This window comes from Bufo bufo, chromosome 5 (assembly GCF_905171765.1).
Source record: "Bufo bufo chromosome 5, aBufBuf1.1, whole genome shotgun sequence".
NCBI lineage: Eukaryota > Metazoa > Chordata > Amphibia > Anura > Bufonidae > Bufo > Bufo bufo.
The window spans coordinates 134634261-134706349 of NC_053393.1; the positions used below are offsets into that span (position 1 = coordinate 134634261).

Below are 72089 nucleotides of genomic sequence, written 5' to 3' on the forward strand. Positions count from 1 at the left end.
AGTTCTGAAGCCCTACAGTGCTATGCGTAAAACTAAGGTGTGTTAGAAAAAGCTGGCTGTATACATTGTACAGATGGCACTGTACAATGCGTACATTTTACATCGAGCTGCAGGCCACACAGGAACTTTCCCTCAGTTCCAAGAGGTGGTCATCAAGGCCCAAATTTTTCAAAGTCAGGAAGAGGAGGGCCCGAGTACTTCAAAAGGTCATGGTGCCCGTGTTGTACCAGGACAACATTTCCCTAGTGAAGTCCCACAAACACTGAAGAGGGGAAATACCCAAAAAAGATGCCGGGTTTGTTACAACAGGGGAATACGAAAGGACACCATTTATCAGTGCGACACCTGCCCTGATAAACCTGGCCTGTGCATAAAGGATTGTTTCCGAACCTACCAATCATTCATGGGTTATTAATTTCATCCTATATGCTCCCTGTAATATTTATATATCTCTGATTTAGTCCACCTCGCTTGCATACCCACTTTCAACAACCACTACATGTTCTTTTCTGTGAGACAACTGTTAGGTCAAAAGATCCCTTTCCACTGCTTAAAATGTTTGTACGGGGGTCACTTCATGGGGTTTTTCATTTCTGGGGACCTCGGGAATATTTTAAATGCGACATGACACCTAAAATCCAAGTCTGCCAATTCAGGCCTGCCAACCAAATTTGCACCCATACAGCAGGCTACAAGCACATATGGGGTGTTTTTTGAAGGAGAAAATGGGGAACAAAATGTGAGGTGCATTTTCTCCTTTAATTAACCCTTCGTGAAAGTGGAAAAATTGGGATCTGCTATTCATTTTTCTTTTTCACAAATGTGTGCTTTTAAATCCTTTGACAAGTGTTTCTGCCTTGTGTGAGAAACTTGTTTGCTTAAAGTACCCTTTCCACCACTTAAAATGTTCGTACGGGGGTGCTTTTTCCAAAATGGGGTCACTTCTTTGGCCTTTTAGTTTCTGGGGACCCCAGGAATTTTTTAAATGCGACATGAAATATAAACATAAAATCCATGTCTGTTTATTCAAGCCCGCAAAAAACATATTTTGCACTTTGCCTCTAGAGCCTTGCTGTGCGCCCATGCAGCAGGCTACAAGCGCATTTGGGGTGTTGCCGTATTCAGGGGAAAATGGGTTACAAAATGTGGGGTGCATTTTGTCCTGTTACACCTTGTGAAAGTAAACAATGTGTGTGTAATGCAACTTTTTCTGGAAAAAAATGCAATTTTTCATTTTCACAGCCAAGAGTTTTGCTGATGGGTCAAAGTGCTCACTACACACCTTGAAATATTCCTTGAGGGGTGTAGTTTCCAGAATGGGGCCACTTTTTGGGGGTTTCCACTCTAGGGTACATCAGGGTCTGTTCAATTGCAAGATGGCGCCTGTCAATTATTCCGGTGAAATCTGCCTTCCAGAAGCCATTTGGTGCTCCTTTTCTTCTGACCCCTGTGGTATGCCCATATAGCAGTATTGTCGCGGGTGGTGTTGCAGAAAGCTGTAACTTGTAAATAAGCATCCGACTGGCTTGATCACAAACTAAGGAGCATATGGGTGAGCCCTATAAAACCCCTAGAGCTCTCCCTGACTGCTATGCCCATGCAAAGGTCTTTATGGTAGACGATTGCATGCCCACGTACCTTATACTGTGTGACACCTAAAAAACCCTATAATAGTGAGGGGACACGACCACCGGCTCCCTGCACTTAATACGGACGGAGTCAGGGTCACCTAGAATCAAGTCAGCAAGGAAACACAAATAAAGGAAAATGACTTATCTGAGGAATCAGCAGTAGCAGCCTCTAGCAGTGAACAACTCATCCAGGAAGTAGTATAAACCGCAAAGTGAGGCAGTATGGGAGGGAATATAAAGGGAGACAATTAGTGTAAATAGGTGACAGCTGGGAGAAGGAAAGGAGATGGCAAAGTGAAACCAAAACAAAGAACGTCATGCAAGAGGTAGAGAAGAACGTCTAACAGAACTGGCTGTGACAAGCATACAAGCACATATGGGGTATTGCTTTAATCAGGAGAAAATGGACAATAAATTATGGGGTGGATTTTCACCAATGGTATTATAGAGGCTCACCCTCCAGTTGTCATGAATCTCTCGTCGTTTTGATACACCCTATCAAATTTGTGGATTGAAATATCTGAATAATTATGATGAGGCACTCACCAAATGCAACCACCCAGAAAGCAGAGTGAAATTCAAACAATCATTTAATAAACTTATAGATATACATACATCCTCTAAAAAACTAAAAAAAATGTAGATACTTAGAAAATATAATATAATATATAAAATATTGTTATTGTCCCTTATGTGACGGTCCTTCCTATAATATGCACGCCCAAATGAACGTCACATATATTGCCAGCTTCTAAAGAGGGGTCACTGTGTTGGATCACTTAATAAACGTGACTTTGGAGGGTTAGTTTGCATATCATCACTGTCATTGCGTAGACAGTATTGTTCAAATCAATATGTACACAATATATCCACAGCGCCTTCTTTTTTTAGTTTGCAAAGTTTGTACACAATGGTTGGATTAGTTATTGCAGTTAGTATCCTCAAGAGTTAATAGCAGTTGTTAACTCATAAATGCTTAAATCAAATATTTGATAACTGTCCCATTTCATCAATGGTGGTATAGTGGTATGTCAGATGTCTGTATCGATATATCATGCCTCTAAACATCCATCAGCTTGTAATAATCCGGTCACTATATATCATTTATAAGCACCGCTCCACCGTGGCGTCCCACGTGGCGGTCAATGGTGTAGTTTGTTTTACCTTCTCCTGCAGACAGCGCTGAATGCAATACCTTGACTCCCGATTCTATCGCCGGGGGATCCCAGAGGTCTACGTTTGCCAATTCACGTTGCTTGATGACTCGGAGCTCGATGTCTTAGATGCTCTTTCGGTCCCACCACCTATTTGATAAGGCCTTGGGAGGAAGGTTAGGTGTTCAATTAGGCAATCCTCCTGTGTTATTTACTTCCGCAGGGCGGGATTATATCTCGATCCATTTGGTAAAAATTATGATAAGCAGGTATACTGTCTAGCAGACGCGTTTCGGAGTGTACACATACTCCTTCATCAGTGGTTACCCGCTGATGAAGGAGTATGTGTACACTCCGAAACGCGTCTGCTAGACAGTATAGCTGCTTATCATAATTATGAAAAAGGAAAAATCTGCCAAAAAAAACAACATTTAGATTTTTCATCTCCTTTTAATTTCATTCTTGTGAAACACCCAAAGGGTTAACAAAGTTTGATAAATTAGTTTGGAATAACTTGAGTAGTGTAGTTTATAAAATGGGGTCATTTATTGTCAATTTATATCATGTAAACCCCTGAAAGTGGCTTAATAACTGAATTTGTTCTTTAAAAAAAAATCTGAAAAATCAAAATTTTGCATCTAAATTTCAAAGCCATCTGACATCCTAAAAAAATAAAATGACATTTACAAAATTATGCCAACATAAAGTAGACATATGGGGAATAATGATTGATAACTATTTTATTAAGTATTATTATCTGTCTTAAATGTAGAAAATTTCTAATTTCTAAAAATTTTCTGAATTATCTGTAAGTTTTGACGTTTTTACCAAATAAAGGGGAAAAAATATTGACTTAAATTTATCACTTACATAAAGTACAATGTGTCATGATAAAACTAGAATCGGTAAGATAAGTAAAAGCATTCCAAAGTTATTACCACATTAAGTGACACAGATCAGATTTGCAAAAATAGACCAGGGCAGTAGTGATGGACGAACATTGGCCGGGACGGTTCGCAAACGCGATTAAATGTTTGTGAAGCGCAAGTTCGCAGTGGGCCCCATTCACTTTAATGTCAGGCGAACCTGAAAAACCTTCAGCTCATATTTGCAGCCAGCAAACACTTACTAGAAGTACACAAATAGTCCCACAACATGGACAGTGACATACCAGAGGGGGATCATTGGCAAAAATTCCCACAAAAAATATGTATTTTAATCAGGTGCCATTTTATGTGTCTTTTTTATTTCCTGTCAGTTTGATGTATATAAATGTGCATCACTCCACGTTTTTGTATCCTGCACAGTCTATTTTAAAAAATTTAAATTTTATTTCTACCATAGAACTGTATGGTGAACGGACGTCACTGTACGGCATCAGTCTGAGGCATCTGTAAACGCATACATTTTTGGTATGTATTAAATGGATGGCAAAAATAGGATGTGAACCCAGTCCGTGTTTTAGAATAAGCACCAGTGCACATCGGAGCAGCGTGGCGGAGAGGGGAGGCCGCCATGTACTGACAGAGCGATTCCTGGTCCTGGTGGTCAGAGATGAGGACTGTGCTTCCCAAGGATCATTTTCTACTGGGAAATACAGAGCACAGTATAATACACTAGAATCTATATAATATAAAGATATTATCCCTACCCCCGAATGATAATACAATTAGGGGGTCATTTATTATATAGAAAGTCTATGTTAGGCGTATTTCTGACACAAATTGTGGCGCAAAGGTCCTTAGCACCTCAATCTGCATATTTTTCCCGCTTATGCCAGGTCTAAAAAAGGATTGCGTGGGCAGGGAAAGGGATACAGTTATGGCCATCCAGTTATTGGATACCACCGCTATACATTGACCGGATAACACCTCTGCACAGTGACCGGATAACACCGCCATACCGTGACCAGATAAAAGAGTATAAGAGGGCACAGTACAGGGAATGACTAGGGGCACTGCACAGGGTGTGGTAAGAGGGCACAATGCAGGGTATAAGGGGGCACAGTACGGGGTGAGGGTGTGCAGGGTGGGGGGCACAGTCACATGACCCTGTGATATTAGAAGGTCCTTATGGTGAATGCGGTTCATACTCCACCATAATGAGAAGCAGAGGAGTGAGTCAGGGGTGTGATTATGTGGCTAGAGATAAAAAATTTAACTGTCGGCCAGTACAGGCCCCAAAAATTTGCCAATAGGAATTCACCTGACAGCAAAGAACTTTGGATTCTGTGGCTGGAGGAACATTAGGCGGTCACAGGATAAATATGTAACTGTTGGCCACATCGGCACAGTCAATTATCTTTTAGCGTAAATGCATCTTTGCCTGACAAATGATCTATTACACAATCACACTCACACATTTTTACACAATACTCTGTATATCTAGAAGGTTGTCTTTCGAATATTAACAACTCGAATAACTCACTTGTTACTCAATCAAATCAATTATCTGCTTGTGTAAAGCGGCCTTTAGGGTTTATAGTATTGACTTTCATCAGTAACATCTGCGTGTAGGGCATAATAACTCAAGACACTTGCCGTTATTTCAAGTACTTTGGAGTGTGTCATATGTCTCTGTCAAAGAAAATATTTAAGATTTCTGATTTGATAATTACATTTAGGCTTCTTAATCTTTCTTAGAACTTTTCCCCCAATTACAGGGCAAATGTGATTCAATGTGTACGAGGGCCTCATTATTATTATTTGTGTAAAGGAAATTAATCTTTTTATGACTGCTTTTTCTAAGCGATCATCCTTTTCCATGACTTACGGTATGTTAATTTACTTCATTCCTCCAGGCTTATATTCATAAATTGTTTTAACAAATGTTTCCCTTCCTCAGAGTCAACAACTTGCGCAGCTTAATTGCTTATATACCATTTCTTAAACTGTTATTACTGGATTTGATCCTTGCGTTTTCTGTTATTTTCCATATTTTATAAGGGTCATGTTTAGAAAACTTGCTACAGTTTTTTCTACCTTGCCTTGTGTTGAAGCACACATTTTTGTATAACATCCAGTAGATATTCCCAGGGGTGCAGCTACAGACTGATGGGCCCTGGTGCAAGAGTTCAGTTTGGGCTCCCCCCTTCCCTCTCCCTCAATGCTTTGTGGCCAGAGGCTGGGAAGCACATAGCCTTCCTGCTACCTGAGGCAAACATTGAAATGGCACACACACCCCTCCCCCCATGCCAAATTCTAGACCTAACCCATAGGTGGCACAAGGGTCTTTGGGCCCCCTCAGACACCTGGGCCCGGTAGCAACTACTACCTCTGCACCCCCTACAGCTACACACCTGGGTATTCGGGTCTGGGACGTTCATGGCATATCCTCCTATCATATTCAGATCCTATCCTTCTCCTATCTCAAGTATGTGGCACTGTCTTACAGCTGCCAGCAAAGGAGAAGTGGTGTGCATGGGGCTCTTTCTATTCACTTCTATGAGAGTTCTGAAAGTAGATGAATGTGCTTACTCACCTTTTTCCACAACTCTCACAGAAGTGAATGGAGAAAGCTGTACATGAGCGACCACGTCTTCATTCATGGCGGCCACAGGACAGAGCCCCATATTCTACATAGGAGTGGGTCTCAGAGGTGGGACCAGCATCTGTCAAATATTTATGATATTTTCTGTGGCTATGTCATAAATGTGCCACATGGAAATACCGCTTTAAGATTTTTTCATAATGCCACATGATTAACAAATAAGAAACTGTGGCATAATATCTATTCCACATGAGGGAAATGGATTGTGTCAGGGTCTGTTCAGGGAAAAACTGATGGTTTTGTATGAAAGTTTCATCTTTTTTTTTCTGCAATTGCATTGTTTTTTTCATCCGGATTGTGCCTGTATTTTTCATGACACACAGCATCTACTAGTAGCAATCATTGCATCCGGATGCCTTCTGTTTTTCATGCAAGCCCTATTAGTTTCTATGGAGCCAGAACGCACAATATAGAACAGCCTGCAATTTTTCCTAAACGCAAAGATGATGTGTGAAAAATGAAATATTCACTAAACGCATCAAATACAGATGGAAAACTTTTTAGTGTGAAATTAACTGTACTGATAATAAAGGCTAGTATTTCCTGTTTTTGAAAATATAATTTTTCATTTAAAAAGTAATAAACAGCACTGTACTAAAATAACATTTTACTAGCACTAAATCATTAAATCAGCAACTGCCTATGTGGCTATCCAGAGACGTAATGGCTGAGTTACATACCCAATTAATTATAGGGAATGAATGTTCTTACGAACACTCACTCAACGCTCATCAAGTGAATTTTTCTTTGGTGCGGACACCTCATACATGGTTTCTGGGCAGCAGATTGTGGTGTGTGAACCATTCTGATGTGCGGGGCTGGGCTCCAGCACCGATAAGCACAGTCCCTTGGGTTCTTTTCACCTCATTAGCATAATTATGAAACCTATTTTTTGGGGGCTAGACAAGAGTTATAGCAATAGGAGAACTACATTGCCATATAAAAGGCTACAAACGTTCCAGGATGGTGACAGACTCCATTAAAGGTCCGGGATAACACATTAACCCACTGATGTTGGCACTTGCCACATCTGTACATATGAATAGGGTTTTCAAACCACCATTCACATAAAACTCACTACATAGTAAAAACTGTGTTTACTGGATCCGGTATTGGCAGATTCAACAGATCACCACCAGATCCCTATTGACTATAATGGGATCCAGCCTCTTTCCAGCATAAATGCCAGGTTTTGGCAAGACAAAAACCGTTGCATGCAACAGTTTTTTGTCTGTCCGACAGCCAGAATTTGTGCCGGATCGGGCAGCTGGATCTGCTTGATGGGAACGAGCCCTTCGTTTAAAGAGGACCTTTCATGGGTCCAGACTTTATAAATAGGGATGAGCGAATCGACTTTGTATGAAAAATCCAAAGTCGATTTGCATAAAACTTTGTTCTAATACTGTAGGGAGCAGGGGCTCCGTACAGTATTAGAATGTATTGTCTCCGATGAGCCGAAGTTATTGCTTTGCGAAGTCTCATGAGACTTCGCGCAATAATTTTATAAATTAATTTGTACTGTAAAAAAACATTTCCCGAACCCGAGTTCAGGAAATGTTTTTTTACAGTACAACTTAATTTATGAAGTTATTGCGCGAAGTCTTGCGAGACTTCACAAAGCAATAAGCACGAAGCTCATCGGAGCCAATAAATTCTAATACTGTACAGAGCTCCTGCTTCGTACAGTATTAGAACAAAGTTTGAAATGTTTCATCCAAAGTCGATTCGCTCATCCCTATTTATAAACTAAGTATCAGGATAAGTAGGGCATAATGCAGGGATCTAACTGCACTTACTACTTTTTCTGGGCGCCGCTCTGTTCACCCGCTGTGGCCCCCGTTAAATTCTCCTGCCCTATATGCTAATGTTCGCATTGGAACAGGGAGGAGGAGACTGCCCTGTTTCTCCTTCTCCCTGTCTGTCAGCTGTCAAATCACAGCGACGAGCGTCACAGCCTGGGAGAAAAAAAAAAAAAATTTTCTCCCTGTGACGCTCTCCGCTGTGATTGGACAGTTTGAAGCCAGGGAGAAGGAGATGCCCATTGAGAAACAGGGTAGTCTCCTCCTCCCTGTTCCGATGCGAGAATTAGCATACAGGGTGGGAGAATTTAACAGAGTTAAACGTACCCCTTCCTCAGTGGCTGTCTCAGCCACTGAGGAAGGGGTACCTTTAACCCCGAAACGCGTCTGCCATTGAACAGTGAGAGTTAAAAGAATAAGCGGTTACAAGGACAATGCGAGATTATCTACAACAAAAGACATTATTTCAGCTGAATTACCTGCTGCTGAATACGGTACGAGGGATATTGCAGACCACGTGGGACGCCACAGGTCCTGCAACAAGAAACAGAAGATAATACCCCGTGCTGCTTAAACATTGCTATAGGAGGATCTAACAAGCGGATCATAGATCATCTATCCACCTACTGTGAGTAACTCATAACAAACGAAGAGACCTGTAGGGGTAAGAGATATCTTTTATTATCATATATAATGATATCCACCACGATTTATAGGCCAACCGGAATATGACAATCATCTAACTTTATACAACAGCAGTGCCAATACATCTCATGGCAATTTGAGACTTGATACCGTATTGTATGACACCTGGAGTTCTCTTTTCTGTTCCATAGACTGGCTATTCAAACGTGGAAGATCTATGCTAATGATATCGGATGATATGTCATCCAACGAATGAAGCACTTATATTTTGCTGCTTATATGTTGTACTGTTGAATTGTTTTATAGAGCTTTTAGAATTTAATATTTGTGTGCCAATCAAATAAATCACCTTTTAAACTACCCTACACGTGTCGCCAAATACAGAGTGCCCCCCTACTAGTTCATTTATTTATCTTCAATCCTACCACTGCACGGGGGGTGCTGAGGGGTGCGCACCTACCCATTAAGAAAACTGCTGAGCCACTAGCACTTCGGTGCCCTTATTTTCTGAATATAGAACATGCTGCGTTTTTCACGCAACGCAAAACTGATGTGTGAAAAATTGAATGGGTCAGGATTCGGTGCGGATGCTATGCGTTCACGTCATGCATTGCACCCGTGCGGAAAACTCGTTCATGTGAAAGGGGCATTAGGAATCTGTCTTACATTGGGAACTGGCGCTGAATGTGCTGAAATTATGTAGAGGCCTGCGTCTCTTCATAAGTTCGGCGAATCCTCCGCCAGCTATGGGGCTTTATTAAGACTGACTTCTAAAACACCGGTCTTAATAAATGTGCTCCAAAGTATCAACCCAAATAGTGAATTGCTCCTGGTCGTTTATTTTTTTTTACAGATATTCATTATGTTACTGGTTTTAGCATTATCATCACTACATTTTAGAATTCATAGATATGAATAAGTATTGATGAGGTTGCTAGAGTTGAATTATATCTTACGGATGCACATTTTTAACACATTCAGGTTTCCTTTTCCAACTCCACTGCATTGTTTTATTAAATGGCTTATTTGTGGCTTCTTTTATGGTTTGGATACTGGTATTCGGGGGGAAAAAAAACATCTAAACAGGCGTACATTGAGTACATATGTGATTTCTCAGTTTTGCCTTCATTTTGGATAAGAAAAAATACCCCATCTCGTTGCACTTCATACAATAGATAATATTTCACTTGCAGAGTCTTTTCCCTTTTTCTCCTCTCTCTGGTCGATGTCAATAACATGGATGGTTCCTGTTTTAAGGATTAAGTCTTCATTGTCATCATGGCTTCTTATGTCATCTACCTCAATGTATTTTCCTTTTGTCTTCTGTTTAGCTCTCTGAAGAGCTTCCTTCAAATGTTGCTTGAGTTTAATATCAGGACAATATATATAATCATAGGCAGCACTTGCACAGATTGCTCCAATAATTGGTCCTATCCAGTAGATCTACATGAAAACATAAGGAAAGGAAATGACCGAAGGAACCCTCATTCATCATAAATGTCAGACTGTTAACTGTCTGTTTCTGCTGTAAATTAGTATATATCATTGAAGACTTTATTGTGTAGACATCATTTGTGCTCACTTTGGCTTATAGTTATATAGGGTTACTGTATGTTTATACTGTGTTTGCAGTGATCATTGTATGCGCTGGGAAATGAATAAATACTGTAGAGGACTATGCTATTCAATAGAGAGGTATTCAGCAACAAAAATTATATAACATGGTCTATTTTTATTCCTTTAATGGAAGTCAATGGGTGACATATGCCATAGTACTTCATACAGTGGCATATGTTGCATGCTTCAGGAATATTTTCCAAAGAATCCTTCCAATGTACACTTCAAATACAGTGTGAACAAAGGCTAATACAGTGGACAAAGGAGGAATGATATTTTTCCCATTGTTGAGGGACAACCTATCATCATATTTTCCTTTCTCCTATACAGAATGAAATATTCTGCTTTCCAAGCATTTTTTTAATATTCAAAGTCCCATCGGGAGCATAACTATCTTATGCTCATTGACAAAAAATAATGCTCCCAAACAGAAATTTCAGATTTTTGCAAACTTCAGCATGTAGTTATGTCTCAGACAGATATGTAAATGATAACAGGTGTGGTCTACTCTGAAATACGCCTAATGTGGGCGTATTTCAAGCACAGATGGCGGCGCAACGGTTGCTGCCTTTGCTGTGGAGTGACGAACTGCCTCAACTTCTGGTGTGATGATCATCACATACGACAGTCGGTCACCCCTAGTTGCATAGCGAAGTGCAATAACAGCTCAGTGCAGAACATGTGCAGAACATCTTGCGGCCACATGTGTTGCCTCTCATGGCAGGGCTTTCAAATGGCATTTTTCAGCAGGATAATGCTTACCCACACAGCAAGGGATTCCAAAGAATGTCTCCACCAGATTACAATTCTTCCTTGGCCTGCCCAGTAGCTTATTCACAATCGAGCAGTTATGGGACCAACTGGGACACCAGGTTTGGCAACCTACCAGTATGCAGGGTCTATAGGCCCAAGTGCAACATCTGTGGGCAAATGTGTCACAGGACGCCATACAGAACTTGTATGCCTCTATGCCCAGGGGTGAACTGGCTATAGACCTTAACAGGAAGATTCACGGTGGGCTGATGCCCAGTGGGATGCCCAAACACCCCTCCTTTCAGTCTCTGGCCAGCTATATATCATTCTGACTATATATAATTAACACGGGGAATGCCAGGTACTTACATACCCGGACAGCAGGCATAGGTGGTGATCTCCTAGATTCAACTGTAACACTGTCCTCACGATGGTTCAGGCTACTAGGCCAGAAGCCTATGAGACAGTATAACAGTGCAGGTAGGCACAAAGTGACATTATTGTGACCACACTGGCATAGCTATAGGGGTCGCAGCAGTTGCAGTTGCGACCGGTCCTATGAATAGGTCATCAGTAGTAAAAAGAGGACAACCCCTTTAAAGAGGTTATCCAATTTCACAACCAGCTCTCCCATGTGCCGGGCCCCACAGCCAATGGCAGGAGGACACGGGGATGCAAACAGAGTTGTGGAACAAAACACAGATGAGTATTAGATGTTAAGCGTGCCCCCATGGAGGCAATACATGTAAATGCTGTACAGCATTAGAACATAGTGTTTGAACGAATCAACTTCGAATCTGTGATATGAAGCTCAATTCGCTCAACACTATTAGATGTTTTTTTCTACTTGACCACTTGGGGACCACTATAGGGGTTAGTACTGAGAGCACTTTTGGGGGCATTACTGGGGCACTATGATGGCATGTATAAGGCCTAATGCACACGGCCGTTGTGTGTCCGTTCCGTGCATTGGGGACTGCAAATTGCGGTCCCCAGTGCACGGGCAACATCCGTGTAGCAGCCGGGACGGATCGAGACCCATTCAACTTGGGTTCTTGATCTGTCCGCACCGCAAAAAAAATATAGAACATGTTCTCCGTGATTGCGGACCCATTCAAGTGAATGGGTCAGCATCTGTGATGCTGGGTGGACACGGCCGGTGCCCCGTGTATTGCGGACCCGCTGTATGCGGGCCACAATACGGCCACGGGAGCACAACGGCCGTGTGCATCAGGCCTATTGGGGTATTATAGAGCATTACTGGGCACACTATTATAACTGTTGGCACAATAGGGGGGATTATTATCACTGGGGGCAAAATAGAGTGGCATTATTATTGGTGGAAGCACTGAAGGTTGTATTAATATTACTGGGGGGCACTATAGGGGACATTATTATTGCTGGGGGCAATATTAATATGGAGGGCACTGGGGGGTATTATTATAACAGGGGACACAAAAGGGTGGCATGGGGGGAGGAGCTTGGCCGCAGAGCGAGACGCACATGCTTGTGTGAGCTCTGCTGCAGACACAGTGCAAGCAAGCTTAATCAGCACATTAAGAGTGGAGATAATGGGGAAAATCAGACGAGACAAGTCCAGAGATATCCCCGGACCATGGGGATCAAACCTAGTCCATGGAGAGATGGAGAAATTCTTCAAGAAAAGCGCTCAGAGGCCCTGCGCTGATTCCAAGATGGCGCGGGAGAGAGAGTCAGCAGCGGGGGACGAGTCTCCAGATCTTTTATAAGAGAGGCTTTAGGGGTTGCATTAGCTCCTTTAAAACAGGACTTACAAGATATAAAGAGTGACCAGAAACAACTCAGAAAACGTGTGGAGGTGCTTGAGGCTAGTCACGAAGAGTCAATGGCTTTCAACACCGGGGCATCCCACAGCTTTGAACATGCACAGGCTCACATTAACCACCTGTATAGCCTGGTCGAAGACCAAGATAACAGGGGACGGAGACACAACCTCCGAATTAAGGGCATTCCAGAGACTGTATTGCCTGATTCTATCATGCCGGCATGCCGGAAAGAGCTGTTTCAAAAGCTACTAGGCCCCGAGGCCACAGACGACCTCACTATGGATCGAGCCCACAGGGCGCTTCGCCCACCTCCCAAGCCACAAGAACCCCCACGAGACATAATCTGCAAACTGGTCAGCTTTAGCACCAAAGAAAAATTGCTTAAAGTGGCGAGAGAAAAACACCCACTTGCCTGCTTCAGTACTACCGTTTCTTTATTCCAAGATCTATCACCAATGACATTACAGAAAAGAAGAGCGCTAAAACCTCTTCTGGGAGTATTGCAGCAGAAATCTATCACCTATCATTGGCTCCATCCGTTTGGTTTATTGATTATTAACCCGGGGCGCAAGCTAGTGATCAGATCTCCCTCTGACCTTCCCCAGGTCTACAACACCCTGGAGATAGACCCGCTGGATATACCGGATTGGTACATCGTTAAAAACTTAACAGACTTACCAGCTATACCCGTGTTGAAACCTTGGACCCAGAGTGCTTCCTCCAGATCCCAGCGCCTAAAGAGAAGGATGATGAAGACGACCCCAAGAAGGATTTCCCTGGATCCGGATTGACTCTCCACAGGAAGATTACCCGATTCCTGCTCCTCATCCACTTGAGGGAACCTCCATTCCTAGTCCACAAGTAGACCTTCACCTGAAGTCCCCATAGGATCAAGGGACTATTCTAAAGATGAAGAATCGTTCTCACTAGCTACAGTCATAGTTGATAAAAGTTTATCCTTTTCTCACTTACTGTGATCTCATTTTCTGAACTCTGAGCTTATCCGGAGTTTTATTTCTTATCTTTATCCCCCCTTCTCTTTCTTTTACCTTATCCCCCACCTCCCCTTCTCCCCCCCCCCCTTCCCTTTCCCCTCCTCATATCACCTCTTAGTGTTATTACCTTCTCTTATGCCTTCTTGAAAAAGAAAAGAAAATTGTGCATTTTCAAATGGCTTTACACTTTTATCCCCACTATGACCAGCCTTACCTAGGTCCACTAGACACCCTATACGGTGTCTCCCACCTGGTTCTCATCTACAAACCCAAGCTCACCACTCCCTCCTTCTGTAGCTTTTATCTTCCTACTCGCTGGCATCGCCATGCTGCCTATTGCTGTCCATTTCTCCACCTCACACTCTTCCACCCTGATTGGGTGGTTCCATTTATTTCTCTAATTCAGCATACTCTCCAAAAATTGCTGTACTTAGTAATGGTTATTAACCTATGTACTAATGTTCGTATTGACTGTTCAATTTTTTTTACCCACCATGACTTTTCTCTCCCTCTCCTAGTCCAACAGCACATTAGATTTACCGAGCAAGTCTGGAATCGCTTCATTGACAGATCACGCATCTGCACCTCAACTAAATGGCCACCCTGAAGATCTGCTCTTTCAACGTTAGAGGCCTTAACTCTCCGGCTAAACGAAGTCAGATAATAAATTTGCTACGCAAGCAACAGGTGAGTGTAGCCATGCTACAAGAAACTCACTTTAAAGGGAACCTGTCATCAACTTTATGCTGACCTCACTAAGGGCAGCATAAAATAGTGACAGGAATGCTGATTTCAGCGGTGTATCACTGATGAGCTAAAAGTAAGTGGTTGCTGAGGACTGGCATCATAATCATTGCAGCACAGGCCTTGAAAAGAGTCAAATCTACCTGAGAAGAGTCATGGTTATTCATAATCTCCTGCCCTCCATGCATCTGCTGATGATTGGCAGTTCTCTCCTAGAGAGAAAGGGAGAAAACTAGGTAGAAGACTGTAAATCATCAGCAGGTGGGTAGGGAGAGCAGGAATTTATGAATAACCATGACTCTTCTCAGGTGGCTGTGACTCTTTTCCAGGCCAGTCTGCAATGATTGTGATGTTGGTTCTGGGCAACCACTTACTTTTAACTTATAAATGACAGACTGCTGAAATCAACTCACCTGTCTCTACTTTATTCTGCCATTAGTATGGGCAGCATAAAGTTGATGACAGGTTCCCTTTAAGAAAGACCATACACCGCGTCTGAACCATCTCTGTTTTAATCAATGGTTTCACGGTGTATCGCCTTCCTCTGCATCCAAGGGAGTGTCTATCACGATCCACAAAAACTTTTCACTAAATGTTCTCTCATCCTTAATTGACCCGGAGGGAAGATACATTTTTATCAAAGGTACACTAGGCAATCAAACATTTACATTTGGGAATATTTATGCCCCGAACACTGCTCAATCCAAATGGATTTGTAGCACTTTAGAATATCTAAGAAACTTTGCAGAAGGAGCGGTTATCTTAGGAGGTGACTTAAACTTGGCACTATATCCACAACTAGACTCCTCAACCGGTTTATCCTCCACATCCAGAACAGCTTTAGCGAAAGTCAGATCCATATTAGAATCGTTCGGGCTCATGGACGGCTGGAGAGCTTTACACCCCAACACTAAAGATTACACTTTTTACTCAGTGGCTCATCGCTCGTATCAGCGCCTAGATTACCTGTTCTTACCCATTCAGTTATTATCCTCCTGCAAAAAAGCACAAATAGGTTTCCTACTGCTTTCAGATCACGCACCAGTGTTTTTGGAGGTGAGCCTCAGACAGCTCCCCAAACCCATGTCCAACTGGCGGCTGAACGAGTCTTTGCTAGACTCTCCAGACCATAATATGAAAATAACCGAGCTGCTTGAGGAATACTTCAAGCTCAATGACACCCCTGACGTGAAATACGGATCTATTTGGGAACCTCACAAAACGGTAGTTAGGGGTCATCTAATAGGACTTGGATCTTACATTAAAAAACAAAAGGAACAACAAACACTGGCTCTGTCTAGACAAATGCAGAAACTTGAAAATATTCCTAAGAAACATATATCTGAGGAGACCCAAGCCAACTCACAATGTTGAGATCTACCCTTAAGAACATTCTAAACGCCCGTACAGCTAAACTATTTCTATCAGCTAAATATAAATATTATGCACATGGCGACAAAACCTCAAAGTTTATGCTATCACAGATTAAAAAACGGAAAACCAAATCCTATATCCATATGATTCGGTCTCCCTCTTCACATCCTTTGAGAAACACAGATGAGATAGCTTCCCGGTACAAAGACTTTTATGAAAGTCTATACAATATCACCCCTCCTCCTTCATTGACAAACGTAGAAGATAAGGTTGCAGCAATAGACAACTGGTTGGCTACCCTCAATCTGCCCTCTCTCTCTGCAGAACAGTCCAGGCTTTTACTAAAACCATTTACAATCCTCAAATTAAGTGAAGTACTAAAAAACACCCTTCCCCCATAAGAGTCCGGGCCCGGATGTTTTATCGCTATTATACTATCGTACTTTCTGTACTACCCTACTGCCTAGGTTTCTTGACCTTTGCAACGGGGCATTAAAAGGAGAGCCTTTGCCGTCCCAGATGCTGATGGCACATATTACAATCATACCTAAAGAGAGCAAGGACAACTCTCTCTGTGCCAACTATAGACCTATATCACTCCTTAACACGGATCTCAAAATGTTTGCCAAACTCATAGCCCTTCAGCTAAAACCGATTCTGCCCCTTCTTATCTGTAGTGAACAGGTTGGATTTGTGGCTGGGAGAGAGGGCAGAATGAATACCACTAGACTGATCCATATCATAAACTACGCTAGTAGCCATCGGGTGCCATTAGTGTTACTAGGCACTGACGCCAAAAAGGCGTTTGACCGTATTGATTGGGTATTCATGAAAAGAGCGCTCAACAAATTTGGAATTCCGGATCAATTTATCTCTACCATCATGGCAATGTATATTAAACCCACAGCCAGGGTCCTAATAAATAGTACTTTATCCCTTCCCCCCCTGCAGATCAATAATGGGACCCGACAAGGATGTCCCTTGTTGCCTCTACTATTCGTTCTCACAGTAGTATACTTGTTTCAGGCAATTAGACAAGATGATAGAATAAAGGGTATTGATCTGCAGGGGGTACAGAACCACCTTGCCACATTCGCGGATGATCTCTTGGTAATAATAAAAAATCCAGACATAGAATTCCCCGCTATACAGAATATATTTGACCTTTTTGGGAAAATATCTAACTTCCTAATAAACCCAGCCAAATCCCAAGTTCTCAATGTGACCCTAGACTTACAAACCCAAAACAGATTACAATTAATTACACCTTATCAATGGTCCAACATCTCCCTAAAATTCCTGGGGATTTGGTTAACAGCTGACCCAAAAGATTTATACAAAACAAACTTTCAGGAACTCCCCAAAGCTATAAGCCAAAAGATTAAGACTTGGGACATCCAATTCTCATCCTGGTTCGGTAGACGCTCTTTGATCAAAACGCTATTATTGCCTAAGATACTGTATTACCTACAGACCTTACCAATACCCCTTCCTAGAACCTTCTTCACGCAAATGCAGACCATCTTCTCCAAATTCCTGTGGCATAACAAAAAACCTAGACTTAAAAAACATTACACCACATTACCTTTTCTTCAGGGCGGGATGCGGATATACGTAGCTATTATTTAGCTATACAAGGAGTACTGTGTTTAGACTGGCTCTGCCACTCAGAGACCCGCCTGGACATACAAGCTGAACAAGCAATTAACCGCATCCCACTAAGATCCCTCCTATTATCGGACAAATTTTTGTCCCATACAAAACTTTGTAGCCTCCTAACAAAAAACACGGTTAGTATATGGAACCACCACCTAAAACACTTTCTGACTTCTACCCCTATATCTCCTTTACTACAAATAAGAGATATACTATGGCAGTGGTGCCCAACCATTTTTCGTCTGAGGGCCGCACTAAATTTTGCAGGCCGGAACCAGGTAGTTTTGCCAGAAAGAAATGCAAATGCTGTGAGGGGGCACATATCTGGGCATAACTACTATGAGGGGGCACATATCAGGGCATAACTACTGTGAGGGGGCACATATCTGGGCATAACTACTGTGAGGGGGCACATATCTGGGCATAACTTCTGTGAGGGGGCACATATCAGGGCATAACTACTGTGAGGGGGCACATATGAGGGCATAACTACTGTGAGGAGGGCACATATGAGGGCATAACTACTGTGAGGAGGGCACATATCAGTGCATAACTACTGTGAGGAGGGCACATATCAGGGCATAACTACTGTGAGGAGGGCACATATCTGGGCATAACTACTGTGAGGGGGCATGTGCGAGCATTACGTCTGAAGAGGGCTCATATCTTGGCATTATTACTGTGAGGGGGCATGTGATGTACACATGTGTGTAATGTATGTAGTGCAGTATGTGATGATCACACACTGCACTACATACATAACACACATGTATACATCACATACTGCGCTGTCACCTTCTTCTGCAGGTCTACCTTGATGTCTGGTCTTTAGGCTTCAGTCAGATCCTCCACCGCCATGCTTGCGCCGTGTGCCCGACACCACCAGGAGTTGGCCCCTCCTCCTTTCATCTCCCACCGGCTTCTCCTACAGCAGGGCGCTCTATCGCCCCAGTGCCCGCCCAATCTTACCAATCAGGGGCGAAACTAGAAATGACTGGGCCCCATAGCAAAATATTTTATGGCCCCTCCCTCTCGGATTTCCCACCTCCACATACCTATCGGAACTCCCACCCTTTCCAGATCTTCCACCCCAACATCCCCACACCCCTCCCTAGATCCCCCTCAGTGTCATCCACAGATCCCCCCTTAGTGTCATCCACAGATCCCCCCTCAGTGTCATCCACAGATCCCCCCCACTCAGTGTCGTCCACAGATATCCCCCCCCACACCCAGTGCCACCTCCTAGCTAATTTATTCACTGCACTTGCCTCTGTGAAATTGAAGAGAAGCGCCGTAATCTCGCACAGGCGCACTGGCAGAGGCCAGGAAGACGGTAGATGCGCACTTCGATGCCTCTGCCAGTGCGCCTGTGCGAGATTACGGCGCTTCTCTTCAATTTCACAGAGGCAAGTGCAGTGAATAAATTAGCTAGGAGGCGGCGCTGGGCGGGGAGATTGGGCGCATCGCTTTGCTGCCTGTGTTGTTCGCAGCGCGCCCTGCGCTGATAAAGTCCGATCACTGCGCGGGCCGCATGACACGGCTTCACGGGCCGCATTTGGCCCGCGGGCCGTAGGTTGGGCATCACTGCACTATGGAATGCACCACCTCAATTCCTTCAGACCCTTCCGGGTTCCCTCAGACGTCTCACCACCCCAATCATTGACCTGCTGGATTTGCAGGGTTATTTACTAGAAAACTGGGAACAACCCATCCAAGTACCCTCTCTGTCCTACCTCCATTTGACACATGTCAAAAGATTTATGAAAACATTACTTCCAGCAAAATATACAACTCTGACTCAATTTGAGTCAAAAGTGATACAATTGAAAGAACCAACTAAAAAGATAACTACTACAGTCCTGATCAAAAGTTTAAGACCACTTGTAAAATGGCAAAAAATCATATTCAGCATGGCTGGATCTTAACAAGGTTCCAAGTAGAGCTTCAACATGCAACAAGAAGAAATGGGAGTGAGACAAAACATTTTTTTGAGCATTCAATTTAATGAAAACAACGAATAAACTGAAACAGGCTGTTTTTCAGCTGATCAAAAGTTTAGGACCACACCTCCAAAAAAAAAAAAAATCCCCCCAAAACAGAAATCCAACTTCCAAACATGAACTCAGTAATGAGTAGCTCCGCCGTTATTGTTTATCTCTTCAAAAATTTGTTTCGGCATGCTTGATGCAAGCGTTTCCATGAGGTGAGTGGGAGCATTTCTCCAAGTGGTGAAGACGGCCGCACGAAGGCCATCTACTGTCTGAAACTGTTGTCCATTTTTGTAAACTTCCCTTGCCATCCATCCCCAAAGGTTCTCAATTTGATTTAGATCAGGGGAACACGCAGGATGGGCCAAAAGAGTGATGTTATTCTCCTGGAAGAAGTCCCTTGTCCTGTGGGCATTGTGTACTGTAGCGTTGTCCTGTTGAAAAACCCAGTCGTTACCACACAGACGAGGGCCCTCAGTCATGAGGAATGCTCTCTGCAACATCTGGACATAGCCAGCGGCTGTTTGACGCCCCTGCACTTCCTGAAGCTCCATTGTTCCACTAAAGGAAAAAGCACCCCAGACCATTATGGCGCCCCCTCCACTGTGGCGCGTAGAAAACATCTCAGGTAGGATCTGCTTGTCATGCCAGTAATGTTGGAAACCATCAGGACCATCAAGGTTAAATTTTTTCTCATCAGAGAATAAAACTTTCTTCCACCTTTGAATGTCCCATGTTTGGTGCTCTCTTGCAAAGTCCAAATGAGCAGTTCTGTGGCGTTCAAGGAGACGAGGTCTTTGAAGACGTTTTTTGTTTTTGAAGCCCTTCAGTCTCAGATGCCGTCTGATGGTTATGGTGCTGCAGTCAGCACCAGTAAGGGCCTTAATTTGGGTCGAGGATCTTCCAGTGTCTTGACGGACAGCCAATTGGATCCTCCAGCTCAGTGTTGATGACATTTTTGTTGGGTCTTCCACTTGACTTTTTTGTTCCATAACACTCAGGATCATTTAAGAAATTCCAAATGACTGTCTTACTGCGTCCCACCTCAGCAGCGATGGCGCGCTGTGAGAGACCCTGCTTATGCAGTTCAACAACCCGACCACGTTCAAAAAGGGAGAGTTTTTTTGCCTTTGCCATCACAACGTGTGACTACCTGACAGAAAATGACAATGCATCCACATCTTTGCACAGATTTGGCCTTTTAAAGGTATGTGGTCCTAAAATTTGGATCAGCTGAAAAACAGCCTGTTTCAGTTTAATTGTTATTTTCAATTAAAGGGGTATTCCCATCTTATAATGATCACTGTTAAATCTGCTAATGATTTAACAGTGATAGTTTTTCTAAATATATTTAATTAACCAATTCCCACCCCTTAGAAGAAAATGAACATATACTTACCTGACTATTGTCTTCCGTCTCCCCTGGTTATGGCCACCGCTCTACTCCGGAATCGCGGTGGCCGCGCACAGTCCCCGGCCGGCCGCGCACAGTCCCCGGCCGGCCGCGCACAGTCCCGAAAGCGCACGCCGACGCCGCGCATGCGCTATGATGATATCTTCCTGCCCAATATAGTATATTTGCCAGGAAGAAGTCACCAGGGCACATACGTGGCGGCGTGCGCATTCAGTTCAGCGCGTGGCCCGACCGGGAGAAGACTTCAATCAAGATGGAGCCCGCCCCCTGCCGCAAACCAGGAAGTGGACAGCGCGCTGGGAGCAGGTAAGTATGAAACAGCGTGATGGGAATAACCCTTTAATTGAATGCTCAAAAATGTTTTGTCTCACTCTCATTTCTTCTTGTTGCATGTTGAAGCTGTACGTGGAACCTTGTTAAAATCCAGCCATGCTAAATAAGATTTTTTGCCATTTTTCAAGTGGTCTTAAACTTTTGATCAGGACTGTATATATGCTGAAATACTTCAATATAACAAACCTGAAACCTTGTCGTTTATGATAAAATGGGAAAGGGACCTACAAAATACACTGTCACAAGATTCCCTCAACAAGTGTTTAGCACTCACTCCGAAGATCGCCACATGCGTCCGCCTACAGCAGAATTATTATAAGATACTCACACGTTGGTACTACACCCCGGAGGTCCTTCACAAAATATACCCAGACGTCAGTCACCTATGATGGCGTTGTTTTTGTAAACAGGTATCCGGTACATTTATTCACATATGGTGGCAATGTAGTCATATAGCTTCCTTTTGGAATACTATATGTTCTTCGATAAGTGAGATCTGCAAGACCAAAGTTCAACCAACACCACAACTATGCCTACTTAACCTGTTGGATCCGATATCACTCCCTAGAAATGCAAAGAAACTGATAACTTCCTTGCTGGCCTTAGCTAGGATACTTATCGCCTCTAAATGGAGATGTGACTCACCTCCCACATTAGCTATGTGGTTTAACAAATGTGATGATATCTATAGAATGGAACAGATAGCTGGTTGGAAAACCAGATCCACTCAAGCTTTTCAGAAGACCTGGTACCCTTGGGTGTCATTTAGAGGCTTCGAAAAGCAAGCGCAACCCAGTAACACTAAACAAATTCCTATAGTAGACTGAAGTCTCCAGATGGTTTTTATTCCAGACTTGATGACTTAACAGGCTGTAAACCCTACTCACCCCCCCTTCCCCCCTCCCCCCATACCCCCATTTTCTACCCAGTGTTTATTCATTATCTTTATTGTCTGTAAAATCATTATTGTACATCTGACCTTTTAAGGAAAAATATTACTCCTTTACGGAAACAAGCAAAGCAAATGATATACTCAAACGATCTATACTCCTCAATAAAAAATGTTTTGAAACAAAAGGATGGCATTATTATTGATCTAATCACTATAGTGAGCGCTATTATTGTTGGGGGCACTATAGGGGTATTATTAATACTGGGGGGGGGACATCTTATGTCCATTTGGACCTGCCGATAATATTGGGCCACTTTTAGATCTTTTTCCTGGGCCACGTTAAGTTCCCAGTCTGTCCCTGTCAGGGTCCAACCATATCCCTTCTTATTTCCAGGCGAGATGTGGCTCAGCAGGATACTAGAGCCTCCTTCCAGTTGTACAGTTTCCCCAATAAACTTATCCTTTCACTCTAATATTGTAATCACTTACAAACATCATCATTAAATTCACATGTATAAAGTTTCTTTGATTCCAACAACTACTTCTTAGTACATTATTTTTTGTCAATGAGTTTAATTTCCAATAAAAGTAATTAAATAACAATGCGGTCACACAACCCTCAAACATAAATCTACAATCTTGTGTAGGCTAATTTTTACATCCGACAGAGCTAGAGATGAGCGCAGTTTTGAAAAATTTGATTCAGCAGCTTTGCCAAAGTTTGACAATAACTTTGATGTTTCATGAATTACTTAATCACAAATCGCTTTCCATTGTATGGAGCAGGCACAATAATGGGGAACAGCAATCGTGACGCCCCCCCCATCATTTAAACCTTCAGATGCCTCGTTCAATGCTGATTGCAGCATCTGTGACTCGCATTCAGCTGCTCAAGGATTAATCAGGGATTTAAAAAAAAATTATACTCACCTCATTCACTTAATCGCGGAGAGGCCGTCCACTCCCATCGTGAAGTAAAACAGCCAAAGGACCTGTGACGAGCATGATGACATCACCATGTGATCATGCTGGGCGCGTGCGGTGACGTAATCACTGATGAAGGCACTTTGCACGCACATTGTGTGCAGGTCCTTTGATTGATTTGTTTTTTTGTCAATCCAGAGGGGAGTGGACGGCCTCTCCGCGATCAAGCGATCAAGTGAATTAGGTGAGTATTTTTTTTTTTTACTTTCAGCCACCATATTAGGAAAACATTGATTTGTTACCACGAAGCACAAGGAAATTCAGCTTTGTGGCGAATTGAATTTTTCCTGAAATTCCGATCGAAGCCCACTTCAGATAATTTGATTCGCTCAGCCCTAGTTATAGGTCTAGGGACCTACAGAAAGGGACTTACAGAGGAGTTCACACAAAAGAGCTAGTTGGAGAGTCTAGGTTACAATAGCTGCCATGGTTACAGGAAAGGCTTGTTACAAGGGTCTCACCTTCTCTATGTCACGGGGTTCCGAAGGTGCACTCGGTCCCCCATTGCCCGCAGAACTGTTGCTTAGCTTTTGGAATGAGGTTCTGTGTTTGACCTCATTCCCAGGGCGGCTTTACTAGCTGGGTGGCTCCTTGCTCCTAGTCTGCCTTGAGCGCCAAGCTGATCACTCGGTGCTCGAGTGGTTGGTCTGTCGGTCATGTGGCGCTGGCCACGTCACATGACCCTCACTCCCCACTATAAATACAGGCAGCCTGCTGGCTACAGGTTGCCTGTTAATTTCTAGGTTCCTGGCTATTTGTTGGACTGCTGAAATACTTACCTGATCCTGTTCCCTAACCATCCTTGTGCCTGCTCCTCCTGTACTGCGCTTCCGTCCTGGTATTGTGACCTCGGCTCCCACCTGACTACTCTCTTAGGACTCCTCTTGTACTTCTCTGCTCTCCTGGTATTTATGACCCCGGCTTCTCCTGACAATTCTCTGCTTGCTCCATTTGTACTTTGCAGCTTTCCTGGTATTGACTCGGTCCGTTCACGTCCCGTTGTTTGTCTGTCTGTCATCCCTGCACTTACTCCAAGTTAGGGATTGCCGTCCAGTTGTCCCCTGTCATTAGGACTCGCGAGGCAAGTAGGCAGGGCCAGGGGTAAGGGTGGAGTGCAGTGGTCACTTCCCTCCCCCCTGTGTGTGTGTGTACGCGACCGTTACAGATTAACAGGCCCAATAACCACTGTATTATGAATCCTCTGGTGACCCTGACTGACCATGTCTCTAATCTGACGCAGAGGGTGCAGGAGTTAGGGGAAAAACTCAGTTCTTTTGAGTTAGGGCAAGGTTATTCCACTCCTCAGGCCTCCAGTCCGCATTTTGAGCCCCAGATTAAGCTCCCAGAACCCTTTTCTGGAGACCGGAGGAAGTTTCTCTCTTTTAAGGAGAGTTGCAAACTTTACTTCCGTTTGCGCCCCGTGTCCTCTGGCCCCGAGAGTCAATGCGTGGGCATTATCATTTCCCGATTACAGGGTGATCCCCAGGACTGGGCGTTCTCTTTACCTGCTGGCACCAGTTGTTTATATTCTGTGGAGGGGTTCTTTCAGGCCTTGGGTACCCTCTATGATGAACCAGACAGGGCTCTAGTAGCCGAGACGGCTCTAAAGGCACTGGTTCAGGGCAATTTACCAGCGAAGGATTATTGCACCCAATTCAGAAGGTGGTGTGTCCCCTCAGGATGGAACGAACCTGCCCTGAAGAGTCAGTTCAGGTCAGGTCTGTCTGATAAATTAAAGGATCTTCTGGTCAGTTATCAACTTCCAGAGACCTTAGAGGAGATGATGACCCTTGTTGTCCGACTTGACTGACGGGTTAGAGAGAGACGACAGGAACAACAGTTCTCTTCCCAGATGCTGGTCCAGCCAGAGGCCTATCCCAGAGACAATGCTGAGGTCTCCACCGAGGAACCCATGCAGGTTGGCATGACCCGAGGGAATCTTCGCCGCAGACGTGGAGAATGCTTTTACTGTGGAGATCCTGACCATTGGATCAACCAGTGTCCTAAGAAGGTCCTCTTTGTCAAGTCTCCTAAGACAAGGCAACCTAAAGACCAGGTACACCCTGAATTTTCTAAATGTAAGCTTTCGGTACCCATTACGATTTCTCTGAGAGTAGATAAATGGCCGGGTAAGGCCTTTATTGATTCTGGCTCAGCGGCTAGCTTTATTGACTCTGAGTATGCTGTAAGATTGGGTATTCCTATGTTTGCCTACCAACTCCTATCCATGTCATGGCTATTGATGCTACTCCTCTTATTGGTGGTACGGTGAGCTTATGTACCTCGGAGATTTCTCTAACCGTGGGTGTGTGCCACTCAGAGAGATGTTCGCTTCTAGTCCTGGAGAACCTACCTGCTGAGGTGGTACTAGGGTTGCCTTGGCTCCGACTACATAACCCCACTATAGATTGGTCCAATGGGGAGTTGGTGAGATGGGGGCCTAAGTGTGACTCGTGCTTGTCCGTGGTACAGGCTGGGGTCTCAGTAAAGTCTGATACTTTACCCTCTGTTGTTAGAGAATATTCTGATGTATTCTCATCACCAACCCCGGAGGTTCTACCCCCCCATAGACCTTATGATTGTACCATAGAGCTAGTAGAGGGGGCCAAGTTTCCTAAAGGACGAATTTATAATCTTTCTATGCCCGAACGCAAGGCCATGGAAGATTATATTAAGGAGTACCTTGGTAAAGGGCATATTAGACCTTCTGTCTCTCCTATGGGGGCGGGGTTTTTCTTCGTTAAGAAAAAAGATGGTGGTCTTAGGCCATGTATCGATTACCGGAGATTAAATAAAATCACTGTCCAGAATAGATACTCCCTCCCATTGATTCCGGATTTATTTAACCAGGTTCTGGGGGCAACCTGGTTTTCCAAAATTGACCTGAAAGGGGCATACAATCTAATCCGAATCAAGGAGGGAGACGAATGGAAGACGGCGTTCAATACTCTGGTAGGACACTTTGAATATCAAGTGATGCCTTTTGGACTCAGCAATGCCCCAGCTGTGTTCCAAAACTTCATGAATGACATTCTTAGGGAGTACTTAGGTAAATTTGTTATTGTCTATCTTGACGACATTTTGATATTCTCTCCTGACTTCGAATCCCATGTGTCTCATGTTAAACAAGTATTAGAGGTGTTGAGGGAGAATCAGCTATCCGCTAAACAAGAGAAATGTGTCTTTGGTGTACAGGAGATTCTGTTTCTAGGGCATGTTCTGACTCCTCACGCCTTCAAGATGGATCCTGGTAAGGTACTAGCAATTAAGGAATGGGTAAGACCTTCATCCTTAAAGGCCTTACAACGGTTCTTAGGTTTCGCCAATTACTATCGTAAATTTATTATGAATTTTTCCGTAATTGCCAAACCGTTGACCGACCTTACTAAGAAAGGGGCGGATTTGGAGAATTAGTCTACTGAGGCCATTTCTTCATTTGAAAAATTAAAAAAGGCATTCAGTAGCGCTCCCATTCTGATCCAGCCTGATCAGGAGAAACCTTTTATTGTGGAGGTGGATGCGTCCGAGGACGGCGTAGGAGCAGTCCTTTCACAAGGTCCTGCTAGCCTCACTAATCTGAGACCATGTGCCTTCTTCTCCAGGAAATTCTCTCCCACGGAGAGAAACTACGACATAGGGAATAGGGAGCTGCTGGCCATTAAATGGGCATTTGAGGAGTGGAGGCATTTCCTGGAGGGGGCAAGACATTGTGTAACTGTTGTCACTGACCATAAAAACCTTATGTTTCTCGAGTCTGCTAAGAGGTTGAATCCCCGTCAAGCCAGATGGGCTCTGTTTTTTACTCGTTTTGATTTTTCCATCACGTTCAGGCCGGGAAGTAAAAATGTGAAGGCGGACGCATTATCTCGGAGCTTCCAGGCTTTTCAACCTACCGAGGTACCACCTGAATCCATCCTACCAGCAAAAATCTTCTTAGCAGCTCTTACCCAGGATATCTCGGCTCGCATTAGGTCTGAACAACATCTGGCACCAGTATCCACCCCAACAGATAAGTTGTTTGCTCCCGTACAATTCGTCTCCAGCTGTTGGGTGAGTGTCACGATTCTGCCTTTTGTGGACATCCGGGTGTTGAGGGCACTAAGGATATGGTTTCTAGATCTTATTGGTGGCCCACTCTTACTAGGGATGTCAAGTCCTACGTGTCAGCCTGTGAGGTTTGTGCCAGGTCCAAGACACCTAGGACTCGCCCTGCTGGTAACCTACGACCCCTACCCATTCCCAGTAGACCCTGGTCCCATATCTCGATGGACTTTATAACTGACCTACCGCTGGCGAGGGTAAGACTGTGGTTTGGGTAGTGGTCGATAGGTTTAGCAAGATGGTTCATTTCATTCCCCTGTCTAAACTTTCGAATGCTAAAACCCTGGCGTCTATTTTTGTGAGAGAGATTGTTCGTTTACATGGCATCCCGGAAAATATTGTTTCTGACAGGGGTGTGCAGTTTGTGTCCAAATTCTGGAGGGCCTTCTGTCAAAGATGTAAAATTTCATTGTCTTTTTCTTCCGCCTACCATCCTGAGAGTAATGGGCAGACTGAACGCCTTAATCAGTCTGTGGAACAATTCTTGAGGTTGTATGTTGCTGATGACCAGCAATTATGGGTCAAATTCCTTCCGTTGGCTGAATTTGCTTTGAATAACCGTGTCAATTCTTCTGCTGGGGTCTCCCCTTTCTTTTGTAACCATGGTTTTCATCCCCGTTTTCATTCTGGGTCGTCCGTCTCCTCCTCTAACCCTGAAGCGGATAAACTCTCCTCCGAACTGTGCACAGTTTGGGCCCGGGTTCAATCGAACCTAGAAAAGGCTCAATGTTCTTAAAAACTCAAGGCCGATAGGAGACGTTCAAGGGGGGTAAACTTTCAGGTTGGGGATAAAGTATGGTTGTCCTCCAAGAATCTATCTCTCAAGGTAACTTCTAAAAAATTTGCTCCTCGTTTTATTGGACCATATAAGATCACGGAAGTGATTAACCCGGTATCTTTTAGGTTGGAGCTGCCTGAGTCATTCCACATTCATAATGTGTTCCATAAATCTCTGCTTAAAAAATATTTTGAACCGGTAGTACCATCAAAAGCCTCGCCTCCGCCGGTTCTTGTTAATGATGCTGTCGAGTATGTGGTGTCTAAAATAGTGGATGTCAGGAAGGTGCGTAATTCCTTGCAGTACCTGATTCACTGGAAGGGGTATGGACCTGAAGAGAGATCTTGGGGTTCATGCTCCTAGACTTGTTCGTAAATTTCATTTAGAACACCCTGAAAAGCCATCGCCTGAAGTCTTGGGTCCGGTGGCCCCTCGTAAAAGGGGGGGTACTGTCATGGGGTTCCGAAGGTGCACTCGTTCCCCCATTGCCCGCAGAACTGTTGCTTAGCTTTTGGAATGAGGTTCTGTGTTTGACCTCATTCCCAGGGCGGCTTTACTAGCTGGGTGGCTCCCTGCTCCTAGTCTGCCTTGAGCGCCGAGCTGATCACTCGGTGCTCGACTGGTTGGTCTGTCGGTCATGTGACGCTGGCCACGTCACATGACCCTCACTCCCCACTATAAATACAGGCAGCCTGCTGGCTACAGGTTGCCTGTTAATTTCTAGGTTCCTGGCTATTTGTTGGACTGCTGAAATACTTACCTGATCCTGTTCCCTGACCATCCTTGTGCCTGCTCCTCCTGTACTGCGCTTCCGTCCTGGTATTGTGACCTCGGCTCCCACCTGACTACTCTCTTAGGACTCCTCTTGTACTTCTCTGCTCTCCTGGTATTTATGACCCCGGCTTCTCCTGACAATTCTCTGCTTGCTCCATTTGTACTTTGCAGCTTTCCTGGTATTGACTCGGTCCGTTCACGTCCCGTTGTTTGTCTGTCTGTCATCCCTGCACTTACTCCAAGTTAGGGATTGCCGTCCAGTTGTCCCCTGTCATTAGGACTCGCGAGGCAAGTAGGCAGGGCCAGGGGTAAGGGTGGAGCGCAGTGGTCACTTCCCTCCCCCCTGTGTGTGTGTGTACGCGACCGTTACACTCTAGTTACGTAGCATGAAGATGACTGATTCTTTTTCTTTGATATGGAGCTAATAAGTTACATTAGATTTCACAAATGCTCATGAAAATTACAATTTCAAGAAGAATTCATTGCAATTCAAACTTTGTTATTGCATACTAAATTAGTTATAACTCTTGTTGATATATTTTGCCATTTTTATTTTTGGAAGATCAAACTAACTTTTCATATTAAAGGATTATACAGGAATTTCATATTGGTAACCTACCCTCAGGATAGGTCATCAATATCAGATTAGCGGAGGTCCGGCACCCGACACCCCCACCAATCAGCACTATGAAGATGCCATGCCATTCAATATATGGCTTTGTGCTTGGTGAGCTGTGAGGGGACCACAGCACTCACTGTAGCTCCAGTGATTGCTGCAGCTTCTTTAAACAGCTGATTAGAGGTGGTGAGAGTTGAATCCAGTCTATCTTGAGGATAGGACATCAATATGAAAATCCCAAATAATACCTTTATCTATTCATATTATAGGGATTTAAATGGTTACCCAGTGGTTATCCCACTTCCACATAATGACAGCTGGACCAAGAGATCTTGCTGGGTTCATGCTTGCTCCTGTGTAGTTTATCTATATAAAGAGATAGGCAACATAAATTAAAGGCCACAAAAAGATAACAAGTGCTACTTAACAATAATTTGAATAATATAAAGTATCTTTATTTAACCCCTTGAGGACCTCTAAACATCTCTAAACATAGCCGCCAGGTTTCTGCTATCTGAGATCCGCAGCACATGTATGTGATCAACCATAAAGCTGATTGCATACATTTTCCCTTTCAGATACCATGGTCAAATGTGACTGCATCTTAGCAGTCCAAAACCGGAAGCCGCGCGCTTCTGCTCCGGTAACAGCGTTCTGTGGCTGAGATCGGGGAACCTGTTACACTGATCTAATAGACCAAATCCTTAAAGGGACTCTGTCACCACTTTCTAACCCCCCCTTTTAAAAGTATTGTTATCTCCATGGCGCCCCTGTGATTACAAAGGTGTTGTTAGAAGATAAATTCGCCGTCTCCTTTTGATAAAAAGAGCTTTTATCTAACCTGTCAATCTTCTTGATAAGGTGCCCAGGGCGTTTCTGTTGGTCTCAAGCTGCCGCCCGCCGCTGCCGCCGTTGGTGCCCAGCTCCTCCCCTGATCCTTTCAGCGCCGCCTGAATGTAATGAAATACGCCTCCGGCTCTCGCTCAGTGCCCCCTCCTCCTTTTCAAAGATCCCGCGCGTGCGCACAAATATGGAGTGGAGAAAAGGGGGATATAATATAGTCCTCTGTGGGTCTTTGAAATCAGCTGTGGGCAGACGTGCGGCTCCATACAGCGCTTGGCAGGCTCTGAGTGGCTGGCTGCAGTGCTCGTCTGATGAGGCTGATTCTAAATGTCCGCACGGGCGCATCAGGCACAGGCCTGTGCGCACGCGCGGGATCTTTGAAAAGGAGGAGGGGGCACTGAGCGAGAGCCGGAGGCATATTTCATTACATTCAGGCGGCGCTGAAAGGATCAGGGGAGGAGCTGGGCACCAACGGCGGCAGCGGCGGGCGGCAGCTTGAGACCAACAGAAACGCCCTGGGCACCTTATCAAGAAGATTGACAGGTTAGATAAAAGCTCTTTTTATCAAAAGGAGCCGGCGAATTTATCTTCTAACAACACCTTTGTAATCACAGGGGCGCCATGGAGATAACAATACTTTTAAAAGGGGGGGTTAGAAAGTGGTGACAGAGTCCCTTTAAGCAGGCTTCAGAGTCTATTAGATAAATTTATCAATACAGGCCACTAGGTGATAGCACTGTATTGTTATATTGAAAATGAAAGGGGTTATCCAATTTCACAAACAGCCCCCCCATGTGCTGGTCCCCTCACAAGTAATATACTTACTCTGCTCCCCACTCCACTCCTGGTCCCAGTACTGCCGCTTCTCCCTGTACACGGATGAAAGCATCCGGTGTCGGGGGGGAGCAGACAATGGCAGGCGGGGACGGGGATGAGCCTCCCCAGCATTGCGGGTGACGCTAGGGGGGCTCGTACCCACCTGCCATTGGCTGCTCCCCTGACACCGGACGTTTTAATCCATGTACAGGGAGAAGCATCAGCGGTGGTGCAGGGACCAGGAGCGGCGCAGGGAGTGGAGTAAGTATATTACCTTATGAGGAGCCTAGCACATGAGTTTGTGAAATTGGATAACCCCTTTAAGTGTTCAATGATGGCTATATAGCCATCAATGAGCACAATGGGCAATCTAACGATAGCCAGTTATAGTCGCACACACTTCAAGTTGGTATCACTGAAACGTACAGATTAACCCGCAAAAAATGAGCCCCATACACAGCCCCATACACATAACTACGAAAAAGTTATAGGGGTCAGAATATGGTGATCATTTTTTTTTTCTTAAAGGTTTTAATGTTTTTTTTTCAGTATTAAAACACAAAAAAAAATATATAAGTGTGGTATAGTTGTAACCGTACTGACCTGGAGCATGAAGATAACAGGTAAATTTTACTGCATAGTTTACAGTGTAAAAAAAATTTAAACCTTTTTCCGCTTCCCACTACATGGTATGCAACTGTAAATGGCGCCATTAGAAAGTACAACTTGTCCCACAAAACAAAAGCCCTTATAAGGCTATGTAAACGGAAAAAAAAAAAAAAAAGTTAGGAGTATAGGAAGGCGGGGAGTGAAAAACGAAAACTCAAAAATGGAAAATCAGGGTCCTCTAAGGGCTGTTTCACAGGAGCGAGTCTATTGCGGGAATCACGCTCCATGTGTGTGTGTGATCCTCTGCTCTGGACTTGCAGGAGCGCAGGGCATTATCATGATTTATAATACTATGTGCCTCTGCTTGACCTTATTTCTACAGAATCATACTGACAGCTTTATGTCACTATGATTCTGTAGAAAAAAGGCCATGCAGAGACACATAGCATTATAAATCATGATAATGCCGTGCGCTCCTGCAAGTCCAGAGCAGAGGATCACACTCACACATGGAGCGTGATTCCCGCAATGGACTCGCTCATGTGAAACAGCCCTAAGGGTTAAGTTGCCTACAAAACTCACATCCACATTATATTTATGTTCATTAGAGCAGTTTCCAAGACAAGGAGTTAAAGATGAATGAACCAGTTCGTAATTAACTGAGTTCATTATGAACTTTGCAATTATTCGGATGACAGTCGAACCTTTTCAGGTTCATTTAAGATGAATCCAGTAAAAGTCACGTAGCACCATTTTACTGCATGTGTCAGCGGGAAAAAAGCACTAGGGAGGAAGAAGAAGGGTGCTCACATGACCCTGAGAGAAAGTGGGAGGAAGTGCTTGCCCTCATTGGCTCCTAGACCGACAGACAGCCTAGATGAGCCAATCAGTGCTACAGCAGGTAGGCTAGCAGAACGAGCAGAATGCCATTCTGTATTGGGCTGTGAATAAGGGTAGATCTTAGGGAGTCAGGGACAGTCAAAAAGCAAAATCAAGCTTGTATTCTACTGACAGGGACATTGAAGGGAAAGTCTAGAATTACAAAGAAGAAGAATTGTGTGTGTAGAATAGGGACAGGCAGGGAAAGCTGTCAGCCAGGGAATGAGAAGTGAGGAGCTGAGGCTGACTTTGCCTCCTAGCACAACATCAGCTGCTGCAAACCTCAAAAGAAGCTCCTAGCAAGGACATTACTTTCACTTTTTCCCATTTTACAAAGATTCTTTTTTTTTTTGGAATAAGCGCAAAACTTTACATCACATGTTCTACCATCAATGTACAATTTTAAATCTCTGTGAAAACACCGGAAATATTAGTCTGAACTCTATGTTAGGGCATCTTACATACTTAATTACCGTACATTTTTTTTTCACGTTTTAAAAACATCAGTGAGTGATAGCAAAATATTAGGGCTAAATCAGTTTATTTCTATCTCAACACAGTTCCACATTTTTTTTGTGGGGGGGGGAGGGGTATTGCACTTATTCAAACCAGCATATGAGTGATTACTAGAAATTAGTGAATCAAAGCTGATGAAGTGAAATTCGTTTAGAATTTCAGGAAAAATTTGATTTGCAACGAATGCGAATTTCCTCGCTCTTCGTGGTAACGAATCACAATTTTCCTAAAATGGCGGCTACACGTGTGAGGACTGAGGACATGGGGCAAGGAACTCTGGGAAGGCGGGATCACCAAGATTGACATGCATGCAGCCAATCAGCAGCCAGCCAGCCCTGTGATGTCACAGCCCTATAAATACGGCAGCCATTTTAGATTCTGACATTTTCCAGCAATCAGAGTGCAGGGACAGACGTGTAAAGGCGCTAGGGACAGCAAGTGTAAAAAAGATTGTGGGGAAATAAAGACAGAAAAAACTATTTATAAGTGCAGGGAACGGATAGGGAGCAATTATTTCACATCATCTTAGTGCAGGGAGGGAAGTCAGAAGGTGGTAGGGACATTGATAGTAATGTGATTTACAAGTGCAGGGAACGATTATTTGGGGATCCAAATAGTCATTAGACAGCTCTGTCATTCCAGCTATTTGTTATTGGGCTGCAAGTGTTATGTTGAAAAGCCTTTAGAGGAATATATCTTAGTATCTTATTAAGTACTATAAGAAAAATATATACGCACTGCACTGTTGCAGTTATTTCTGGTGAAAGCGTATAGGGGCGTATTACAGTAAAAAAGAAAAATATATACGCACTGCACTGCTGCAGTTATTTCTGGTGAAAGCGTATAGGGGTGTATTACAGTACAAAACGAAAAATATATACGCACTGCACTGTTTCAGTTATTTCTGTTGAAAGCGTATAGGGGTGTATTACAGTACAAAAAGAAAAATATATACGCACTGCACTGTTGCAGTTATTTCTGTTGAAAGGGTATAGGGGCGTATTACAGTAAAAAAAAAATATATATATATATACGCACTGCACTGCTGCAGTTATTTCTAGTGAAAGCGTATAGGGGCATATTTCAGTAAAAAAATAAAAATATATACGCACTTCACTGTTGCAGTTATTTCTGTTGAAAGCGTATAGGGGCGTATTATAGTAAAAAAAATATATATATATATATATACGTACTGCACTGTTGCAGTTATTTCTGTTGAAAGCGTTTAGGGGTGTATTACAGTACAAAAAGAAAAATATATACGCACTGCACTGTTGCAGTTATTTATGTTGAAAGCGTATAGGGGCGTATTACAATAAAAAAAGAAAAATAAATACGCACTGCACTGTTGCAGTTATTTCTGGTGAAAGCATCAGTGGGCGTTTTTCAGTAAAAAAAGAAAAATTTATACGCACTGCACTGCTGCAGTTATTTCTGGTGAAAGCGTATAGGGGCGTATTATTACAGAAAAAAAAGAAAAATATACACGCACTGCACTGTTGCAGTTATTTCTGGTGAAAGCGTATAGGGGCGTAGTTCAGTACAACAAGAAAAATATATTCTCAGTTCACTTCTGCAGTTATTTCTGTTGAAAGCGTATAGGGGCGTATTACAGTAAAAAAAAAAAAATTATACGCACTGCACTGTTGCGGTTATTTATGTTGAAAGCATACAGTTGCGTATTTCAGTACTTCAAGAAATATATATACGCACTTCAATCAGATTCTTTAATTTTTTTCTCGGTGACACATACCTTCCGTCAATGACGGATCCTTGCGCCTTCCTACATACCTCCCCCCTTGCCAGACAGTGTACCCGGGACAGGGCATCCGCGTTTCCCTGTAAGCGGCCTGCCCTGTGTTCCAACTGAGAACTTGAAGTTCTATAAACCATCTGGTGACCCGAGCATTCCTCTCTTTGGCTTGGCTCATCCACTTGAGAGGGGAATGGTTGGTCACCAGCCGGAACTTTCTCCCCAACAGATAATAGCAGACTTTATGTTAGGCTGCCTTTCCAGCGACCCGCGCGTTATACGCATTTTAGACAACACGGATTACTGGTTGTTCATCTTTCTCGACCCCCGCTACAAAGAGAACTTCTCATCTCTCATTCCTCTGGTGGAGAGGACGAGCAAAACGGTCCAATACCAGAAGATCCTTGTTAAAAAATTGCTCCAAAAATTACCATCTGACAACGCTGGCAGCATAGTCCGTACTTCCTTGGTCAACCGAGGAGGGGAGATAAGGGGAACACACAGCAGTTCCAACAGAGGCAGGGCGACACTCTCCAAAGCCTGGGACAGTTTTATGACACCCCGCCAGCACCCTCACCCTGATGCGCGGCCTAGTGTCACAAGGAGGGAATATTTTTGGAAGATGGTGAAGGAGTACATAGCAGACCGTGTCAGCGTCCTCAATGATCCCTCAGTGCTTTACAACTACTTAGTATCCAAGCTGGACACAAGGCAAGAACTGGCCCTCTACGTCTTGGAGGTGCTGGTCTGCCCTGTCGACAGCGTTTTGTCTGAGCGGGTATTTAGTGCTGCTGGTGGCATTATAACAGATAAGCGTATCTGCCTGTCAACTGAAAATGCTGACAAGGCCTGGATTGACCATGACTTCTCGACTTCACCAGAGGAAAGCTGATGAACATAAAGGCACTTTAAATTTGTTGGTTATAATGTACTGAATACGCTGTATTCCCATGCACCCCTTCCACCACAAACAAAGGGTAAATGGTTGAATCTTCCTTTTCTCATCCTTCTCCTCCTCTTCCATCATATCAACATGCTTATTTGTCGCATATAATTCCCTCGCATATATGCCCTTCACATATAAAGTTTTACAGGGTAATCTCAGCTGCAGGCCCTCGCATATAATTTTTTAGAGGGTCAGCTCACCAGCAGGCCCTCAACTACAATGTTTTTACAGGGTCAGCTAACCAGCAGGCCCTCCCATATCATGTTTTACAGGGTCAGCACACCAGCAGGGCCGCACCTAAAATCTTTCACAGGGTCAGCTCACCAGCAGGCCCTCGCATATGTTTTACAGGGTCAGCTCACCAGCAGGCCCGCACCTAAAATCTTTTACAGGGTCAGCTCACCAGCAGGCCCTCGCATATAATGTTTTACAGGGTCAGCTTACCAGCAGGCCCTCTCATATAATGTTTTACAAGGTCAGCTCACCAGCAGGCCCTCACCTACAAACTTTTAGATGGTCAGCACACCTGCAGGCCCTCACCTAATTATACCTAATAGGTAATTTGCGCCCATGCTGCCTTGCTTGGAAGTGGTAGCCATGGCTGTTTCTCAGGCTCCCTCTCCGGAATCAAACCCCGATTCCCCATTACCCATGGTCACCGTGGTTGGCACTGAAAATAACATCGAAAGTTGATAGGGCAGACATCCGAATGGATCATTGCCATCACGGGCACGTGCGATCGGGCCCAGGTTATCTAGAGTCACCAAAGCGGCAGCAGGCCCTCGCCCATAATGTTTTAGATGGTCAGATCAGCAGGCCCTTGCTCCAAATGTTTTTAAGGGGCACCAGCAGGCCATCAATCATAATTTTTCAAGGCTGTGTATGATGCCCTCCTTTATGTGTAACAAAGGGTGTATTGTAGTGGCGGTTCCTTGTAATTTTTGGCAGCCTTTTCACTTAGTGCATAGGCTTTATAAACAATTGTACCACAATGTGAATGAGGCCCTCCTTTATGTCATATACAGGTTGCATCAGAGTGCCTCTTCCTTGAAATTTTTGGCAGCACTTGCACTTTATATGCAAGTAAATATACAGGAAAGAATGTTTCCTAACAATTTTCCCTCTAAAATCGATTTTATCTTTGGTTTTGTGCTTATTATTGTCAGTCTTTAAAAGTTGCATACTACTCGGACAGCATCGTTCCCAGCAGCGACCTGGGAGTCCAAGATGCATCCAAACATCTTCCCCATGCTGTTCCCGAACCATTTCAGTGGTGTTTCCATCAATTTCTGACCTTTTCCTGTGAACCAGGCACAGTCCCCTCTTCAGAGCAGGGGGTGCCTGGTTTAATGCTCGGGTTCTCCCATTGACTTCAATTATACTCGGGTGTTCGGTAGAGCACCCGAGCATCCCGATGTGTTCGGCCCGAGTACTATGGTGCTCCATCAACACTAGTGATTACTAAAACAAGACCCAGGGTAGCACACAAAATCATAGACTCCTGTCTACGATTATTTATGGCAAACTCTGCCAGAGACAAAAAAGAGGACCACTCCTCCTGGTTCTCAGAGACAAAACATCTTAAGTAAGTCTCCAGACTCTGATTAGTGCGCTTCGTCTGTCCGTTCGACTGAGGATGAAAATCCGAAGAAAAGACAGAATGCCTTCCAGAATCTGGACACAAATCCAAGACCAGGTCAGAGGGAATGTCATTGTGCAAGTGTTTTAGCATTAGGTAGGCCAGGTAATGCAATAAAATGCAACATTTTACTAAAACGATCAACTACCACCATAATAAATGTCCCTCCTGACAAATTTGGCAGATCCTTGATAAAATCCATAGATAGGTGGGTCCATGGTCTGGACGGAATGGGTAACAGAAGTAGAGATCCGGAAGGCCGAGTATGTGTCACCTTAGTGCGTGCACAGGTACAACAGGCCGATACATAGTCCTCAACACACTTACGCAACCCTGGCCAGCAGAATCTACGAGAGATGAGGTCGGCAGTGGATCTACTCCCAGGGTGTCTCGTAAGAACTGTACAGTAATATTGCTCAAACACCTTGTGCCGCAATTCTGCTGGCACAAACAATTTCCCAGAGAGGCAGGAATCCGGTGCATCTCTCTGAGCCTCTAATACCTTCACCTCTAGATCAGGGTATAGAATGGATATCACCACCCCTTCTGCCAGTATAGGACTCAGATTTTCAAAATCCAACAACTCCAGGAAAACTACGTGACAAGGCATCTTCCCTTGACATTCTTAATCCCCGGACGATAAGTGACAGTGAAATTGAATCTAGTAAAAAACAACGACCATCTAGCCTGCCTTGGGTTCAGTCGTTTAGCCGACTCCAGGTAGGCCAGATTTTTGTGATCAGTGAACACAGTGATTGAATGAATCGTCCCTTACAACCAATTATGCCATTCCTCAAAAGCCAACTTAATGGCCAGCAGCTCTCTGTTACCCACATCGTAATTTCTCTCTGTGGCAGAGAGGTTTTTTTTAGAGAAAAAGGCACATGGTGTCACGGGGGTGTCAAGAACCACGCCTGACTCCGTTATACCCATGGTCAGGAAGTCGCATCGGTTGACTGCGCGCTCTATGTAAGATAGGGCTGTTTCCTTATGGTAGCTTTCTGGGTTTGCTTTGCAACCCTTTTTGGCTCGCTCAGGGATCCGTAGCTCTGTTCCTTGTCCAGCACTCCCAACCTCCTTATATTCCCCTCTCACACTTCTCTGGTTGCCAGATATAGAGCTTCCTGCCTGGACTTCTATACTGACCCTCTGGAGCTGTGTTGCTGCGTTCTCTGGTAGTTGGTCCAGAACGTTACCCTTCGGATCCCTGTTGGACCTTTGTGGTCTGCTGTGGTCGCCCACCTGGGTGTATGTGTTTGTCTGTATTGTCTGTCCTCTCCCTGGTGTTTCCCTCTTAGTGTCAGTGGTGCGGACTAGCGATCCCACCGGCCCGTTCACTATCTAGGGCTCATTCTAGGGAAAGCCAGGGTTTAGGCACGTGATCGCCGCACTGGTGTGGAACCCGTCTAGGGACGTCAGGACAGTCAGGTGCCAGCCGCAAGGTGAGTCAGGGGTCACCACCTTTCCCTCTCCCTTGGGCAGGGCTTTCCCTTTTCCCTCCCTGTGCGTGATGCCGGTCATTACACATGGACGCCATTTACTTGGTGATAGGCCCTGCGATAAAACTGCTCCTACCCCCACCTTGGACGTGTCCACTTCCAGAATGAAAGGTTGTGAAACATCCGGCTGCACCAATATAGGGGCAGAAGAGAAGCGCTCCTTAACCGCAGAAAAGGCTCGCAACTCCTAATCAGACCACACTGAGACATCCGTCCCTTTCTTAGTCATGTCAGTTAGGGGTTTTACTACTGTCGAACAGTTCTGAATACATTTTCGGTAATAGTTGGTAAACCCCAAAAACCGCATAAGAGCCTTCAGATTTTCGGGACGATCCCAGTCCAAGACCGCACAGACTTTCTCTGAATCCATTCGAAAACCTGAAGATGGCAGCAGGTAGCCCAAAAATTGCACCTCGTGTAAAGCAAAAACACACTTCTCTAATTTTGCATACAACTTATTATCCCTAAGGATCTGCAACACCTGTCTAATGTGATCCTGATGTGTCTCTAAGTCTGCAGAATAAATGAGTATGTCATCGAAATATACGACTACAAAGCTCCCCACCAGGTGCTGAAAATTTTTATTCACAAAATGCTGGAAATCCGCAGGAGCATTGGTCAACCCAAAAGGCATGACCAGGTTCTCAAAGTGACCCTCTGGAGTATTAAAAGCTGTCTTCTTTTCATCCCCCTTCCTTGATCCTGACCAGATTATATGCCCCCTTAAGTCCAACTTGGAGAACACCTTGGCACCAACAATCTGGTTAAACAAATCAGGAATCAAAGGAAAGAGTAAGGATCACAGACATTAATCCGATTGAGTTCACGGAAATCCAGACATGGCCGAAGACCTCCGTATTTTTTTTAAACAAATTAACAAACAGGTTATACAGCTTAGACTTGGGTAACTTAGCCCTAGGAATAAAGTTGATAGTACAATCATACTCCCGATGCAGAGGTAAATCCTGACATCCACTCTCAGAAAATACATCAGAATATAAAAATACAAAATCAGATATAAAAGAAGACAATCTCTTAGTAGTTAAAACAGAAAAATATGTATTCAGATAATTGTCTATGCAATAATCACCCCAATCCAGAATCCGTTTAGCTGGCCAATCAGTGGTTGGATTGTGCTTTCTTAACCACAGTAAACCCAAAACTACCGGAGCGGGGAGACCCTCCAAAATAAAGCATGAGATAAATTCCTGATGAAAGTCACCCACTCTTAAGCTGATATCATGCACAACTTGAGACAAACACTTCTGAGCTAAAGGTGCAGAATCAATATAAAAAATGGAAATGTTTTTCTCTAATGCACCCGGTGACAAACCGTGCATACGAACGGAGCATCAATCAGGTTCATCCCTGCCCTGCTGTTGATAAACACCTCAATCCCCACAGTCTTTGACTCTAGCACTACCTCGGCAGTTAGGAGAAATCGGGTACTACCAGTCAAAGACAAATGTAGGTTCTCTGACTCTCCTCTCACCCCTCCAAGAGTCAAATGGGAATTAGATGTCCCTTTTTGTTTACGCTGAATGCATGGACATACATCAATAAAATGTCCCTTTTGTCCGCAGAAAAAACACACTCCCTTCCTACTACTAATATGCTTAAAAGCAGATCCAGGAGTAGCTCCCCCTAATTGCATGGGTTCGTCCCCAGACATAAACCCAGGAGTATCTTCACCCAAAGTGTCAGAGGAGGACAGTACATCATGTGATAGAACGTCCCAAGAGTGGGAGCCCCTAGATCTCTCTCTCAGGCGTCTATCTATGCATATGATCAAAATAACGTCGTGGCACCCTGCTTGGTTTGTCGCTACTAGATGTCCGGTTCCAACCCCGTGAAAATCAATGAAAGAAAACTCCAGTGATATGCGATGCAATAAAAATGATATTTAATTTCGAAATTGCGGCAATTACACGTGACGTTTCGGCCACAGAAATAGGCCTTCATCAGACTGTAATATACAGAAAAACAAAAACAAAGAACAAGTTATAACTTGTGTCCAGATTACATGATCAGTGTTTTCACATAACATTCCGTATATAGTTACAAATATATAATCAAGATCATTTCTGGTATATTCCCTTCCGGAATTCTGTGATTAAAGTGGTATGAGCATCTCTATGATCAAAAGGTTAAGGCAAAATGTATCTCATAATATGAACATCCAGATCAGGTCTGACATACATTAGATCTAAAGTTATGAAAAATAAAAATAAAAATAAATGACAGACAAGGAACATACATATATATAAACACATATACACACACACACACACACACACACACACATATTATATATATATACACACACACACACATGTACCCGGACATATATATTATCATCCCTATTATTAAAGAGGACATCATCAGGCTACAACATTTGAAAATGATAATACTGAATAGTGAGAATTAATAATAAAAGGGTTAATGTACAAAAGTGGATCCACATCAGCTGCAACCATCATATCACCTACACTATGTAATTGGCCACTCAATGTATATACATATGTATACAGCCATTTGGATGTATGGTGGGATGTATATAGCCTCCTGATAGCACATGGTGTCACTAATAATATGTATAGATCCATATATGACTGCAAGATAAAGAGCCCCTTAATGAAATTTACCTTAAGACGCTTTTGTAGGCAGTTACAAAAGCGGCTTGAGGTAAATTTCATTAAGGGGCTCTTTATCTTGCAGTCATATATGGATCTATACATATTATTAGTGACACCATGTGCTATCAGGAGGCTATATACATCCCACCATGCATCCAAATGGCTGTATACATATGTATATACATTGAGTGGCCAATTACATAGTGTAGGTGATATGATGGTTGCAGCTGATGTGGATCCACTTTTGCACATTAACCCTTTTAATTATTAATTCTCACTATTCAGTATTGTTATCATTTTCAAATGTTGAAGCCTGATGATGTCCTCTTTAATAATAGGGATGATAATATATATGTCCGGGTATGCATGTATATGTGTATATGTATATACAGTACAGACCAAAAGTTTGGACACACCTTCTCATTCAAAGAGTTTTCTTTATTTTCATGACTATGAAAATTGTAAATTCACACTGAAAGCCTCAAAACTATGAATTAACACATGTGGAATTATATACATAACAAACAAGTGTGAAACAACTGAAAATATGTCATATTCTAGGTTCTTCAAAGTAGCAACCTTTTGCTTTGATTACTGCTTTGCACACTCCTGGCATTCTCTTGATGAGCTTCAAGAGGTAGTCCCCTGAAATGATTTTCACTTCACAGGTGTGCCCTGTCAGGTTTAATAAGTGGGATTTCTTGCCTTATAAATGGGGTTGGGACCATCAGTTGCATTGAGGAGAAGTCAGGTGGATACACAGCTGATAGTCCTACTGAATAGACTGTTAGAATTTGTATTATGGCAAGAAAAAAGCAGCTAAGTAAAGAAAAAAACTAGTGGCCATCATTACTTTAAGAAATGAAGGTCAGTCAGTCAGCCAAAAAATTGGGAAAACTTTGAAAGTAAGGGCTATTTGACCATGAAGGAGAGTGATGGGGTGCTGTGCCAGATGACCTGGCCTCCACAGTCACCGGACCTGAACCCAATCGAGATGGTTTGGGGTGAGCTGGACCGCAGAGTGAAGGCAAAAGGGCCAACAAGTGCTAAGCATCTCTGGGAACTCCTTCAAGACTGTTGGAAGACCATTTCAGGGGACTACCTCTTGAAGCTCATCAAGAGAATGCCAAGAGTGTGCAAAGCAGTAATCAAAGCAAAAGGTGGCTACATTGAAGAACCTAGAATATGACATATTTTCAGTTGTTTCACACTTGTTTGTTATGTATATAATTCCACATGTGTTAATTCATAGTTTTGATGCCTTCATAGTCATGAAAATAAAGAAAACTCTTTGAATGAGAAGGTGTGTCCAAACTTTTGGTCTGTACTGTATATATAGACATATATATGTGTGTGTGTGTGTGTGTGTGTGTGTATATGTGTTTATATATATGGATGCTCCTTGTCTGTCATTTATTTTTATTTTTATTTTCATAACTTTAGATCTAATGTATGTCAGACCTGATCTGGATGTTCATATTATGAGATACATTTTGCCTTAACCTTTTGATTATAGAGATGTTCATACCACTTTAATCACAGAATTCCGGAAGGTAATATACCAGAAATGATCTTGATTATATATTTGTAACTATTTACGGAATGTTATGTGAAACCACTGATCATGTAATCTAGACACAAGTTATAACTTGTTCTTTGTTTTTGTTTTTCTGTATATTACAGTCTGATGAAGGCCTATTTGTGGCCGAAACGTCTCGTGTAATTGCCGCACTTTCGAAATTAAATATCATTTTTATTGCATCGCATATCACTGGAGTTTTCTTTCATTGTATCCATGCATATGGCAAGAGACATAGCAGCCTCCAGAGACACCAGAGTTTCATGAAAGGCAAAAGTGACCTTCAGCCGCTCAGATAACCCCTGACAAAACTGGCTACTGAGAGCCGGATCGTTCCACTCAGTATCCGTAGCCCACGTCCTAAACTCTGAGCAATACATTTCTGCAGAACGATCTCCCTGACGAAGGCCACACAGCTTGGTTTCGGCCACGGAGGTCCGATACAGGTCATCATAGATCAGACCCAAGGCTTTGAAAAATTTGTCCACCGACCGGAGAGACTGCGATCTGGTCTCCAGAGAAAAAGCCCATGAATGCGCATCCCCCCAAGGCCTCATGCACACGACCGTGGTGTGTTTTGCGGTCTGCAAATCGAAGATCCACAAAACACGGATGGTGTGTGCGCGTTCCGCAATTTGCGGAACGGCACGGACAGCCTTTAATATAAATGCCTATTCTTGTCCGCAAAGCGCGGACAAGAATAGGACATGTTATATTTTTTTTGCGGGGCCACGGAAGGGAGCAACGGATGCATTGAAGTGAAAAGCGGCGGCTCGGATGTGGACCAAAACAACAGCCGTGTGCATGAGGCCTTAAGCAAAGAAATCACCACACCCACTCACTGTTCCTCATCACCAAAGGAGTGTAGACGTGGCCTAAAATATAGTTTACACGCCTCTCTAAATAAAATGAAATTATCACGTCCCCCAGAGAATCTGTCCCGGAGAGCAACTTTAGGCTCCAGACAGGTCTGGTAACCACCACCACCAGGACCAACAGCCTGTGGTCTCTGGATCTGAGAGACAGTTGTGCGGAGATCAGCTACTTCCAAAGATAGATCCTGTAGCTGTCCTGCCAGTGCAGCAATCGGGTCCATGGCTGCACTCGTATTAACAAAAAACAACGCCCGTGTGTGGGAGGGAGATGCCAAACCGGATGAAGAAGGAGAGGGAACAAGGAACAAGACCTGAAAGCTAGGAAAGAAAGAAGGACACCTTCTACTCAAATCCCTAGTCACAGTCCTGACTGGCTATCAGTATGAACAGACCCCAAAGGTAGCTGAGTTCATACGTAGGAGTACCTAGAGTCCTAACTCACCCTATAAGACCCTGACGATAGTGACAGGACTGAGACTACCTGTTCCTCCAGAAAGTAAGAACGACCAGGAGTCTTACTGAGGCCTACAACAAAAGGCAGGGGAAAAACAACACACGGATAAACAAAAACAAAATGCAAAAGGGAAAGGAAACACTTAACTTTCCAGGAGTTATGGCAGCAACAGAAGCCGAGAACCAAAGACCAGCAAACCACAGACACCACTGAAGCTAAAAAACCGCACAGCATTTTGGGAGAAGCAACTATAAATAAGGAAAAATAAATGACCACAATAGCAACACCTGGAGGTTAGTGGTGTGGCCAGTATCAGAAACAACACAGACGCCTATTGATCCACAAGGAAACCTGTCAGATCAAAGCACGTGTTGCCAGTCTCACAGATCTTCTGTCACCCACTGTCGCGGGGACGTCCATATGACAGTAGTAGGCCGTAGTTGTCTCTGCTGGCTTTAGAAAGGCGCAACATTATAGTTGAGGAGAAAGAGGATGAGATTGTGGATTAGATGACTCATTCCTAATCTCAGTCGCAGCAGGATGAAGTGGAGGCGATTTCAGAGTCTGACACCATACCTTGGAGCCAGGGTCACACCGTTCCTCCTGCTCCTCCTACTTGCAGCCCCAAAAAAGGCTTTCAGTGGAGTACTCCCAGTCTTCACTGCCCTCTCCTAGTAGGGCACCTAAGATGTGGCAAGAAAACCATGCCCTACGTCAGATATTCGAGAGAGTCTCCCTGTTGACGACTCGTGTGAGAGCAGAGAGCAGTTAGCATTTGTACTACCCTAAGGAGGGAATTGAGGAGGACGCTGCAGGCATAGCTGTGTTGGTCCTGGTAGTAATGGCACCCATAGACATGGTATTGGGGGCAATGACAGTGGTAGTCAGGGAAAATGCAGAGCAGGGCAGGGGGGCCAAAGAACCCACCATGATATCCCACAGTCTGATAGAAGTGTCAGGGAAGGTGAGGACTCTGATGATGACTGTGTGCTGGGGAGGACCTGGGAGCCAGATCGGGGTTCTAAGGAGGAGGCAACATCAGAGGAGGAGGGTGGTGGCGACAGCAATAAAGAGCAGAGGCCACTTACCTCCCAAAGAACAGAACGGGCTATGTCTGCTTCAGGATCTGGTGATGCCTCTGACACTGTTGGTAGGTTAAGCCCAAAATGTGCCAGAGCTAACGTGAGCTCGGCTGTCTCTAGCTCTGCGCAAGTATTTCCCATTTGGCAGTTTTTATCCACGCTGCCAGAACACATAAGCACTGCCCTGTGCAAAAACAAAATAAGACATAGCCAGGCAAACACAAATGTAGGCACCACATCTCATGAACCACATGAAGCAGTATCACCCCAACCCATGGGCAAGCAAAGGTAGCACATGAACAATGTCATCCTCCTCATATTTAGAACAGATGCTGACGCTCATGCAGCAGGTGATGACAGCTGAAGAACAGAGGAGTTTGAAACATGGTTATAAGGGAAAATAATAGCATTCTATCTTCATTTAGCAGGACCTGCGCTGACGTCACCGCGCTCACCATGTGGTGAGCGCGATTACGTCATCAAAGGTCCTTTTGCAGGTCCTCAAAGAAGAAGAAAGAAGACAATGCTGGCTGTGCAATCAAGTAGATGAGGTGAGGTAATTCTTTTTCATTCTTTAACCCCTCAATCGACATTTTACTAAGCATTCTGTGATAAGAATGCTATTATTTTCCCTTATAACCATGTTATAAGGGAAAATAATAACATCTACACAACACCGAACACAAACCCGAACTTCAGTGAAGAAGTTCGGGTCTGGGTACCACATTCAGTTTTTTATCACGTGCTTGCAAAACACATTGCACGCGCGATAAAAACTGAATAACGCAACGCAATCGCAGTCAAAACTGGCTTAAAATGTGTACATACTCGCACCCGGGGCGCATCAGGAGCAAATCCGGGACGCCCGTCTGAAAGAGGCCTAACACGTGAGGGCGCCGTGGGTTTTTAAACACACTGTATGTTAATGCTGTCAAACATGTGTTTACCCATATCTATGTATGTCAATGTCACTCAGATATAATTTACTATTGCTGTCATTGCGTTCCAGAGCTCGGGGAGGGGGAAAAATTATAAAAAGTCAACAAAAAGAGATACGTTTTCCTAAAAATTATGAGTCCTAGGAGGCTAGAGGCGGTTATATACCAACTGTTAGGGCAATTGGAGTAACATCAGTTCGGCCGAAATTGATTTAGGTCTGAACTAAATCAAACTTTTTTTTTAAATTTGGCGAACTTGAACCGAAATGAATCTCTATACAAGTAACCTCTGTTTAGATGGCAGGGTAGGGTGAAAAAGTTGAAAATAAAAATTCTTACCCATCACGGGTGCTCTGGGTCCAGCTTCCTTCTCCTCTGCTTCGATTCTCTGCTGAAGTGTGACATGCCATCTACATGCTTGTTGTCACCACTAGGCTATCAATGACCCCAAGCGTGATGTGTTCAGGCATGGCATGTGACTACTGCCACTGATGAGGCCATTGATAGGCCAGTGAGCATGACATTAACAAAGATGTCATGTCATGCTTTCAGTCCAGCAAGGTCTGGAAGCAGGAGAGAAAGAAGGTCGACACAGGATTTGGAATGCCTGGAACATGTGAGCCTTTTTTAAACTTTTGCATCCAGCCCAGCTATCTCAACAGTGGTTCCTGGGCTCGTTGAACCCCTTTAATTATTACATACATTACATACTCCCAAAATTAATATATTATTGTGAAAAGAAGTATGCGTTGCCAATGCTACAAAATGGGCAAATTCAAAATGCTCAGTATGTAGGGTTTTCAAAATAGCAGTGAAAAATGCCACCAAATACAAGAGTGAAAACATGGTATTAAAATTAGAAAACAGGTGATATACTGAGATATCCTTTTCTCATGAGTGGATCAATATTACAGTATATACTAGTATGTCATTCTAGTTCCGAAATACTGCTACTTACTGCAAATAAATGTCCAATTACAACAGAAATTCCAATTGCAAGTGCTGAAGATTTTTCTTTGTTCTTTGGATCACAGCTTGCACAAATAGTAAAAACTAACTGGAATGTAATCACAAGTTCTATTAGAAGTCCGTGGCCAATGGAGAGCTTTTCATTTATCTGATGGCAAAAGAGAGTAAAGTGCCAATATTTTAAGAAAACACATTTCAGGATACAACCAACAAAGTGCCGTATACTAGTATTCACACAAAAGTATTTTGCGTTCCGTATACGGGCCATTATCTGCGTTCCGCATACGGTCCGTATACGGAACCATTCATTTCAATGGGTCCGCAAAAGATGCGGACAGCACTCTGTGTGCTGTGCACATCCGTTGCTCTGTTCCGTGGCCCCCGCAAAAATTATGAGTCCTGTCCTATTCTTGTCCGTTTTGTGGACAAGAATAGGCATTTCTATAATGGGCCTCCTGTTCCGTTCCGCAAATTGCGGAAGGCACACGGGCGGCATCAGTTTTTTTGCGGATCCGCAATTTGCGTGTGAACAAGCCCTAAATCAGACCTCTCAGTGTATCCAACTGTCTGCATAGACACATAGCTGTAGTTCACCTGATAAAAAGCACTGTTTTCCTTTTGTTGATCCACCGCTCCATTCCCAAGTTATGATACTTTTTTTAATCTGCAAATTAGCCATTGATGCAACAAGGTTGTCTCCTCTGCTTTCCCTGCACCCAAGCACTACTCCTTTCTGTGGTCTGCCCCTCCTTCACTGCTTTGCCCTTCCCTGTTCCCGTCAATCAAAGCAGTGAGGGAGGGTCTGGCCACAGTAAGAAGCTGAGCTTGGGTGCATGGAAAGTAGTAGTATGCCCTCATGGCATCATAACTCAGGAATGGAACCTCTGATCAACAAAACATAAACAGTGCTTTAATCAAAAGAACTACAGCCATGTGAGCTGGTGACAGTCTCCCGTTAAAAAGCATCTGTCAGCCTAAATGGTTTGGATTGGTAGGATTGATCATACAAAGTAAAACAACCCCTTTCTTGTTCAGATCCGCCTTGTTCTGGAGAAATTAGTCTTTCATTCCATATACTAACGAGGGCTTCAGTGCACCAGGGGGCAGGCCAGCATCTCAGAGCACCACAGCTTCTCCACCTTCCCCTTTAGCCACTCCCCCTTCCCTAGAGTGACAATGCCAGGCATCCTTACTGTCCTGCCTGCATCTGTAGTCGCATACATGCACCGGTAAACCTTTAATTAGAGTAGACATAGAACATCTCAATTGACTTTCCCTGAAGCAGAGATGTACAGGGCCAGACAGGAGGACAATGAGGATGCTGGCCCTTCCCTGCAATGGCAGGGGGAGTGACTAAGTGGGAAGGCAGAGGAGTTCTGGTGCTCTGAGGGGCTAGGCCCACTTCTCAGTGCACTTAATCCCTCATTGGCAAATGTAATCAAAGAATTCCAGGAACTATGCCTTGCTTAATAGGATTGATCCTGCTGACAGATGCTTTTTAACGGGAAACCAGTGACCTCCCTGTGGATAAATAGCTGTAGTTCACCTGATTAAAGTGCTGTTTTCCTTTGTCAATCCAAGGCTCCATTCCCAAGTAATGATGCAACAAGGGTATTCGCCATTACTCTCATTGCACCTAAACTCTGCTCCTTTCTGTGGCTACCCCCTTCTTTGCTGATTTGAGAGACAGGCAATGGCAAAGCAGCGAGGGAGAGGCTGGCTGCAGAAAGGAATGGAACTTGGGTGCAATGAGAGCAACAGTAATGCCTTAGTTGCACCAAATGCCTAATATGCATATTAGGAAAAAAGTATAATTCGGGATTGGAGCCTCAGATTGACAAAATAAAAACATTGTTATAATCAGATCAACTACAGCTGCAATATGTAGACAGATGCAATTTAAATGTGGTTCCCTAAAGACAGCATATCAGTACTGCGCTGGTGTAGTGTGTGGTTACATTTTAGCACATTTTTGTAAACTTTTTATAAGCAATAGTGTTGCCAATTCATCTTTATGAAATCCTGTAATCCATGAGCACAGTATATTGCCTGCACAATTCAGTTGTCATAGGAGATACAGGACAGACATACAGACAAGATATTATGTATCGATCTATATCTTCCAAGGTAAATGGATGATGATGATATTGACTGTACCTTACTTAATTATCTGGGGGAGAAGAACAGAACTGGATCGCACATCCACAATGCTGTGCTTTGATCTAACTCGCTTCTCAGCGCTATATTAAAGTGTACAGCCCCTATACTACATGCTGTACAAGAGGCATTAGTGTACATTTTGATCAAAAGGCATAAGCCCACTCACAACGCCAAGGTCGCCTCTTTGAGTGGGACCTACTCTGACAAAAAGGCGCGGTGACAAAGCGGCACTGCCCTAGTAGGCGGTGGGACCCAGGAGTCAAACAGCACCTCTGCTGTATGACAATGCCACCCATGGCACTGGGTCCCACCAGCACAGCACCACAAAAACAAAGGCCACCACGCAGTACTGCACCATGTGAACAGTTGTCTAACACAACATGTCCATTGCTATCAGGAGCTACAGGTCAATGACCACTTATATGCAGACTTCTGTGATTAAAACCACCTGTGCCGAATGGGAGGAGTGCAGATACCAGTAATAAAGAAGAAAGATTCAAATAGTTATCTGGGGGAGAAGAACAGAACTGGATCGCGCATCCACAATGCTATGCTTTGATCTAACTCACTCACCACGCCAAGGTTGTACAGCCAACTGTTCACATGGTGCAGTACTGTGTGGTGGCCTTTGTTTTTGTGGCGCTGTACTGGTGGGTTGGTGGGACCCAGTGCCATGGGTGGCATTGTCGGACAGCAGTTTGACTCCTGGGTCCCACCACCTACTAGGGCAGTGCCGCTTTGTTACCGCATTGTGCTGCCCCTTTTTGTCAGAGTAGGTCCCACTCAAAGAGGTGACCTTGGCGTGATGAGTGGGCTTATGCCTTTTGATCAAAATGTACACTAATGCCTCTGGTACAGCATGCAGTATGGGGGCCTGTACACTTTAAAATGGCACTGAGAAGCGAGTTTAGATCAAAGCATAGCACTGTGGATGTGCGATCCAGTTCTGTTTTCTCCCCCAGATAAGTGTACCTTACTTAATGTTTAAGATATCAGTACCCAATACCAATATTTTATGTATTTACCATTGTCACACCTAAGTTTCCAATAAGACTGGGCGGTGTAATAAGATACAGCAGTCCAGCTCCTAAGACGGCTCCAAGACATTGGGCCATGATGTAAAATAACGCCTTGGCAAGTGTTATATTCCTTGTGCACAGAAAGGCAATAGTCACAGCTGGATTTAGGTGCGCACCACTTATGTGTCCAAAACAGTGCACCATTGTAGCAATGCCAAGTCCAAAGCACAATGAAATTTGTACTAAATCCATTTGTTGGGGGTTTTCTGTTGTTCCCCAGTTGACAGTTGAACCAAGGCCAAGGAAGACAAAAATTAGAATTGCTACAAATTCTCCTGAAACAGCTTTCCAGAATGACTGTGTCCATACACCTTTAAAAGCCACCATACTGATTCTTTCAATGGGATTCCTGACATAGAAGAAAAGATTGTTATAAGATCCATAAAGCTTCCTCTATAAACTTTGCCATCTGTTATTGAGTGGTAAATGTGAAATGATAATTCAATCTATATTATTTAAGCCATAGACAATTCTGAGATGCTGCATGTTCAATGTATGAGAATAGATGGTCTCATGGTCAACATCTGTGGTATGGAATCCAGGAAGCTTTTCCACACATGGTACACAATGACTAGAAGAACATTAGTTATTAAATGGGAAAACAGACTAGTGGCCATATGGTTACACTGCTGTTGACCAATTTCTAGAATTTGATACAATTATCTTTAATATATGGAAAATGTATCAAAATAGAAAATCTAAGACGTTTTGAGAAGCTAAATGGAGATTGAATATACATATTGTATTTCATCATTAAAACCAGACATTAATTATAACTTTGTACAGTAAGCTCCCGTATGGTCTGCTCTGAATGTGTACTGCACATATCTAGAACGAAACCTCTGAGCAGGTAAGTACAATTAGGCTACTTTCACACTAGTGGTTTTGCTGTATACGGCAGGGTTCAGCAGAAACGCTTCCGTTACTGATAATACAACCATCTGCCTCCGTTATGAACGGATCCGGTTGTATTATCTTTAGCATTGCCAAGACTGATCTGTCATTAACTCCATTAAAAGTCATTGGAGGAAGGATCCGTTTTCTATTGTGGCAGAGAAATTGGATTTGTCCCCATTAACTTGCATTGGGGGTCATGTTGCGGTTTGCTATGCGGTCTGGGAACGCAACTAAATGGAACGGAATGCACTTTGGAGCATTCCGTTCTGTTCTGTTCAGTTTTTACAAAGGAAAATGAAGGAAAACGACTAGTGATGAGCGAGCATGCTTGGCCGAGTAACGGTTCGGCTCGAGCATCACTATGCTCGGCACGTGGCGGTACTCAGCCGAATACCACGTGTGCTCGTCGCATTGCTCGAGTCTCCTCCCTGCGCGTTTAGCGCCTCCTAAGAAGCCAATCAACGTTCAGGTAAGTAATTCCCTTCAGTGTAATGCCATAGCCATGTTAGCTATTAGCCTTACACTGATTGGCTGGCCGGAACATGTGATACCAGTTTATATAGGAGCCGATGTCCCGCGCTCGGATCATTCAGCGTCAGGGAGAGCAGACAGTAGGCAGGGACAGATAGCGTTTTGCTGGAAATTCACAGATTTAACTCCAAAAAAACTATTGAAAGACCAAACAGTCCTACAGTGTGTGTTTGACAGCAGTGCAGCACCATTTTTTTTTTTACCAGGGGCTAAATTCAGCAGTATCAGGGACAGACGTCTTCAGGAAGGGACAGATAGTGCAGGGCTGGAAAATCGCTTTTTTAAGTACCCAAAAGCTTTTAAAAGACAGAAAGATTTGATATTAGTGAGATCTACAGTACGCCATCAGAAAGCAATGTGTTTAGCAGACATTATAAACAGGGGCTTATTCCTAGAGTGTGTCTGATAGTAAGATATACACTGCGCATCAGATAAAAAAAAATTCGGTGGAAATTAACCTAATTTGTGCCACATCTGTGTGTGCGTTCAATCCGCAACTGTTATATTCATTACTCCAGCAGAGAATTTTTTATATTTTGGGCAAATTTAACTAGTTTTGGGCATATCTGTGTGTGCGTTCAATCCACAAACGTTATACACTCACCTAAAGAATTATTAGGAACACCTGTTCTATTTCTCATTAATGCAATTATCTAGTCAACCAATCACATGGCAGTTGCTTCAATGCATTTAGGGGGGTGGTCCTGGTCAAGACAATCTCCTGAACTCCAAACTGAATGTCAGAATGGGAAAGAAAGGGGATTTAAGCAATTTTGAGCGTGGCATGGTTGTTGGTGCCAGACGGGCCGGTCTGAGTATTTCACAATCTGCTCAGTTACTGGGATTTTCACGCACAACCATTTCTAGGGTTTACAAAGAATGGTGTGAAAAGGGAAAAACATCCAGTATGCGGCAGTCCTGTGGGCAAAAAAACCTTGTGGATGCTAGAGGTCAGAGGAGAAAGGGCAGACTGATTCAAGCTGATAGAAGAGCAACGTTGACTGAAATAACCACTCGTTACAACTGAGGTATGCAGCAAAACATTTGTGAAGCCACAACACGCACAACCTTGAGGCGGATGGGCTACAACAGCAGAAGACCCCACCGGGTACCACTCATCTCCACTACAAATAGGAAAAAGAGGCTACAATTTTCACGAGCTCACCAAAATTGGACTGTTGAACACTGGAAAAATGTTGCCTGGTCTGATGAGTCTCGATTTCTGTTGAGACATTCAAATGGTAGAGTCCGAATTTGGAGTAAACAGAATGAGAACATGTATCCATCCTCTGATGGCTACTTCCAGTAGGATAATGCACCATGTCACAAAGCTCAAATCATTTCAAATTGGTTTCTTGAACATGACAATGAGTTCACTGTACTAAAATGGCCCCCACAGTCACCAGATCTCAACCCAATAGAGCATCTTTGGGATGTGGTGGAACGGGAGCTTCGTGCCCTGGATGTGCATCCCTCAAATCTCCATCAACTGCAAGATGCTATCCTATCAATATGGGCCAACATTTCTAAAGAATGCTATCAGCACCTTGTTGAATCAATGCCACGTAGAATTAAGGCAGTTCTGAAGGCAAAAGGGGGTCCAACACCGTATTAGTATGGTGTTCCTAATAATTCTTTAGGTGAGTGTATATATATGCCAGAAATAGGACAGCACTCCAAGACTTGAAAAACGGTGTCTTTATTCACCCATGTGAAGCAGTAGCAACGTTTCAGCTCACAACTGAGCCTTTTTCAAGCAAAGCCTTTGCTTGAAAAAGGCTCAGTTGTGAGCTGAAACGTTGCTACTGCTTCACATGGGTGAATAAAGACACAGTTTTTTCAAGTCTTGGAGTGCTGTCCTATTTCTGGCATATATTAAAGGGTGAGAAGCTCATTCCCTTGGACGTTGCACCTGAGCCAGTTTACTGGTGCCGCCGAATCCTCATTTATATATATATATATATATATATATATATATATATATAAGAGAGGATTCGGCGGCACCAGTAAACTGGCTCAGGTGCAACGTCCAAGGGAATGAGCTTCTCACCCTTAATATATGCCAGAAATAGGACAGCACTCCAAGACTTGAAAAAACGGTGTCTTTATTCACCCATGTGAAGCAGTAGCAACGTTTCAGCTCACAACTGAGCCTTTTTCAAGCAAAGGCTTTGCTTGAAAAAGGCTCAGTTGTGAGCTGAAACGTTGCTACTGCTTCACATGGGTGAATAAAGACACCGTTTTTCAAGTCTTGGAGTGCTGTCCTATTTCTGGCATATATTAAGGGTGAGAAGCTCATTCCCTTGGACGTTGCACCTGAGCCAGTTTTTGTTATTATTCTCATTTCTTTTCTTGTTTTGTGTATCCACTCATAATTGGCTTTACAGCCCCAATCACACTGGCGATACAATTTTTCTCACTTAAATGATTAAGTAGGATCACTCTTGTATTTTTGTTGTTTATTATCTCTATGCACGTAGCACTTTATATGAGATGGTCCGTGCTTCCGATCCATGTTGTGGGTTGGCAGTATGACCATCTCGTTCTTGTCAGTATTGTTTTTGCTTTGCACTAGGATCAAACTATGTAATTCAATTATGATATTTACACGATTATATTATAAATTCTATGTATCAGGTTATCATGCATTAATTAATCAACTATTTTGTTCGCTATGTATTTTTTACCTCTGTGTACTGGGGCTTGAGGACAATAGGGTACAATCATGATATGTGTGAATATACAGTGTATATTATGTATTCCTTATGCCATTTATATTCCCATGATCATGTATGATATTTATCTATAGCAACTTTTGTATCATGACTACATCAATGGGACATCATGTTTTTTGGCCAAATTATGGCATATACATAGTGCTAAATGGTATGTCATGTAATAACCGTGATATTATGTATCTACTTTCTCTTGATGGTATTTATGCCTAGATGTATTCAGATGTATTCAACTCCGTATTTATGCCCTCCTAATAACTGATGTCTCCTATGTAGACTCTCTACACAGGGCTCCCCACTGCGGGGTTAATATATTAGATATACTTTGGACATCCTGTTGATCGGATCAGCTGATGCAGCGCTATGATGTGATGCGCTGCGCGCCGGGTCACGTGGGGACGCCACTACGTCTCCTTGGGAGGCGGGCTGGAATGCACAGCATGCGTTCCACCCCTTCTCCTGATGAGTGCGGCGCCATCATTGTGTACTCGGCGTGCATCATCACGCATGGAGCGCTCGGTAGTAAGTATCAGCTGTTGTAATAGTCCATTATGACCACATGCCCTGGAGCTATAAGGTGGATACAAATAGGGGGATATGGCCACACTCTCATTTACCTCCTGACGAAGCTGAGGCGAAACGCGCGTCAAGGTTCTTAGCCTGTCCCGTGCCTGCTGCTTTTACCCTCCATCATGTCTCATGGTATGCTTTAAATCTCAATCTGTTACCCCCAGATGAGCTACTTCATATCCTTTACAATAAGGCTTGGTGTGTGTTGTCTCACTTATGTGAGGACTCTATATATATTTAAATTTTTCCCCTTTATTGCTAGACTCTAGCGGATGTTTGATTATTTGTCTTTCATTACATTTTGGGCTGAGCTGAGACTCATCTGGTGGTTATGCACCAGGTTGATGATCACATGAACTACTATTGGAATAGTCATATTTTATGGGCTATTGTGTTGTGAATCACCCCGGTGCATACTACTGGTATATTTCACATGTTTTCCATCTTCTGGCGGGTAGCTGCGACACCGGCCAGTGTATTGCGGCATCCGGTTTTTCTGCTGACTCTTCATACTCTTTTCTTGATATCTTTAATATTTTAGTAATCATGATATGTTTATTATAATTAAATAAAAGTATATATTTTTTGAATACACTGGGCATTCTTTTGTTGTTTGTTCAACAACACTATAGGCTTATATGGTTATTCATTCACTGCCCTAACTTACGGTTTTACATTGAGGCTTTTTTGTTTGGTTCTATAGAGAAGTGCCAGGCCCTGCACAGGGAAGTGGCAGAGGCCTAAATGTTTCTGGCGCAGGCACAGGTTGCAGCAGAGTAAAGAGGCGTGGCTGTAGGAGTCGTAGCGAGAGGCCTGAGCTCCTGGTGTCATCTAGCGGTCGTGTCTTGACTAGCAACCCAGCAGTTCTTGAACAGTTGACTTGGTCATCCACTTCATCCCAAGTGACATCAAACACCCCCAGCCAAGAGTCAGTGGGTTCGTCAGACACAACCCTTAGATGGCATGGCCCGGGAGCAGGCCCTGTGCCCTCACCTGTCCTCCACCTGCCTCTGTCCTTTTCTATTCCCTCAGCCAGAGAAGTATTATATGCTGTGGGCTCAGCTCCACTATACAGCGAGGACGAGCTACTAACTAGAGGACAGTCAGCAGCTACTGGCCAGCCAAGTTGTGGAGGAGACATCCGCCGCTTCCTCCGGTAGGCAGTCAAGTAGTGAAGAGGAGAGTGTCGTGGAAGCTGGTGTTGCGAGAGGTCAGGCTCCTGTCCCAGAGACCGTTGACAAGTACATCAGTGACGTGCAGACAGTACTCGATGATGATGATGATGATGTAGCCGGCCGTTGCAATTCCACCCTCCATACTGTATGTTGGATCGACTGTACGAACAGAGAAAGGCCATAAACAATTTATTTATGATCCAAGCAGACAGGAGTACTCCCCTGTGTAACTTCCATGTCAGCCAGTGGCAGCTAATGCGTGACACCTGCCGTTTGCTCAGGCCCTTTGAGGAGGCCACGTTAATTGTCAGTCGCCAGGACTACAGGATGAACAACGTCATTCCACTGTTTCATGTCCTGGAACAGATGCTGGTAAATCTGGCTGGTCAGGGGACTGGAGACGTGGTGCCTAGATCTCACGGCCACATGAGCCCTGTGGGGGCTGAACTGGAGGAGGAGGAGGACATTGACGTACAAGCAATGTGTAGCGAAATGGGTGGTTTTTCTACACAGGTGACAGGAGAAGAGGAGCAGCGAGAGGAGCTACAGGGCGATGCATGCTCACTTGCTTGCGTAGTGACAGACGAATTGTCACCATTAGACAGAGGGATGACTTCTGGCTCTCCACCTTGTTGGACCCTCGCTACCAGTCCAAAATGGGGGCCTTTTTTACACCCGCTGAGAAGGAGGACAAACTGAACTACTAAAGAGGCATACTATGTAGTCAGTTGGCGGCTGCCTATCTGTGCCATCATCCATCCTCTCACAGGTCTGACCGGGGGGGCCCTCTGCACTCACGTTCCTCTACCCTAGCTGCTGTGGCAGGGTGGAGGGGTCGGTGCAGTTCCAGCTCCATCAGCAGCAACTTGAGTCTAGAGTCGCTGATGAGCAGCTTTCTTCACCCGCCTAATGAAGAAACTACTCACCAGCAGCAGCTAGACCTGAAGCAGGACCTGAACCAGAAGGTAGTGGCATACTTGGACAGCACCCTGCCACCCCACATTGAAGATCCGCTGGACTACTGGGCAGCCAAACTGGATTTGTGGCCGCAACTGGCAGAGTTTGCCCTGGAAAAGCTGTCCTGCCCAGCCAGTAGTGTGGCATCAGAGTGGGTGTTTAGTGCAGCGGGGGCCATAGTTACCCCAAAAAGAACTCGCCTATCCACCCAAAATGTGAAGAGACTGACCTTTGTCAAGATGAATCAGGTGTGGATAAGCCAGGATTTCCACCTACCAATACCTGATGCATCAGAGTAGATCATCCATGGTGCCACACCAACATTTTGACAAAAGAGACAATTTTCTTCTGACTACCTGCTCAGCTGCTATTCTGATGCTGCCACCCGCCTGATGCCACACTTCTGATGTCAAGTGCTCCTTCTTTCACCCACCATCTTAAGCTGATACTGGTATTGCCACCCACCTCCCCACTCTGTCACCGGGTCACTCTGTGGTCTCCTGATGCTGCTTCCACCTCCACACTGTCATTGTGCCACCCTGTGGACTCCTCCTGATGCTGCTGCTGCTGCCACCTCCACACTGCCATTGTGCCACTCTGTGGCCTTATCCTGATGCTGCTGCCACCTCCAGACTCTATCATTGGGCCACTCTGTGGTCTCCTCATGCTGCTTCCACCTCACCACTATGTCATAGGGCCACTCTGTGGATTTTTTATGCTGTTCCCACCCCCCCCCCCCCCCCCCCACTTCATGACTGGGCCACAGTTTTGCTCCACAGACAGGATCCATTTTTTTTGGTTATTGTTCTGACGGATCAGAGGAAGGGCAAAATAATCAGTGACGTCAAGACAAACTTACTGCTGACACCCTTTCCACTCTGTCGGGGGGGCTCTACTTGTATAAGCGTTTAATAGAACAGGTTCTGTAGACATCTATGTAGAATCAGCTGACGACAGTGTAAAAGGAGTGTGCTTCTTCTTGACGCTAACATTGAGTTCACACTTGAGTTATTTGGTCAGTTTTGGCCCCGTAACTGCCCAAATAAGTGAAGTATGCAATGATTCTAAGAGTGCCGCCTGTCATCTGCATGTCATACTGACACACAGTATTGTTTCACTACCACAGCAGACTCCCTATGCGTGTTACTGCAAGGCATAGTGTTCTACACCACTATAAAGGTTCTCTGCAGCCAGGAAATAGCCGTTTTTTTTATGTGATTCGCCACAAATAAATTCCAATCGAACCAATTTTTTTTTATAATTTCGGCGAACAGGCAGAATCGAATTTTTGAGAAATTCGCTCATCTCTAGTATTGATCTATATGTTCCAACTGAGGATGAGGGATGTTCTTCAGATAATAGTTGAACCAAGGAACATAAAAAACGGAAATGCCAAACATTCTCCAGAAAGAGCTTTCCAAAATAACTGTGTCCATACACCTTTAAATCCACCATACTGATTCCAGGCATCACAACACGTCCTCTTCAACCATATGTGGTAACATACCACTGAGAAAGGTCCACAGTGATTGAAACTAAAAAAAAATGACAGCCATACCAAACATTTGCATTTCTGCAAACCAACCTGAGCCTGGACTGTACATTAAATTCATCACACTTTGCAAAAGAAGAATTGGGATTTAGCTGCAAAGGGAAAACCAACTTCATATGAATGCCAATGAGACATAAAAGCTCCTGTAGGTGTAACGTGTACTGTAGCTGTCCCAATATTATTGTCCAAATAGTGTATAAGGAGGATTAATAATGTAGAAAACTAAAAGATGTCTGCCAGTCATGGAAAGTTCTCAATATTGTATCCTGTACTTTGTGAATTAACAGGATGCTTGTAGAGGACATGTTCCAGGCACCATCAATATAAAGAATATATACAGCACACCCAATTCTTCTTTTGCAAAGTGTGATGAATTTAATGTACAGTCCAGGCTCAGGTTGGTTTGCAGAAATGCTTCTGGGAATGCTTTCTACAAGATCTTGGGGAATGCTTTCTACAAGACCTTGGAGAGTGCTTGTGGGGATTTATGCCCATTCATCCAAAAGAGTATTTGTGTGGTCAGGGATTGATGTATAATGACAGGACCTGGCTCGAAATCTCCATTCTAGTTCATTACAAAGTCGCTCTTTGTGTGGGACAGTCAATTTCTTCCTGAAAGTTTTCCCACAAAGTTAGAAGCATACAGTTGTCCAAAATATTTCAGTATGTTAAAGCATTAAGCTTTCCCTTCACTGGAACTAGGGGGCCTAGGGTAACCTTTGAAAAACAACCCCTCAGCATTATCCCTCTTCCACCAAACTTTACAGTTGGCACAATGTAGTCAGGTAGAAATGTTCTTCTTGAACTCATCAAACCCAGACTCATCCATCAGCCTTCAAGATAAAGTGTGATTCATCACTCCACAGAACACATTTCCACTGCTCCAGAGTCCAGTGGCAGTATACTTTACACTGCTCCATCCAATGCTTGGCATTGTGCTTGGTGATGTAAGGGCTCTTTCACATTTCTGTGCCCGTTTGACATCCGTGAAAAAATCAGTCCGTGTTTTATTCATGTTTGGCCCGTATGTCTGTTTTTTGCACTTTGTGTGTCGTCCATATTCCAAGGACATTGCTTAGCTGAAACTTAATTTCAAAAGCCTTTCCTATCAGTGGTCAGTGAAAAATGGACAAACACGTATGCCAATAGACCAATAGACTTCAATAGGTGTGTTTGGTCCACAGAATGGACCAAAGTAGTGCATGTGAACAAACATAGTAAAATCATTGGGTACATTTGCCGTCCGTGGAAAATGCACCAGCACATGTCAGGGATAAACTCAAATGTGAACGAGGCCCAAGGCTTGCATGCAGCTGCTCAGCCATGGAAACCCATGCCATGAGGCTCCCAGTGCACAGTTTTTGTGCTGATGCCAATGGCAGAGGAGGTTTTTATCTCTGCAGTTAGTCAGCAGAACATTGGCAATTTTTATACACTATCTAACCTGTGCTGCTGTAGGATGCGCCTAATTTATGATAAGGCACAGACCTGGTCATGAATTAGACCCATCCTCCTACAATCCATGCGCCTATACAAAAATCTATGGCAGCTGTGAGATAAATTTGTCTCCGGTGTTGGCCATGCCCAAGTCACAAAGGCATATCTTGGGATTTTTTTAAAGCCATTTTTCTGGTGCTTCAGCACTCTGTTTAAACACACACTCGTTGGGACCAAGTGTCCAAAAATGGTGCCTTAATGGGGACCGATCCTTGCCCTTGTTTATACACACACATTAATGTAATAAGAAACAGTGTTTTTTTTTTTGCACAAGCATCCAAAAATTATGTGTTATCGGGGACGGAATGCCTGCATATAATTAAACACACAAGTGTTAATTGTCATTGGGTTAGATCTGTGAAAAGCTTTCACTAAACGACTGGCATTCACGTCAGATGCCGGTACCCACATCTTCTCCTCAGGTCCATAACCCATCCAGTGAACAAGATACTGAAGATATCTACAGAGAGCTCGAGAGTCAATTATTTTGGTGATCTGGAATTCCAAACTACCGTCCACCATGACAGGAGCGGGTGGAAAGCAAGACGGCTCCAAAGGTTGAACACATCTCTTCAACAAAGATTTATGAAACACATTATGTATTTTCAGAACCTGAGAAAGTTTAAGACGAAAAGCTACAGGATTAATATTGGCCGTGATCTTATATCGACCAATAAACCTTGGACCCCACTTCCAAGAAGGTACCTTCAACTTTAAGTTTCTTGTGGACAGTCACACCAAATCACCGACTCTTCCCTTCATACGTTTCCTGTCAGCCACACGTTCATACTTGTTGCCCATATTTATTAAGTTATTTTGAATTTTCTGCCATATAGATGATAATGATGGCGAAAAACGTTCCTCCTCAGGAATACCATAAGTATCTGAACCAGAAAAATTGCCAAACTGTGAGTGAAACCCATATGCCCCAAAAAACTGCGACTTACTGGTTCAGGACCCGACTAGAGGGATGGCCATACTGTACTTAGTATTAACCGATAGACCTGACAGAACAACAGATGTGCAGGTCAGGGACACCTGGGAAATAGTGACCATAAAGTAATAACCTTCCAATTATCATTCAAAAGAGTGTTTCTTCAGGGAGGAACAAAAATACCAAACTTTGAATAAGCTAAATTTAGCCAAACTAACTGGGAAAAAGTCCTCAAAAATAGAAATACAGCCACAAAATGGGGTATTTTTAAAAGCATCCTAAAATCTAATTGTGAGAGGTACATACCTTATGGGTATAAAAGGTTAAGGAACAAGAAAAAAACTATGTGATTTAATAGAACTGTAAAGAAAGCAATAAATGTCAAAAAGAAAGCATTTAAATCACTAAAACAGGAGGACAGCGAGGAAGCACAGAAAAATAGAATATGCAAAAAACAAATAAAAGCAGCCAAACTAGAGACCGAGAGATTAATTTCCAAAGAGAGCAAAACTGACCCTAAAATGTTCTTCAATTATATAAATGGTAAAAAGTATAAATCTGAAGGTGTCGGCCTTCTACAGAGTAATGAGGGGGGAGTTGCAGAGAGCAATAAGGAGACAGCAAAGCTATTAAATATTTTTTTCTCCACTGTATTCACTGAAGAAAATAAACTGTCAGATGAAATGCAAAATGAAAAAGTTGTAGAACAATAGATAAAGAGCGACAGGCACTCAACTTCTGAAACCACATTGAGAGGTTTGAATATAAATAATTATAAATTTATTATGGGATAACGTCTAAAAATCTTCTAGGACTAGATATGATGTATAAAAGTGTAGAAAAAGTACCTATGCACTCCAAAACCCACGACCTGATATCCATGGATATAAAATGGAAGAGGGCCCTACGGAAAGTAGAAGCTTCACCCTGAGGGATAAGAAACAAACTAACCTCCCCCTTCCATTGAGGATCAGACTGCACCGGAGACCAGCTCAAACACGTGGGACGCCAACCCCGACCACGTGGGACGCCATTCACTACTCCCGGACCAGTGTATTCAGCGCAGCCGGGAGGCAAACCACTTCGCCAGGAGCTGTCTCCAGGAAGGAGGTAACACACAACCAGGTACTGGCTGCTGCGTGGGACGCCACACAGCAGCGGAACGGCATGACATTTTTTATCAAGGCATAAAGGTACATATGTTATATGCACACAGGGCAATCTATTGAAGGGGACTGTGCCGCAACTGAACAGGCACATTAGTCCACAACCACCAGATCGAACATTTTTGAACTGTTAATAGTCAAGGTGTACTCTCTACATACATTGACCCATTCTAAGGAGCATCGGCACATGGTTGACTGCAAGTGTATAATAGCCCTAATTATTCCATATCTTTCTGGTTGAAAGCTTATCCTCTGGCTGACACTAAGCTACCTCTTGCAAAGGGGAATCAATTGTGTATATCTTACATACGGGATTGTTTCTATGTGGACTACATTGCTGTTGGTTTGAACAAAAGAAACCACGTCCATGATTCCAACCTATGGTGTAAGAACACCTTGACTGATTTACGCTGCAGGAACAACAAAGGTGTACTGTAATTACTATTGAATGTTTTTACTATTGAATGTTTTTAATCCATCGATATTAATAGATTTTTATTTAATTGTTTATTGTGCCATTGATGTACGTTTTCTTCACTTTTATACATCTAGTCCTAGAAGATTTTTAGACGTTATCACATAATAAATGTATAAATATTTATATTCAAACCTCTCAGTGTGGTTTCAGAAGTTGAGTGCCTGTCGCTCTTTATCTATTGTTCTACATAATTCCTTTTTGACTGGGTGTGTCAAATCCGACCAGAGCACCTAGCCCTACCTGCATGTGGGTGAGCCTTTATAATCAATTATCCATATACGAGAATGTAAAAGTTAATTCCCCATTAAAAGTGCCCTGTCTGACCCAGGAAGAAGTACAGCGGCGTCTTAAAAAGATTAAAATAAACAAATCGCCAGGACCGGATGGCATACACCTCCGTAGTCTAAGATAATTAAGTAATGTCATGGCCAGACCCTTATTTCTGATATTTAAGGACTCTATACAAACAGGGAGTGTTCCACAGGATTGGCGCATAGCAAATGTGGTGCCAATATTCAAAAAGGGTCCAAAAACAGGGCCCGGAAACTATAGGCCGATAAGTTTAACATCTGTCGTCAGTAAACTGTTTGAAGGTTTTCTAAGAGATGCTATCTTGAAGTACCTCAATGAAAATAAGCAAATAACAGCATATCAGCATGGCTTCATGTGGGATTGGTCATGTCAAACAAATTTAATCAGTTTCTATGAGGAGGTAAGTTCTAGACTTGACAGCGGCGAATCAATGGATGTCATATATCTGGACTTCTCCAAAGCATTTGACACTGTACCACATAAAAGGTTAGTATATAAAATGAGAATGATTGGACTAGGGGAAAATGTCTGTATGTGGGTAAGTAACTGGCTCAGTGATAGAAAAAAGAGGGTGGTTATTAATGGTACACATTCAGATTGGGTCACTGTCACTAGTGGGGTGCCTCAGGGGTCAGTATTGGGCCCTATTATCTTCAATATATTTATTAATGATCTTGTAGAAGGCTTGCACAGTAAAATATACATTTTTGCAGATGACACTAACCTGTGTAAAGTAATTGACATGGAAGAGAACAGTAAACTGCTACAGAGGGATCTGGATAGATTGGAGGCTTGGGCAGATAAGTCACCACTCACCAGTACATACTAAATGGTGTGGGGATTCACTCTGGTGGTTAGGACTAGCGGATGCAGTATAGAGGCAAAGTACACAGTTCTTGAATCAAACAGTGGTGTTTATTCACACATTGGTGTATAACAAAATGCAGATAAGGTGTATCACAAAACGCAGGTGGCTTGGTGTTTGTTCACACACAAGGAAAGTCCATAAACAATAAAAGTCACCTTTTCTCCTGGGTGTTAATTCACACCCTGTCAGCCATACAGCTTCATCAAGTCCATAGGCGGCCTGTTCGCCTTTAGAGGGGCCTGAGTCCTCCAGCCCAACTCAAACTTCAAATCCCAGCACAGCCCTCAGTTCACAGCACACAGACTCCTGAGCTCCACTGTCAGAGGGAGGTAAATCCACACACCTGGCAGTGCTGGCTGGTTTTTATGCCTGGCAAAACCCGGCTGGAACATGGGGAGTAGTCATCTACCCAGCACTTTGACTACTCCCAGTAAGAGCCGTCCCAGATCAGCTATAACAGCCATGCTAAATCTTTAGGTGTCAATTAGCAATAGCTGCTGCTGACACATAAAATGCCGGCTCTTACTTCACCGAGGCCAGGAACCTTGGTGACACATACCTTCCATCCACGATTATTCCGGTTACCTTCTTACAAAACACTCGGTAACACTGACATAGAAAAGGACCTAGGAATTTTAATGAATACCAAACTAAGCTGTAAAAGCCAGCGTCAGCCAGCTGCTGCCAAGGGCAATAAGATAATGGGTTGCATCAAAAGGGGAATAGATGCCCGTGATAAGAACATAGTCCTACCAATTTACAAATCACTAGTCAGACCTCACATGGAGTACTGTGTACAGTTCTGAGCTCCTGTGAACAGGGCAGGCATAGCAGAGCTGGAGAGGGTACAGAGGAGGGCAACGAAAGTAATAACTGGAATGGGGGGGACTACAGTACCCTGAAAGATTATGAACATTTGGGTTATTCACTTTAGAAAAAAGACGACTGAGGGGAGATCTAATTACTATGTATAAATATATCTGGGGTCAGTACCAGGGCCGGACTGGGGATAAAAACCAGCCCAACAGCATTGCTGTCACTACCAGAGCTTTGGGACGTTCTCACAGCTCTGTTTCTCCACCCCTGTGATGATGTCACTACTAGAGCTGGGAGGAGTTCTCACTGCTCTGTTTACTTTTGGTTTCCTTCCTCCCAGCTGTTCCTCATGCGTTTGATTTCCCTCTCTTTATATCACCCCTCCTCCTATTGTAGGGCGTGGATTATAGTTCTCATTTCAGTTGTAGCTCTTGCTTTAGTATCTTCACTTGTAGCTATCAGTTCACTGGACCTGTGTTCTGCTGCAGCAAGCACTCCGGATATTGCCAGCTGTCCTTGGATCCGTCTTCTCTGCGGCTGCAACACCTTCAGCTAAGTGTACAGACTTTGTTGTGTACCTGATTATTTTCTGACTGGATCTGAGGTGGCCACGGTTCCCTCCATATACTGAGTAGGGCACCGGTGGCCGTGCCCCTTCCACTATTGTAGGGGTTACAGTGGTCATCAGTCTTAGGCACGTGGGCATGCCTCGTTCCGCCATTTGGATACGGGCATGTGCTTTAGCAGCATAGGGAGAGCTTTGAGGGTCTGACAGGGGTCACCCTTTATCCTCCCTAGTTTGGGTCCGGTCAGTAGCTCTTTTACTGTGTATACTATTGTTGCTCACATACAGCCGTGACATTATAATCCACCAAAACCGTCCTTTTTTTACATGGATCCGCTATCTGGCCTGGTTGACCGCATGCAGGGTCTTTCTTTGGAAGTAGCGGATCTCCGTCAATCTATGACTCAGCTTCAAGCATTGGGCTCTGCTCCGGCTCATGGAGTCTGTTGCGAGCCAAAGGTCTCACTTCCGGAAACGTTCTCCGGGGGCAGTGAGAATTTTGTTCGCTTCAGAGAGGCATGCAAACTCCATTTTTGCTTGTGTCCCCACTCCTCTGGTAAGGAGGAGCAGAGGGTGAGGATTGTCATCTCCCTGCTCAGGGGTAATGCTCAGACTTGGGCTTTTTCGCTGCCATCAGGGGATCCCTCCCTTCGATCCGTGGAAAGATTTTTTTGTGGCCCTGGGGCAGATTTATGATGACCCGGATCGTGTTGCTCTGGCCGAATCTAACTTACGTGTTTTATGCCAGAACAAACTGTCTGCGGAGCTTTATTGTTCTGAATTTCGGAGATGGGCAGCTGATTCGGGTTGGAATGATGCTGCACTCCGGAGTCAGTTCTGTCATGGTCTCTCAGAGAGAGTGAAAGATGCGTTTGCTTTCCATGAGAGACCAACGTCCTTAGAGTCTGCCATGTTATTGGCGGTACGCCTTGACAGGCGTCTAAGAGAAAGAAACGAGACCTCTCTGTCCTGCCATTGTCAGTCTAGGGGCAGTGGTGCGGACTCATTCAGTGTGCAGGGGCCTCATCCTGTCTCGCTCCCCTCTGAGGAGGAGCCCATGCAGCTAGGTCGACTTGCCCCTGATAAAAGTATGGTGTGTTTTTGTTGTGGGGGCATAGGTCATTTGGCAAATGTTTGTCCGTCTAGGAGATTCTTGAACTGTACTAAGAGCGATAATAAGAGAAAAACCTCAAAAGGTAAATCATCAAATTATGCTTCATCTGCTACTTTGGGCAAAGTTGATGTAGGAATTGATGCTTTTCCTCTGACCTGCAGTTCCCGTTTTCTCCTGTCTGCCAGGGTGGCGCTAGAGAGCAAAGTCATTTCTTGTGAGATTTTTGTCGATAGTGGAGCGGCCGTCAATCTTATTGACACTCAATTTGTAGCCATGCATGGTTTTCAGGTTTGCACATTAGAAAAGGATATACCTGTTTTTGCTATTGACTCTGCTCCACTCTCACAGAGATCTCTGAAGGGCATTGTTCACAATATCCGGCTAGCTGTAGGTGACACTCATGTGGAGGATATATCTTGTTTTGTCCTTAACGGATTGCCTTCTCCTCTAGTTTTGGGGTTACCCTGGCTCACTAGACATAACCCCACTATTGATTGGCAAGGAAGGCAAATAAATGAGTGGAGTGACTTTTGTAGAGAGAATTGTCTCACAGCGACTTTTGCAGAGGTGTCTACTAAAACTGTGTCATCATTTCTCTCTGATTTCTCGGACGTGTTTTCCGAGAGCGGTGTTCAGGAGCTACCTCCTCACCGGGAGTTTGACTGTCCCATTAACCTCATTCCCGGCACCAAGCTGCCAAAAGCACGCCTCTACAATCTCTCACAACCGGAAAGAATCGCAATGCGAACTTATATCTCCGAGAGTCTCGAGAAGGGGCATATTCGTCCCTCAAAGTCACCTGTGGCCGCGGGTTTTTTTTTTGTTAAAAAAAAAGATGGCTCTCTGAGACCTTGCCTAGATTTTAGGGAGCTGAACCGTATCACGATTCGCGATCCCTATCCCCTTCCTCTGATCCCGGACCTCTTCAACCAAATTGTTGGGGCCAAGGTGTTTTCCAAATTGGATTTAAAAGGCGCATACAACCTGGTCAGGGTCAGAGAGGGGGATGAATGGAAAACGGCCTTTAATACCCCTAACGGGCATTTCGAGAATCTCGTTATGCCTTTCGGCCTGATGAATGCTCCGGCCGTCTTTCAGCATTTTGTTAATAGTATTTTCTACCATTTAATGGGGAAATTTGTATTGGTGTATCTTGATGATATTTTGATTTTTTCCCCTGATGTTCAGACCCATCAGGATCATCTTTTTCAGGTTCTGCAGATTCTGCGGGAAAATAAATTGTACGCCAAGCTGGAGAAATGTCTTTTTATGGTATCGGAGATTCAATTTCTGGGTTTTCTCCTCTCTGCTTCTGGTTTTCGCATGGATCCGGAGAAGGTCCGTGCTGTACTTGAGTGGGAGCTTCCTGAGAATCAGAAGGCATTGATGCGCTTTCTGGGTTTTGCGAACTATTACAGAAAGTTCATTTTGAATTATTCCTCTGTTGTCAAACCCCTTACTGACATGACAAAAAAGGGGGCGGATTTTTCCTCTTGGTCGGAGGTGGCGCTTGCAGCCTTTTCTAAGATTAAAGAGAGTTTTGCGTCTGCTCCCGTCTTGGTGCATCCCGATGTTTCCTTACCTTTTATTGTTGAGGTGGATGCTTCCGAGGTGGGTGTGGGTGCGGTTTTGTCCCAGGGCCCTTCTCCTGCCAAATGGCGACCCTGTGCCTTTTTCTCTAAAAAACTCTCCCCGGCAGAGAGAAACTATGATGTGGGAGATAGGGAGTTGTTGGCCATCAAGTTGGCTTTCGAGGAATGGCGCCATTGGTTGGAGGGGGCCAGGCACCCTATCACCGTTTTTACCGACCATAAGAATCTGGCATACTTGGAGTCGGCCAGGCGTATGAATCCGAGACAGGCCAGATGGTCTCTGTTCTTCTCCAGATTCAATTTTGTTGTTACATTCCGACCTGGGATAAAAAATGTGAAGGCTGATGCTCTCTCTCGCTGTTTTCCGGGAGGAGGAAACTCCGAGGACCCGGGTCCCATTTTGGCGGAGGGGGTAGTTGTTTCTGCTCTATATTCCGATTTGGAGGCCGAGGTCCAGGCTGCCCAGACTGAGACACCTGCCCATTGTCCTTCTGGGAAGTTGTTCGTGCCTCCTGAGCTACGTCACAAATTCTTTAAGGAGCATCATGATACAGTTCTTGCTGGTCACCCCGGGAGTAGAGCCACGGTAGATCTCATTGCTCGGAGATTTTGGTGGCCGGCTCTTCGTAAGTCGGTGGAGGGTTTTGTGGCTGCTTGTGAGACGTGCGCTCGCGCTAAGGTCCCTCGTTCACGGCCTTCAGGTTCCCTTCTCCCGTTACCCATACCTTCCCGTCCTTGGACACACCTGTCCATGGACTTTATCACGGATCTTCCTCGTTCCTCGGGGAAGTCGGTGATCCTGGTGGTGGTGGACCGTTTTAGCAAGATGGCTAATTTCGTACCTTTCCCTGGTTTACCCAATGCTAAAACGTTGGCGCAAGCTTTTGTCGACCATATTGTTAAATTGCACGGCATTCCCTCTGATATTGTTTCCGATAGAGGCACGCAGTTTGTGTCCAGGTTCTGGAAGGCTTTCTGTTCTCGCCTGGGGGTTCAGCTGTCCTTCTCTTCTGCTTTTCACCCGCAGTCGAATGGTCAGACTGAGCGCCTCAATCAGAATCTGGAGACATATTTGCGCTGTTTTGTGGCAGAGAACCAGGAGGATTGGTGTTCATTTCTCCCTCTTGCTGAGTTTGCTCTGAACAACCGTCGTCAGGAATCTTCTGATAAGTCACCATTCTTTGGTGCATATGGGTTCCATCCGCAGTTTGGGACATTCTCGGGAGGGGCTCTTTCTGGTTTACCTGAGGAGGAGAGATTTTCCTCGTCTTTGTCTACCATTTGGCAAAAGATTCAGAGTAATCTTAAAAAGATGAGTGAGAGGTATAGGCGTGTGGCTGATAAGAGACGTGTGCCTGGCCCGGACCAGAATGTGGGTGATCTGGTGTGGTTGTCTACAAGAAATATTAAACTGAAGGTTCCCTCCTGGAAATTGGGTCCTAAGTTTATTGGGCCTTATAAAATCTTGTCAGTCATCAATCCTTTTGCCTTCCGTCTTGATCTTCCACGGGTTTGGAAGATACATAATGTATTTCACAGATCTCTCTTAAAACCATATGTCCAGCCCACGGTACCCACCTCTTTGCCTCCTCCTCCGATTTTGGTTGATGGCAATCTGGAGTTTGAGGTTTCCAGAATTGTGGACTCTCGCATTGTCCGCGGTTCTCTTCAGTACCTCGTTCATTGGAAGGGTTATGGTCCTGAGGAGAGCATGTGGGTTCCGGTGTCGGACATTAAAGCCACTCGCCTCATCAGGGCATTTCATAGGGCTCATCCTGAGAAGGTGGGTCCTGGGTGTTCGGAGTCCACCCGTAGAGGGGGTGGGGTACTGTCACTACCAGAGCTTTGGGACGTTCTTACAGCTCTGTTTCTCCACCCCTGTGATGATGTCACTACTAGAGCTTGGAGGAGTTCTCACTGCTCTGTTTACTTTTGGTTTCCTTCCTCCCAGCTGTTCCTCATGCGTTTGATTTCCCTCTCTTTATATCACCCCTCCTCCTATTGTAGGGCGTGGATTATAGTTCTCATTTCAGTTGTAGCTCTTGCTTTAGTATCTTCACTTGTAGCTATCAGTTCACTGGACCTGTGTTCTGCTGCAGCAAGCACTCCGGATATTGCCAGCTGTCCTTGGATCCGTCTTCTCTGCGGCTGCAACACCTTCAGCTAAGTGTACAGACTTTGTTGTGTACCTGATTATTTTCTGACTGGATCTGAGGTGGCCACGGTTCCCTCCATATACTGAGTAGGGCACCGGTGGCCGTGCCCCTTCCACTATTGTAGGGGTTACAGTGGTCATCAGTCTTAGGCACGTGGGCATGCCTCATTCCGCCATTTGGATACGGGCATGTGCTTTAGCAGCATAGGGAGAGCTTTGAGGGTCTGACAAGGGTCACCCTTTATCCTCCCTAGTTTGGGTCCGGTCAGTAGCTCTTTTACTGTGTATACTATTGTTGCTCACATACAGCCGTGACAATTGCGTCATTATTTACTTGTTTATAATAGGAGAATGCATTCATTTTAAAACACGTGTGTAAACACGAATATGAACTTTGCCCCACGATAGCTCTTTTGTAGAACCCCCATTGTTCATATTATCACAGTGTTTTCCCAACCAGGATGCCTCCAACTGTTGCAAAACTACAACTCTCAGCATGCTCAGACAGTGTTTTACCACGCCCTTTGACCCGCTCCTTTTTTGTTGGCCACCTATTTAATGATTGCCACCCAATTATCCCCGGAAGAAGCCAGGTTACTGGCGAAACGGTGTTGGGTCAGGAGGTGGCTGAGAGATTGACACACCATTCAGGGTATGCTTATTCCTTCTAATCACCAAATCTTTTTATCCTCATATTTGCCTCCATTGCAGTCTGTTTGGGGCTTATTGTCCAGAGGTGCCTTGGTGTTTTTCATCTTACATTCTTTTTCCTGCTCTTTGGTGTGCTGACCTCTCAGTCCCTCCTTGGGTCCTGTTCCTCATCTTTGTGTTCCACCTTTGTGCTGCCTTTTACTATTATGTATGTATTTATTATATAGTATTAATAAAGCTTTTCGATTTTCACTTTGTGAAGAGTATGGTTCAATTTTTTGGCGCTATTTAATGATTGTTGAATGCAACATTTTACTTGACCAGCTATTTTAGATATTCTACGGCAGTCCTGTTACCATTCCCCTCCCCCCAATGAGCCTTTCAACCAAATAATAAAAATATTTATAAAATTTCACCCATATGCTGCAAAAAAAATAATAATCTGCAATGTAAAAATCGATAATAAAGATCAACTACAAACATAAACATATTTCACATAAAAACTTAGTTACTTGGCTTGGCCCTTGGGTATCTCGGACACCACTTCAACACTTGGCCGGGGGCTCGGCGGGGCTGATGTTGTGTTTTATCCTAATGAGAAAGATTTCATAATAAGGATTTGGAGAAGGGGCAGAGGGATAGCAGAG

At 44.0% G+C, this 72089-nt stretch overlaps 1 protein-coding gene across 2 annotated transcripts; it reads right to left on the reverse strand.

Annotated features, from left to right (window-relative positions):
• Window positions 1–9942: 9942 nt before the first annotated feature.
• On the reverse strand, window positions 9943–51204 carry LOC121001199 (aquaporin-4-like). 2 transcript variants are annotated; one of them, XM_040432159.1, is made up of 4 exons: window positions 50824–51204; window positions 47628–47786; window positions 29891–29971; window positions 9943–10221 (listed from the first exon to the last, which is right to left on the reverse strand). In XM_040432159.1, exons 1-4 carry the CDS (start codon window positions 51202–51204, stop codon window positions 9943–9945), a joined length of 900 nt encoding a protein of 299 aa, XP_040288093.1. The 2 variants fall into 2 exon arrangements, with proteins under 2 accessions (XP_040288093.1, XP_040288094.1); XM_040432160.1 differs by lacking the exon at window positions 29891–29971.
• Window positions 51205–72089: the final 20885 nt, after the last annotated feature.

Bases quoted from the DNA above. Each gene is read 5' to 3' on its own strand.
- LOC121001199 (XM_040432159.1), bottom strand. From the start codon at position 51,204: ATGGTGGCTTTTAAAGGTGTATGGACACAGTCATTCTGGAAAGCTGTT. The intron at 47,787-50,823 runs GTAAATACATAA...TTTTGCCATCAG, and splicing joins GAAACTTAGGTGTGACAATG to ATAAATGAAAAGCTCTCCAT. The intron at 10,222-29,890 runs GTAACCATTTAA...GTTTTCATGTAG, and splicing joins GGAAGTGGGATAACCACTGG to ATCTACTGGATAGGACCAAT.